The 72,089-nt window shown below is 36.5% G+C and overlaps 1 pseudogene; it reads right to left on the reverse strand.

Annotated features, from left to right (window-relative positions):
- Positions 1-19,217: 19,217 nt before the first annotated feature.
- LOC143387535 (A disintegrin and metalloproteinase with thrombospondin motifs 5-like) lies at positions 19,218-53,111 on the reverse strand (annotated as a pseudogene).
- Between the last annotated feature and the right edge of the window lie 18,978 nt (positions 53,112-72,089).

Below are 72,089 nucleotides of genomic sequence, written 5' to 3' on the forward strand. Positions count from 1 at the left end.
AGATAGTGAGACTGAAGCTCAGAGATGTTGAAAATTTTTTATCTATAGCTTGAGCACTTGGGGCCTGATTTATTGAATGAATGAAGTCTTAGCTTAGAGAGCAACAGGATGCAAAAGATGCTTCAAGATGGAAGATCTGGCCTAAGCATAGAGACTGGGTGCAGGGACACTAGACGGGGCTTCTGGTTTCACCCAGAGGCACTTATAGATCATGTCTAGTGTGGAAGAACATAGGGCACACACCAGAAATTGAGTTTTATTAGTATTTAATTATAAAAGTATATAGGATTCCTGAATTAGTACACCAGGCAAACTTAATACTTTACCTCCTCTTAACTTCCCATTAAAATAGTTATAATGATGCAATAACATGGTATGTTAAACATGAGAGGAGAGCTAATTGCATCTCTGGTGTGACCTTTGAAAAGCATATTCTTGGACTATAATCTAGGCTTCAAGTTCTGAACTTAGAAAACAAAGAAACCATTAATGCAAGGAAGCAGACGTATTTACCTCTCCATGATAGTTCTGAATATTATTCTTAAGGAGTTGATCTCCTCTGAACATAGGCATCTACTCCTGAGCCATATCTACTTCTGTACATTTGCTAAAATCAGAACTATTTAAATCAATAGTCTTTTACTTTCTTGACATTCTTTCAGAGATTACAAGTCTCAACATGAAAAAGATCAGAAAATAAAGGAGACTAGAAACTGGTAGAGATGGGAAAATGCTTTTAGTAGCATACTGAAGATCCAAAGAACTTTGAAGTCATTTAATTCTAGCATTTGCATAATACCCTGCTGTTATTGTGGAAAAGACCTAAGCTTAGTTCACCAGGGGCCCTCCAGATAAATTTCTGCCATGTTCTGCAAGAAGAGAAAGGGAATATACAATTCTTTGTGTGTTTTAGAGCTAATTCCCTGCCCCCAATTCAAATGGCTCTTGAAGGGGGCAAGTCACACTCTTTGTTGCAAAAATCATATCCAGTTAGAAATTTTCTCATTCAAAGATGAACAACTAAGAACCAAACCAACAACATATGTAATCTCTGGAAAAAACACATAGAATAAAAAATGAAGGCCTTTGCTAAAAAAAAAAAAAAAAAAAAAAAAAAAAAAAAAAAAAAAAAAAAAAAAAAAAAAACCACGCAGAAATACTTTGCTTACTTGGCTGCATGTTGAAATCTCCTGAGATTTAAAACAACAACAACAAAAACAACAACGAAATAACCCCAGAGCTTTGGATTTAATTGGTCTAGAGTTAAGACCTGGGCATTTTTTTTCTTTCAATGGATTTGTTTTAAATCAGTTTTAGGTTCAAAATTGAAAACTAAAAGCAAAATAGAGAGGATGGTATAATGATTTCTTGGGCCCAACACATGCACTACCTCCCCAGTAATCAACATCCCCTCCAGAGTGATGTCTTTGTTACAACTGAAGTGTCTTCACCGATGCATCATCACCTGAGATCTATGGATTACATTTGGGTTCAGTCTTGATTACTGGAACTATGGCAAGAGTATGAGTAATGACAAGTGTTGTGGTTTAGATATGACATGTAACCCCAAAATTCCTGTTAATGCAAAGATATTCAGAGGTAAAAATGATTGGATTTTTGAGAGTTATAACCTAATTAGTCCATCCTAGTTTGAATGAATGAACTGGGTGGTAACTGAAAGCAGATGGGGCATGGCTAGAGGAGGTGGGCCACTGGGGGCATCCCCTGGATGAATGTATCTGCCATGCGGCCTCTCTCTCTCTCTCTCTCTCTCTCTCTCTCTCTCTCTCTCTCTCTCTCTCTCTCTCCTTCCTAACCCCCAGAGCTAAGTTGCTATCCTCTCCTGGATCACTCCCCTTTCATGTGCTACACTCACCTTGGACTCATATCAAGGAAGTCCAGCATATATGGACTAAGACTTCTGGAGCTATGATCCCCAAATAAAACTTGCTTCCTTAAAGTTGTTCTTTCCAGGTTACAGCAATGCAAAAACTTACTAAAACAATATACCTGTATAATGTATGGATAAGAGCATGCATGTAACATGACATTCTTCCACCATTATATTTCATACAGAGTATTTTTATTGCACTGAAAAATCCTCTGTGCTTCACCTATTCATTTTCCCCTATTCACATATTCTGGCCAACACTGATCTTTTACTGTCTCCATAGTTTTGGCATTCCCAGAATATCATGTAGTTGTTGGAATTACATAGTATATAGCTTTTTCATATTGGTTTCTTTCACTCAGTAATGTACATTTAATTTTCCTCTATGGCTTTTCTAGACTCTATATCCCTGAGTACTGAATGATACTTTATTATCTGGATGTGCCAGACTTTTTCTATTCACAGACAGAAGGACATCTAGGTTGCTTCCAGGTTTTAACAGTTGTGAAGAAAGACACTCTGAAGCTCCTTGTGTGGATACAGGATTTCAAACCTTTTGAGTAAACATCAAGGAGTGTGATTGTTAGATCTTATGAGAAAGTATGATTCATTTTATAAGAATCTTCCAAACTGACTTCCAAAGTAACTATACTTTTTGCATGTCTGTTGCAAATGAGAGAGTTTTCTTGTTGTTCCAATATATATGTTTAAAGTTCCCCACGTGACTAATACAATGAAGATTGAGAACCACCAATTCCAAGTGAAAATAGCTCTCAGCAACTTTCTTCTCATTTGGTGTAAATTTCCTTCTCTGGTAAATACAATAAACCATTGTTTCTCTTCTACTTTCTTTGAAATACTTTTACTTTTCTATAATGTTTCTTTACATAATCTTTCAAGGAAACACAAATCTATTATAAATGTCAAAGAGCACAGAAATAAAATGAAATTACCTGTAATCTCAGATTACTTCTTTATTTTTTTTATTTTAGAATGTATTGCTGATGGGGTGCTGTGGCACATGCCTGTAATCCTATAAACAGGGGAGGCTAAGGGAGGAGGATTGCAAGTTTGAGGCCATTGCTCAGAAAATTAGGAGACCCTAGGGACTTAGTTTGACCCTATTTCAAAATAAAAAAATAAAATAAAATAAATAAAGACAGCTGGCAATCTAGCACAGTGGCAAAATGTCCCTGGCTTCAATGTTCAGTACCACATAAACAAATAAATAGATAGATGTATTTTCATCTAAGATAGTTGAGATCATACTGTACAGAAGAGTACCGATGAAGTCAAGGACCTTGAACTGATGCCCATATATGGGAAAGTTCCCTGGGCAGTGTTCATGGCCACAGACCCCAAACAACTACCTGATGAATGAAAATAGAAGTAAAAAAGTGCTTGTGAACTATGTTCTCCTAAACTCTGTGACTTTCATGTGCTTGCTTCATCCTTAAAATGAAGACAGTGAATGATATGATTTCTTAGCCTCTATATTTCTTGAATCTTCACAGTATGTTATTAACCTTTAGTAGCACAGTTCCATTAGCACTGGTGGCAACAAATTGAAAAAAAAAAATGTTCTATTAACCTTTCATCAGCTCCTTTAGATTTGATGGATATTCCAGTACTGGCTTTAAGATAAAGTGTGTGAAGAACTTGTCCCCAGCACCCAGTTTACGAGCAGAAGGGGAGACTTCATAAAGCTCAGTTATCAAGAAAAATAATGTGTTAGTATATTTTTAAAAAATCAAAATTAATGCAAAAATGCATAATAAATAACACAGTCTGAATAAAGATAGATTTCATTTTAAAAAATACTACATTTGCTTGGTATTATGAATTGATGGTCATAAATTTTTTTCCCAAGGTAATATTGCAATGTAATCTTGTGCTATCAATCACTCGTGCAATAAATCTGTAGTGATTTAGAGTTTAAAACCTGAGTTTTGACTTCAAAGAGTTTATAACATGGGATGTAGAAGTAGTTGAGGAAGAGAAAGAAACAGACATATGCAACTAATATTAAGACAAGGCAAAAGTTAAAAAACATGATGCTGTAGGTACCCATCGTGGCTATTCAGAAGTTGGAGCAACTGATGTTGACTAGGAATGAGGAATGTGTATGTCAGTGTGTGTGTAGTAGCAAAATGGGAGGACAGTCTTCATGGAAAACATGAATTTTAATTGCATAGTTTTGTTAGGGATAATTGAAAGGCAACTTCAATTGATAATTGGATAATGCTTTAAAGACACAGAGACTTGGCACATTGAGGAAATCCAGGAAAGAAGGTGGCCTTTGTAGCAGAGCCATAAATATATAATCAGGTGTAATTGTTGGACGTGTGGCCAGACAAGTTGGTTGGAATCTGAATGCTATCAGTATTCATCATTGGCTGGATTTCAGATTCAGGCACACTCTGGGACAAAAAAACAGAGCTGCAAATATTCTTTAAGGTGTAGAGTCCCCACAAAGGAGAACTCACTGTGCTTCTAAATGTAATAGTGTTTTGGAAGTTTGTAGCTCTGAACTAGTAAACTTACCCAAGAAGATTTGGTTGAACAGTCAGGAAAACATGCTGCCTCCAGACCTTAGCTTTGAACTGGAAAAAGGGATTATTCACTCCTCATGTGACTCATAGTCGCAGTGAATCAGAACCCAGGTTGGACAGTGGTACAGATGGTCCCCCATGCTTTCATGGGTCAGTCACTGCTTCAGGTGTTCAAAATTGAGCCAAGGTTGATTCTTATGATGGAAAATCATTTTTTTTTGTGAGAGAAAAACAAAGCACATCAAAGTGCAATATTTTTTTTCAAATTGTACACTCGCTTTTAGAGACATAATATCTTTGGCGTTGACTTGAAAGCTGTGGTGTTGAGTCTTTTAGGAGGTGGAAGGTAATGGCTTCAGACAGAAGAAATAAACTAGAACCTCAGGAATCCTTTTTGCTTGGCATGATGGAATCTAGTGGCAAGAACACTGTATATATCTAAAAATAAATAATAACTTCAAGAAAACGTAAGCAGAGTTTCATAGTGTGCCCTTTCCTGGTCTTACCTGCTGTAGCTGTCATGCTTGTGGCTTCTTTCTTACCCTCTGCCTCTCCTTTTGCTGGCGCTCTCTCTCTCTCTCTCTCTCTCTCTCTCTCTCTCTCTCTCTCTCTCTTTCTCTCTCTCTCTCTCTCTCAGTCCATCTCTCTGTCACTCATTTCTCTTAATATCTAAGATCTGTTTATTGTTATTTCTTTTTGGGGATTGACCAAAAAATAAGAAACTGTGTTGGAAACAAGGAAAGAAAGAGAACAGCTTCCCTCATTTTTCCACTCTTAGGTCAATTAGAATAGCATTAGGAATATTCTAAGTGGCCAAGTTTTTTGGCATAAATCTTCACATAAAAGCTGCCTCCTCCTCCTCCTCCTCCTCCTCCTCCTCCTCCTCCTCCTCCTCCTCCTCTTCTTCTTCTTCTTCTTCTTCTTCTTCTTCTTCTTCTTCTTCTTCTTCTGCTTCTTCACAACTCGTATTCTTTAACAAAACTTTAAGAATCCTTAAACAAAAGCTTTTTATTTGAAAGAACCAATATCTAACAGTGAGTGAAACTGCATTGGAAACTGAATTGGGATTATTGTTTGTGGTGGCAAGTTTTTGGACTTCCTTGAATTCCCCAGAAACTGGAACATACTCATGCACAGCAATTACTATTTAAAACTACATGCTATTTGCACCTAAAGTAAGATTTTGAAGGAACAAAACTTTCATTTTTCTCAATTCTTTTCATTTAGCTTTATGGAAAATATTCTACCTAGCTCATTCAGAAAATGTGCAAGCCTGGCTTTGGGGACAACACTAATTTTCTAAAATGAATGGGCCAGAGCCAGTTTCCATAGATTTCTCACAATCAATTGCATGTGGTTGGAAATTGGACTTACAGTGATTTATGGTAATTGCCTGTCATCAGTCTATGCCATGCTCACCTGCATAATTCATCAAGTATCCCAATAATGCCCAGGGTCCATAATCTGCCTGAGTTTATTTGGTTCTCAGGAAATGCACACCAAAAAAGAAAAAAAAAAAAGGAAAGGAAAGGAAAAACAAAGTGATGTGTTCCAAGAATCAGCTCACAACCAAATCTGCTGTTCCATCTTCTATGGCAGCAAGAAGAGTCATAGGGGGCTGGGGATGTGGCTCAAGTGGTAGCATGCTCACCTAGTATGCGTGAGGCACTGGGTTTGATTATCAGCACCACATAAAAATAAAATAAAGATATTGCATCCACCTAAAACTAAAAAAAAATAAATATTAAAAAAGAAAAGTCATAGGCCTGTTGACTTACATCTGCTTAGAAGGTAAGAGGTACTCCCCTGAGAATGCTTAGCATACAGGCAGACCTGGAAAGGAGTGATGTATTCAGGAAGAGCTTCTCATCCTCAGTATTATTGATACTCTGTATGGGATAATTCTTAATTGTGGAATGCTGTTCTGTATATTGCAGTTTCTCTGGATTTTGCCCACCAGGTATAGTACCATTGCTCTCACTATTGTAACAATCAAAACTGTCTGTATTCTGTATTAAATATCCCCCAGGGGGCAAAATTTCTGAAATGAGATAAACTATACCTAGGTGGTATGATCTGAATATGGTTTTTGTCCCCAAGGCTCCATTGTGTTTCAATATTGGGTCCCCAGCATGATGCTGTTGAGGATTGGTAGAACCTTTGGTAGATGGGACCTGGTGGGAGGTCCTTCTACAATTGGAGCATGGAGTGTTCCTTGTATGAACCCTCAATACTTTTTTGGTGACTGCTTTGGTAGTTCTCCACAGATGGTGGTTCTAGAATCCAGAGTTTGACTTTGCCCAGTTCTATGTTCCTGGCTGAAGATGTGCCAGTGTGGTTACTTGCTCAGGCAAGTGGAATGGAAGTTACTGAAAGCAATGTGTCTGCATCATATCTTGTTGCTCCTATAGTTGCCATCTGTCATTTGCCATGAGGTTCTCAACAGAATTTAAATGACATTGATGCCATGCCTCTAAACCTGCAGTACTATATATACTTTTTATCTATATAAAGTTAGATGCCTCAGGTATATTTATAGTGATGAAAACTTATATACATAAGGAATAATTAAAAATAGAAATTTTAATAGGTCAACATCATGTACTAGTGTATGAAGTATAGAGCAGTCTACAAGATGAAAGAAAATATTGTTAATCATACTTAAAAGTAATGTATATAAATACACAGGATACACCGATACATTGGGGAAACTTTTTATTAGAGAAGAGGTATAGTTGAAATTGAACCTCTACTGTTACACTACTTCTGAAGCATGTGTGATTGGAAGAACTTTCAGAACATGAGAATGGTAGAAGTGTTCTTCTCCATTGATTCTTACTTTGACCAACTCACTGGTTTTTCATTCTATCCTTTCTTTTTGGTTATCCAAACAAACAAACAAACAAATAAAAAAACACAATTGGCTTTCCTTCCTCTTTTGTTATGGTTTGGAGATAAAGTATCTCCCAAAGACTTACATGTTGCAGGTTTGGTCCCTAATGAAACAGGGTTCAGAGGTGATTGGGTGATGAGGACAATAGAGTCATCCATGGATTAATCCACTGGTGGATTCATAGCTGAATGAACTATTGGGAGGTGGTGGAAACATTAGGAGGCAGAGTCTAGTTGGAGGAAGTGGATAGGTCATTGGGAACTTGTGCTTGAGGGGTTAATCATACCATGTCCCTGCCCACAATCTCCGTCTGTTTCTTTCTTTCTCACTCTTTCCTTCTTTCTCTTTACTTCCTAGCTCTTATGAGGTGAGTCCATACCCTCCCTACCTGCACACTCTACCTCACATAGGCCTAAACATGGAGCCAATAAACTATGGACTGAACCTCTGAAATCATGAGCAAGAATAAATATTTTCTCCTTTAGGCTGTTTTTCTCAGGTATTTTGTCACAGAAATAGAGCTAAGATATTATGTGTTTGCAACTATTCAAAACACAATCTGTATCATTTTAATATTCTAACTTTTTCCCCATACAAAATAGAACATAGGTTTCTTTATCTTTCCAGTCTCTTTTCCCTAGTGTGCCTTCCTTCTGTTTACATTATTACTAATTTTTTTTATATAAAGGATTGAGAAATTCAATTCCCATGAGAAGATGAACCAAAAATACATGTGTCAGAAAGATGCAGAACATCCACTAGTTATCTAAATCTCAAAAAAAAATGTTTTTTTTTTTTAATAACAAGGAATCCAAAGGCAGTTGATAGTTGGCAAGACCTAGCTCAAAGACCTAGTCTTGCTGGGCACCTGCCCTACTATGGTTAGTATGAATAATCAGGGAAGGTAAGTGGAATGAATGAGAAAATTAGAAGTTTGTTATATATTTTGTGAAGCAGAACAGGAAGAACATCAGTCTATAATTGTATAAATGTGCTTTAAAAGCTAAGTTGCTTCTATGGCAATGATATTACATAGTTAATACTGCATTTTACTAATATCATAGAAGAAATTACCTTGTAATGTAATTTTCTTAGCACTTATATGAACATTACCCCACAATTGAGCTGGAACTGTGTCTTATATGCTATTGCATCCCAATATTATCAGAGACCATATTACAAGGTACTCAGGAAACATCTTTTTTAAAGATTACCAATGTTTGAAAAATATGTTCTAATCTTACCAGCAATTTTTTCATTTGTAAGAAGATATTTACTAGAAAAATATTTTTACAACATATCTATTGTTTCTGTTACATTGAATTCCCCTATTTATCTTTTAGAGTTTTATGAATTCTTTAGAAATTGTATGCAATATTTTGTGTATATGTTCATTTATTAAGTAAAAAAACATAGTTTTAATTTAATCAGGTTCTTTTTTTCTTTATAATTGAACTCAGTGGCACTGAATCACTAAGCCACATTCTCAAGCCTTATTTCATTTTTATTTAGAGACAGGGTCTCACTGAATTGCTTATTGATTTGCTTTTGATAAGGCTGGGTTTGAACTCAGAATCCTCCTGTCTCGGCCTCCTGAACCACTGTCATTACAGGCATGAGCCATGGTGCCCAACTTTAATCAGGTTCTTAAAGAAGTATTCAGTCCCTCAAATTTTAAGTTCCTCTTCAATAAGAATTTTTCAGAAAAATGTAAATGAAAGATCATAGGTAAAGGGCCTTGAGAGAAGACTTATTTTCAGTAAAATAATATATCCCTCTAAGGCCAATTGTGCTGTAATTTATGCTTCTTCTGATGAACCCAAAGTGTTTTAAAAAATGTATTTACCATGACAGTTCTGGTTCTGTTACTGAGGTCAATGCCAAAATTCATTAAAGGATTTGGGAGTCTATCTCTAGTAGATTACAGTAATAGCAACAATGAGCTCTAGAAACATTCTACCAAAGTTTAGTTTCATTTTCTCAATATGAAATGGATGCAATAGAGAAGCTGTCCTTTCAAAGAACTTCTGTTCAGCTGTAGATGCTTTTGAAAATCAGCCTGATAGCTCACATCGTTCATAATCTCTGACCCCAGTAGGACCAATAGAAGAGAAACTGACAGTATTTAGGAGTAAAGTTTGTCAATTTAGAGGAGTTGAAACTTGATTTTTTTTTATTAAATTGTTCCAGATTAAAGTGCTATAGACATTTTCTAAATCATGTATTTCCTGTTTTCATCCTTCTAATTAAAGAGGTTTCTATTGCTCTTGAAATGATCTAGCAGATGTTTGAAGATTTCTGTATACCACTCTGTACATCTGGCTTTGCATATTTAGGGGAATGATGATGTGTGGCTTAACACATTTAACTTTGTGTTGAATAACATCAAATTGATAACAACTTCATTTGCAATCTTAAATCTGGAAGCTCAGACATTCCTGATCTACAGATTTAGAAAATCCTTTAGAAATGTTAATTCCTCCCCCTCTCTCAGACTCCCAGAAAGACATGCAGATTGGTAAAACAAAAGAAAAAAAAATATCAAAATTAAAACAACAACAACAACAAGGAAAAAAAAAACCACCAAAAAACAAAAAACCTTCCCACCCAACCAGGAAGATTCCCCACTCTGGGCTGGTACACCAAGTTAATTACAAGCCTGTGTGATTTACTGTCTTCAGCTAGCTTGTTTTGTACTCAAATGAATACAAAGTGTAATGCTTTCCATTTAATTGTTGACTGTTATGCTTTTGCAATTCTAAACATTGTTGTTTCTGAAATGAAAGTCTCCTCTTCTTTTGTGTGTGTGTGTAAAATGATATGTTAGCAAAGAAAAATGAAGAAGTTGGTAACCAAAGAACAAAAGGTGGCATATTTTATAATTTTTAAACTTCTGGAAGAATCAAGGAAGGATCTTTGAGAGTTGTTGATTCACATAATGGAAAATTTTTACTTAGTGTGATTAAGAGATGGAACTTGAAAGGATGGGATAGAAAAAGCCTGGTAGATTACTCTTGATTCTCTGGAAACACCTGTTCTTGGAAATACAACATGCTGTGTAAGAAGTTTGAGAATACTGCTGGAGAGGATCCTACTTGGAAAGATTACATGAAGACAGAGGGACCCAGCTGGGACTGACCTTCTGGCTGTCCCTGCATCAACACCAGGTGTGTGATTGAGCCTGGCTTGGACATTACAGTTATGTGATGTGTGAGCAGTCATATAACTGGGCTGAGCTCTGACTCATGAAATCACTAAATTTGGGGATGGTTGGCTAACAGCACTTTATGAACAAAAATCTTCATTAACTTTTAAATTATGTGACCAACCTTTCAGCAACATTTTTGCTTATCCCCACTGTGGCTACAAAGTCTTGCTCCACACCAAGATTTTAGATAAACCTGTCTTTGAGTCAGAAGGTATATCTGGACCCCTCGAGTAACTCTATACAAATATTAGATTGGATGGTGGGTGGTCTTTTTCCAAGATTTTGTGCCAAATCTAGTAGCTGTGATACTTTGTTTTTCTTATGCTCCTCCCTTGTAGTTTAGCCCCAATATCTGCTCAGGTTTCTAATGTGGCAGCCTTCCTTTTGTTCCACTCTAACTTGTGATCTTTATCTGTTTTCATCTATAGAATCACTTTCTATTAGTACCGAAACCAAAGTGAAGCATTCAGCACCTGTTGACAGCACTCCTTCATTATCTCAGGGTTCTGGAGGCTCAGAGTGTCTCAGCCAAGTCTCTGCTCTGGGTTTTACAAGGCTGGCGTTAAGATATTGTAAGGCTGTGTTCTTCTGATCCCTCCAAACATGAATCTGATTCCATGTTTGGCTTAGTCAGTTTTCTGCTGCTATATTAGAGTACTACAGAATAGGATATTTATAAAGAAAAGAAATTAATTTCTCACCATTCTGGAAGATTTGGAAGTCCAAGGTTGAGAAGTTAGCATCTGATGAGGGCCTTCTTGCTGCATCATAACATGGCAGAAGATGCAATGGTGAGAGAGAACTATGGGGGTTGAAGTCATATTTTTATAAGGAACCAATCTAGAGATAACTAATGTCCTCCCAGAGCAATGGCATTGATCCATGCATGAGGTCAGAGCCCTCACGACCTAATCCCCTCTTAAATGTATCACCTCTCAACACTGTTTCCCTGGGTATTAAGTCTGTAATACATGAATTTTGGAGTACACATCCAATTTCTTGCAGTTGTGAAACTCAAGTCCCTGTTTCCTGGTGGCTGTGGGTCACAGTGGTTCTCAGCTTCTAGATGCACCAGGATTCCATAACGTGTGGCTCCTTTACTCCATCTTCTAAGTCAGCAATGGAACCATGGAATCCTTCTCAGGCTTGGAATTCTCTGACTTCCCCCTTTTTCTTTTCTCTTTTGCTTTTTAGACTTTGTGAGATTACATTGGGCCTTCCCAGTTAACTTGAGATAATCTTCCAATTGTTAAGTAGTAACAATTAAGTGGCACAATACTTTCACAGCAATACTAAGGTTAGTGTTTGATTTAATAATAAAGGGATGGAAATTGCCTAGACCTGACTTGACTTTTTTTTCTAAAACTTTTTTAAAATCTACCCCTCACACCAATTTATACCTCTTTACACTTGCCAGTAATTTACTAGTTTTCCAAGTCAAATTCTCTCTCCTTTCTCCTTCAACAATAGTCTTTTGTTCCACTTTGGCTTCTGATTTTATCCATACTGCTTGCCTTATACTCTGTCGTTTTCTTGCAATTTTTATTGGAATTTTAAGACTGCTCTTGATTTACTGTTGGGGTCCACATTTGGGCCTTTAAACAGTACATTCAGTACATACTTCTGCACTTCCCCAATCTCTCACAGTTCTCCATTCACTCAGTAATCCCTCCCTCAGACACATAGTCCATAAAGATTTAAGATTCTCAGTGATTAAAGCTGTTAGTGATTGATAATAAATATTTAAGATACTCTCAATTATGCCTGGCACTTGGGTGAATGCTAGATAACCACTGATGGTAATCATATCATGACAGTCATCTGTAATACTGGAATCTTAAGACCAACCTCACAAGACCACAGAGATGGTTTGTGAGATGTTTACTACAATGTCTGACCCAATGAAATGCTTAACAAATATTAGCCATATTGTGATGACCAAGTTTATATATCATCTTTTTAAAAGTATAGGATTTTTTTAAATTATTTCTTTGAAATATATATGTCCTACTATGGGTAAAATTTAAAGTATCATTATTCTAAACTACGGTTTGAGATGAGAGGGAAATTCAGTGTTTGCAACATACACTAAAGTATAATGATTTCAGGATTTAAAAGAAATTAATATCCTTAGGTAACTTAATGCTATAAATTTGTTAACAAATATAGAGTTTTCTAATGAATTTCAAACTAAAAAAATATTCTATGCTTGTATTCATATCTCAACTCTTCCTGGAATAAGTTTGTGCACAAAAAATTAAAATGAAGCCAAATTTGTTTGCTGTTTAATCTTAATACTAAGAAGACTTTAGAGAGTGATAGTCTGCTAAGAAGAGCTTGAAGCAATAATTCTATAGTAATTTAAGAAAAAATACTGTCTATGACAAAGTGGTTGAAAGATGATAGAATTACAGATCACCTAGGACTTCCTGGAGACCTATCTATGTGCTACTGAGGTTTTGGGAAAATTAAAAATATATGGACAATAGTTTTCACCTCCAAAACATTCAGTACATACTTTAACCTAGTTTACAATTTGTATTTATTATGTCCACTGAAACCACAAGATCAATGCTTAATTTTACAGTTGTTAAGTCATACACAGGGAAGTATTTTACAAAGTAGGATATTGTTCCTCAATGAAAAATATTACAGAATAAGTCCCTGGAGGCTCAGTTCAAGCGGTTTACCTGAATAACAGAGCAATTATGGAATGCAGGCTACAAGACACAGTAATGCTTAGAGTATTTATTCCAATTTGTAGTTTACCAAAGCTGAAGAGACATTTAAAACAAGATGGTCTTAGTTTTCCACAATTTTTAGTCTTTTGATTGCATTATACACCATCCCTTCTGGAATACTGAGGATAATAAGAGCTTACATTTTATATTTAATATTTAGTTATGTAAATCTTCATTATTATTGTCTACCATGAAGGTATGTTTCAAAATGAAAACTACTTAGATTTACTACTTGAATTTACTCACAGACAGTAATTCAGAATTCAAAAATCTGTGCCACTGCTTACATCAAATGTAACATATTTATGCAATCTACTTAGTTATCTGCAGTTTCTATTCACAAAGCATGTGCAGGATTTTCACTGACTGATAAATCATTGATAAAAGGTAAGCAGAGTTTGTCAACTGCTAATTGCAGTGAGACGCACCAATAATGCCATGCCTGAGTGCATAATGCGCGTACTATTTCAATATTTCTTAATCAAAAGTTTAGCCTTACAAAGTTACACAGAGTATAAACTTCTATTTTAAACATACCATCAGTTTAGGTAGCAATGCTTCTAGTAGATTGAGTTGTTAAAAGGCTAAGAAAGATATGATCACTAAATATTTAGTATGGTCATAAAATATTGAGAAATTTAAAAAATGTTAGGCCAAATATACATGGAAATTTGTATGGAATGTGTAAAGCATGATTCATCTACTCATGAATCTGGCCTGACATTCTTCAAGTTTTGAATTTAAACATCCTCAGAGGTACAGAGGGTTTATGCTATTGACCATGGTTGGTCAAAAAATGACCATTGAATGTGCTTATTTATTGAATGTTCAGTATTAAATGATGCTCAAACTTGACAAAGAAGCTTGGAGGCCTTTCTCGAAAATTATAGACTCATGTTAGAAAAAATAATAACTTAGAAATAGAAAAGAAACCAGGAGAATAGAAGAAGGGGAACAGGGGGATTGATGAAGAGAGGCACAAGGAGGGTTGTAGGGAATGAAACTGACCAGATTCTGTGGTGTGAATATAAGTATATGTAACAATGAATTACACTATGTATAATTATAATGCACCAATAAAATTTTTTTCAAAAAGATATAGCACATTTGATAGCTGATTAGGGAAAATGTTAGCACCTCAAAAAGAGTTAAAATTCTTCATTAGATGTGCCAAAGAAAAAATTTAAAAAATCAATTCCCTGTTTTATTTATAAATGAGTTTTTCCTCACAGTGTTGTACCATGGGTTGCTAATGTGGCAGGGCCTTAGAACATGGATTTTTATTTATCTTTTCATTTGACCTACACAGCTCACAAGTAGTTAATGGAGCCACAGAATAAGGATTAGAGACAGCAAAATTATTGCTAAAGTGCTAGTATATTGGTAAGGTGCAATTAACTGAGACAGCTACTGTGTATGCTAGTCTAACTCTATTACAAAACCAACAACATTTAACAACATATTCCTTTATTTTCCCCACAAAACCTGCACTAAAATCATACCATGGCACCAGACATTTGCTTGATTAAATGCTTTGCTGATCCAAACACCATCTGTATTCCCATTTTTTGGTTGACTAGTGCGTGGATTCATGTTTCAATATGTTCCTATATTTAATTGAATAGAAAGTATGTGTTTCAAGGTGATATAATTCAATATGTTCTTTCTATAATTCATGCTAACAGAGGGCTATTAGGAACAATTTTAGTTTTATAAATTGATCTAAAATGATATGTTTCTGACAAATGAAAAAAACAAATAAAAGAGAAAACATACAAGTTCCTTTTTGGTGTACCTAAGTGATAAAGCACCTTGAATTTGGTTCTTTTATAGCTTTAGATGTCCACTTCTATCCTAGGGGTTATTTCTTTTATTTTGTGCTTTGAAATGTTAAAAATGTAGGGTATTTGTGTGACCTCAAATTTAGTTATAAAGAATTCAGTACTGTTACCCATCATGCAATGAGATTTCACATTCAACCTGACTCCTAGTAAAATTCAGTTATTATTAAATTCAATCTTATTTTATAATAGTGACCTCTAAGTCAGAGACTTCTGAATCTAGCTGATGTCCTCACCTACACTGTTCCAGAGACCTTGTTTGCAAGGAAGAAGTTTGCAGGGAAGCATCAGAACCAGAGAATGACCTTGGAAATGGTCAGTGAGTGTAAGGGTGCTTTGCCTCATTTCTGGCATCAGACTGAAGTCACAGTCAGGGACAAGCTGGTCTCAGCAATGGTGTCTGCCTATCCCAGGTACAATCACCATGCTCTGTGATTGGTAGTCACAAAATGTCACACACATTCAGTCAATGGATAGCCCTATTTGAAGAAACAGGACTACCAGCATCTAAACCACACAAATCCAATTTGTACTCATGTATGGAATCCTACAGATACTGGATATTAACTCATATTGCTTTTGGGAAGTATCTCTAACATCAAAAATCTAAATCATCAAAAGATAATTTCAGGTTTCATTATCATTCATGTCTCTCAGAGGTGTGCATATGTAACTTTCAGATCATGCACCAATAACTCCTCATCCATGTTCATCAGTGATGTGAAGGAGTCTGTCTTGTTGTTGTCATAGTTTCTATGGGAAGCTCCCAGCTATGTATTGTATTCGAGTTTGGAACTTGCAACTTATTTGATTTAATAAGCATTTTTCTTGTCTGTGACTTGGGAAAAAGAGAGTTATGGGATATGAAAGACTTATGAACAGAGCTACAGGTAAAGAACACCTCTAGTCATGAAAGATTAAAATTTTCCTTACAATGAAAAGTGATAGTGTCAGAGTAAGGGTGCATAAAGAATATATACACATACACATAAGTCTATTTCATGCAGAAAGCTTTCTGTAAAAAAAATACAAAAGCAACCAGTGCTGTATATCATGTAAACTCACAAAGTGTACTTTATACACAAACAAGAAGCATAAATTAAAAGCAGGACAACAGCAAAACATTTTAAAAATAGAAGAATTTGCACATACTTTTGTTAAATAAGAATAAATAATTTTATCACACAAATTCACATACCAGTTGCAAAAACAATAAATTACTTATTTTTCAGTGCTGCAACATTTTTTTTTAAATTTGTGATTCATCCCTTAATTCTTACTTTATGGGATAAAACTGTTTCCACAGGAAGGCAAAGGGAGTTGAATTTGTCAAATAAATTATACCAACATTATTATACTTCCAAACAAAAAGTGAGGGGTTAATTAGATCTTTTATGATCTAGAACAAATACATGTTATTTTCTTCTTGGCTCCCTTTGTACCTAATGAAACTTATGCTGAAGCATTTAGTGATACAAGTGAGATTAGATTCTTATAAACCTGAGCATTTTTCAAACAAACTATACATTTTCTTCTTCTTTTTTAACATCCTGAATCCTATACTTTAAAAAAAAATTCAAGATGCAACAATGGAAAGGTAAGACAGTACAATACCAAACTGGACTGAATTAGATGGAGTTGTAAGGTACTTTTTCCTTTGTTCATTAATCTGAACACTCCACTTCTGAATTTCAGATTCCAGTCTGTATCATGTTTCTCAGGAGTTTAGACTTGCATTCCTCAGTCAATCTATTAAAACTTATTTAAAAAAAAAAAAAAAAGATAAAGAAGCTCCTTATAAACATGGAATAGTGGTTTATTTGTTTTAATCCTATTAAATTTTTTTTTCAAAGAGAAGTGTAAAACTTCATTATTTTGGGGAAGAATGAATCATGGATAAATCCTATTAAAAATCTATGAATACAGTAAAGAAGAGTAAGAGAGCGCCTTGTGTACTCTTCAATTGTTTTTTTAATGTTGTTGGAAGTAGAATCACAAAATATAAAAATGAATCTTGTGATATTTGAGTTGGTTGATTAAAATTATTTTTTAAATTAGAAAAAATATTAAAACTATAAAGTATCTTTGAATTAATGAGATTTTAATTTTTTTCTGACCCATTTGACCGGCTTTTGTCCCTGCCCTTGTATTTGGTGCTCACCATCAAATGTATGTATCAGTCTTATATAGACTCCATTTTTTTGAAATGATAATTTCTTAAGATAAAACTACTATTTCTAAAGCAAAGTCAGTCTGTGAAAATCTGGATAGTCATTTGTTTTGTAAAATATTATCTGTTTTACAAAAGGAATTTCCAGACAATACTTCAAAGAATGAGACATCCATATTCCTGATCCACTGAAACAGATGTGATAAAGCCAGATCAACTGGGTAATTCTTTTATGTTATAAAATATTATAATAAAAATAAACTCTCAATGGTTTAATGAAACTCCAACAACAATCCCTAATCCCCAAATCTTTTAACAATAGGCACATTTGGTATGATTATTATAAAATTTTATATAAAACAATTAATTAACTTTGTGATATCTCACAAAGAAGAAATACCAGTGAAATAAATACCTTTGATTTTCTGAGTTATGAAATGGGAGAATGCAGTTTACAGTATTTATTTTAAAAAGACTTTTATATGCATGATTGTAAAATATTTTCAATGTCTAACTGTTCAAACTTATAACCTACCTATGGAACTAAAAACAACAAACTTCCTGGAAATCATGATATTTTTTGTCACTCAAACACTTACTGATTCAACCAAATAGTTTCCAGTTGGGAAAAACCTTTAGTAAAGTAGAAATATATTAAAATATTAAGAAATTATTGCCTATGGTGTGGAAACAGCCTTATTCATGTTAAACACTACTTTTTTTGCATTGACCACATTAATGATAATGATCTCTTCTAGATATGACTAATTTCCAAGTGATTTTTAATATTCCTATTAAACCAGGTTGACAAGAAGTACAAAACATTGCAGGTGTTTTGGAACCCATCAATAAAACAAACAAACAAGCAAAAACAAACACATTTTAAAGGCTTGCTGGTAAGAGGTATACCAGTGTTGAGGGTGTGGGATGTGGTTTCTGCATGTACATTACACATTGTGAGATATCAAATGAGAGCCATAGAAAGAGAAAGAAGTTGTGAAAATCTAAATTGAAAACTGGATGACATGTGTTTTTATCCTTTAAATTCCAACACGAGGAAAACTGATTTTTAGACTCCTGAATGCTGACCACATACACATACACACACTACTTCTACATCCTAATCATATATTAAATTTGGCTGGCTGCCTGAAAAAAATACAGGCATTCAATGATTTAAGTAAATGGACCCATGTGTGTATTTAAATGACTAGATACAATGAGATCCTTTTCCTTTTCAGAATTGCTCAAGAGATGCTTGCTGTTAAAATGTTTTTTGAATATGTTTTATCTCCTGTGTTCAGAAAACATACTAAATCTTGTTAAAACAGCAGCAAGTTCTTAATTTCCAGTAAAACATCCACAGCTCTTTCTGGAAACTGGTAAGAGTTGAAATAGCTGCAGACCTACTTTGGTCAAAAACTATTTTATAGAAATATATATACATTATTAAATATATATATATATATATATATATATATATATATATATATATATATATATTAATAGAACCAAGTGATATAAAGTGACATACCAAGGAAGAAGGTATTTACAAACAGTAAAAATAAGCTAGTGTGCATCATGGGTGAAAATGATTACGATGTCTTTGAAGACATTCTGTAAGAGGTAGGTGACAAGGGGGAGACTGTTCTGCCATCTTCAAATGTCCCCTGATTCTACATTCATGTTTTCCATTCTTGTAGGTCCAGGGGATGTTCAATAACTAAAAAATTTTCCTATATTCCAAGGTTACCATTGTCACATGAAGCAGTGCATATCTTCTTTTGGTCACAGAGAGCAGATTCTGCCCATAATTCAACTCCTGGTGACAATGACATTGAAGCATGACTTTCTGTGCATTGGGTAGACCTCATGTTCACCACAGTGATGGATCCTACAGTGCCTAAGAGCATACCACAGGCTAACATTTCTTCAGCAGACATTGCTTAATGCAGAAGGCCTCTGAGAGAGAAGACATCCCTTGGCTAACTTCCAGTTTCCATCCTGGCACTGCACCGTCCTGGTGTGCCAGCCCATGTCACAGGTCCTAGAGCAGGCAAGCCAGGGGCCTGTCACCCACTGCAGCTGTGGAAGGTGTGATGCCACTTTATTGCTGCCGTGGCTAGTGACAGAGTTTACTTTTTGAGTAGACTTCTTGGGAACAAAAAAACTATAGCAGACGTCTAAAGTTTTTGTTGGGTCTGTTGCAAGAATCTGCACTATTAGGATCTCCTTTGTGGCTGAGTAGCCCATACCATGCAAGAAATTATCCCTCTGGCTCCAACCACTGTAGTTCATGACTGTTCCATTGATGTCGATGATTGTCTCGGAAGTGGAGATCATGTACTTTCCATTGATTAGGTACTCGCCATTTTTCTTCTTCAGGGCTAAGTAGGCAGTGAATCTAGTCTGGTCTTTGGCTTTGAATTGTCGGACTTTTATGTGGGTTGCCCCTTCAGGGATCCGCACAACATCAGTGTAGCCCTTACTGGAGAGAGGAATTTCCACAGAGGAGGGAGGCAAAGAGAAAAAAATAGGTAAACTCTCAGCAAATGGATGAACAAAAAGAAACTCACTAAACATCTTCCCACGAACTTTCAATATTTTTAAAAGATTAATTTAGATTGACCTTAGAAAGGCATTTTCTAATGACACATTAAAAGTGACCATCTGCAATTGTATTGAGATGTTCAAAATTAGGATGAAGTCAACAACCTACCTTGATTAAAAAATTTATACCAACTTCATTTAAAAATTCATTCAACCATTGCCATCCTTTTCCTACTCTATCATCTTTACAATGTCACTTTACATTCTTTTCTAGATACAATGTGACATATGTAAACACAAGAAAACAGAAAACATTTGCCCTCATTCAATCTCATAGCAAATTTTACTGTTTCTCAAACTTACTTGCATATTGGAATATCCTGAAGATCTTTTAGAAGTTCCAAAGCTTATGCCATAGTCCAGGCCAATTGAATGGCCATCATGTAGGGTGGGGTACCTAGAGCAGCGATCTCAGGGTTCCCAACACTGCTTCAATGTGGACTGGTTCAGGGCACAGATTTAGTTCTTTGCTGGTCTAAGATCAGAACAAAAGCTCTGTTTTCATTTTTACTACAACTATTAAGTTATTTAGTGTTAAGAGATAGGACACTAAATAGAAGTTAAAATTCTAGTGAGTAAAGAAAACTCACTACCAGCATGAAAATAAAAGAAAAAAAATAACACCTTATCAAAACTCCCTGAAATTAGTATTCATGGAGATATTATGACAAACCAAATAAAATGTTACAGTGGGTGACAAATAAGATAGGTCCCTAGGCCATCTGCTTAGGAGAAGGGAAAAAGTCACAGATATCTCTAATACTCATAAACCTGTGCAAATGCTGGGGAAAAATGCTAATTAAGCACCAAGGGACTACACCAGTACTCCCACTACTTACTTTAAATAATTTTCCAGTTATTTAAATAAAAACTCCTGGTGCAGTTAAATAGAAATTCCTTGTGCAGTTTGACTGAGTTGTATGAAATTGAGTTGTCTATTTCTTACTCAAGGTTGGAAGCTATGGGGTCACTACCCAAACATTAAAAATCCAAGTCTTTCCCCTGCTCCAGAATTTCATCTGGATGGAAGGCGAAGCTCATCCTAAGAAAGTGCCCTGTTTATTGGGCATCTGTTCCACAGTAATTGCCAAGTAGGTATCAGAGTTTCTGACAGTGTTGAGAAAGAAGATGCAGGCTGAGGATATTGCTTATTCCAGCTTGATTCATCATTTCAATTTTCAAATATATTATGTATAATCCTTTCTTCCAGACCTTTTTTGTTTTTATAGTGTCTAATACCAATCAATGATATGCAAACCCATGGTGGCTTCAAACAACAGCAGGAAGAATGTTGGGGAATCTCATCTTTCATTCAAAGCTAAGAAAAAGGGATATTTTCAAGTATTTAAACAAGTTCACTCTAATTCACTAGTGGAAGTATTTAGCTTAGAAGTCATGTCTCTTGAATCCCAATTTGAGTTCTTTTCACCATGTCCCTTGCCTAAAATCCTTATGCATATTTTATAACAGTTAACTGAAACTAAGTTCTGGTTATAATGATACTAAACCAGATATAAGAAAAAGAAAAGCTGAATGGTAAGAAAAGTGGCAGGAGAGCTTTTTGTTTTTATCTTGCTCCTCAGAGCCTCTCTCATTTTGCTGAGAATCAGTGAGGTCAGCACCATAACAGGTTTTCAGGCTGAGTTTTACAAGGCACTGGTAAGGCTGAGGATTAGTGCCCTGATTTCATAGGCACTAATTAAAAGATGGGTTCCATTATCTTGTGATTAATATTTCAGTTTCTCTACACCCTGTTGGGTATCATTTAAATTCTGGAGAGCAACCAGGTTCCCTGACTACCATAAATAAATGAGGTTGTTTTCACTTAACTACTATAAAGTCTGACTGGCAGAGCAAGAGAAGTTGGTTTTTTGCAGGGCTATCTGCACAGTACCAAGAGCAGTGCCTGCCTGTAATGAAGGAGTAAATTCATTCACATACTTAGCATGCTGTTACGGAAGTGACATTTTAGGGGGCAGTAATACCCCCCCACTCTTCCCCTAAATAAAATTTATATTTTCTGCAAAGAAACACAGCAAGGTCAGAAGACAGAGTAATGGCGGGATTGGGGGATGGTCTTCCTGCTCATTAGCGTAGCCATTATCTGGGAAGGTGATATTTGACAGAGGCCTACAGAGACCACAGCTTATTAATTGGGGAAAGTGTGCCAGGCAGAGGAAATGGCCCATACATGAAAGTTGTTTGCTTGAAAGGAATCAGGAGCAGAGCGAGAGGACCAGTGTCAATAAGGCATCACCCAGCAGGCCAGGGGACAAAGCATTCTTGGACACTAAGTGACATGGGGCCATCAGAGAGTGTTGACCAAGGAACACCAGGATCTGATTAGGTAATAAAGCAGCTGCTCTTCTCACGGGAGGAAGAAGAGGCTGTGAGGGGCCAGGGCCAGAGTGATCAGTGAGAAGACTGCTGGTCAGCCAGGCAAGACTTGGTGACTGGGAGGGATGGGGATATAGCTCAGTTGGAAGAGTGCTTTCCTGGCATGCATATGCCCTGGGTTCAATCCCCAATATAAAAAAATAAAATAATAAAATAAAAAAAAAGACTTGGTGACTGGGGAGGAAGTCATGGTAAAGGGCAACACATCTGGATAAATGGTGGAAAGCAAGCCAAAAGGATTCACTGGTAGATCAATATGGGGTGTGAGAGAAAATGAGAAGTGAAAGCCAATTTGAAAGTGTAGGCTTAAGTAATTGAATTACCATTTACTGAGCTGAGGGAGGAGTGGTCATGTTTGTGAACAGGTGTGAACTTGAAGTATTTTAATTTGTATTGCCTCATTTAATCCTCACCTATGCTTTCATTAATTGCAAGATAATTGCTCTTATTTCCATTCTACTTTTGAGAAATATCATGACAAAAAATTTAAATGACCTTTCAAAGATTACATGACTAGTGAATTGTTTTTTTGAACTAGAGCTTAATTGCAAATATTTTAGCTCCAAGATTAATGTTACTCCTAAGCAATTTGTTTGGGACATTCAAACAGATTATTTGTATCACATAATGTAGTCTTGGTCAAACCAGTTTGCAAGTGGTTGTACTGCACATCATCTGTCTTTATCAGGGATTTCTTCATCTTTTCATGTGACATCTAATGTGAAGATATTAGTTGTCAATATAAAGAAGTTAAAATGTTATATTTAGCATTTTAAATCTTTTTAAAATTTTAATTTCTTTCTTTCTTTCTTTTTTTTAGTTGTAGGTGGACATATTATCTTTATTTATTTTTATGTAGTGCTGAGGATCTAACTCAGTGCCTCACACAGTCGAGGCAGGCACTCTACCACTGAGCTACAGCCCTAGCCCTATATTTAGCATTTTAAAAGTGAGTTTAAACTTTATGTAGAAGAATACATAGAATATATATCTATGATAAATATTATTAAAATTAACTTTATTCCCCATACAGTTTATAAATCTTTCTTTCCTCCTTCCCTTACCTCCCTTCTTTCCTTCCTCATTGCATTCCTGCCTTCTTTTATTATTATTTTTTAAATTACAAAATGGCCTGAACTTAAGTTATAGCCACTGATCAGCTCAACACCCATTAGCCACGTAGAAGTCTGTACGTCTTTCATAGTGCCAGTCTCCTCATTTGTTAAACAAATGGCTAAATTCGTCATCTATAACATGTCTTTGAGATGTATAAAAATGCAGGATATAATTGGAGGTGCAGGATTTATCAACACAGATGGCTCAACACAGTTGGGTAATTAATTATTATTTCATTATCAAGTAAGATTGGTGGTACATATTTTAACCCAGAATAAATTTTTAGCCACACATTTTTTTTATCTTTTCAAAGATAATTTCCAGTGTTTACATTGACATGATGCTTAATCTTTTAATTAAACTCTTATAGTTAGTTTGGTTTGTGCTTCACTCTCTAAAGATAACACAGCACCTACATCAAGAATATAGGTCCACTCAGCTAATACCACTCAGCAAAAAGTGGTTTTGCAAAGAAGAAAAATAATCCTGCATTCCATTAGAGTTAGCCATCCTATCTGTTAGCATAACATTTGATGCCGGAAATAGGTAATTTATACACTTACATATTTAAAGTGCAATTAAAGATGCAGAAGGCATTGTTTTACGAATTTTCTTTAGAATAGATATAAATCAGAATATTCATTATAAACCAGGATTGGTACCCACACCACTTCCATTAACTTAGTTTGCAAGAAGAAATGCTTTCTCAACAAAAACTCAGGCTAGTAAAAACTGCTTTGTTGAAAAAAAAATTAGTTAAAATAGAAACCAGGCATCCTTTCATCAACTATGTTTTAGGGTAACAGATCTGCACAATATCATGGTAGCTGGATGCTGTCCTCTTGACCCCTACAGCTGTGGCCATCCATCTTTTTCCCAGAGGCACGGGGAGTTTCTCCTGAGTTATCAGGGCTTTATTCATCTCCTCTCCTTCCCTTCTCACATTCGTAATGTGTTCCTACAGCCATGTCAGACTTCCCCTAAAAACAGCTTATGAGGTAATGTGAGTCCCCTGTATCAATTTTGCAAGTGTCTAAAGCTTTGTTCAATTCACGTAAGGGAAAGCAGTCTATCGTATTACCTTTTCTTATTGAAGGTCCCAATATCCTTTGTACAACTGGAGTTGTCTCCTCCGCACACGCCGCACTTGTCATACTGCAGTTTTGAGCCAATGATGCAGCCTGTGCGCACACACTTCCCGCGCACGCAGACGGAATTGCTGTAAGGCCTGCACTCAGTCCCGTCGGTCACCTGAAATGGCAGACACAGCAAGAGTGGGAACATGGGTGCATTGCTATTTGATTCCTTTGGTAAACTAGCAAGTTCTCGTTTACGTTTGATTGGAATAAGTCATATATTGAAAAATAAACCAGCAATCAAAAATCAACCAACCACTTAGTTTTCAGGGATTTATGACTGAAATATCCATGCTATATTAGCAGTAAGAAGATCTGACACCTTTTCTCAACTTAATGTGCTGGGCCATCCTAGGTACTTATCTCTATTTTGGTATGAATAACATGTTCCCACAGAATTATCTGGTTTTTATATCGATTGAAACTTTTTTTTTTCATCTATTGTGTGGAACTATCATGCCTGTAGAGAACTGAATATGAGCAGCCTTAAGGGCACAGAGATTCTTCTTTATTGCATAACTGTTTTTAGGGTAGCACATTTGAAAATCTAAACTTATTCAAACCCATGTGACTGGTTGAAAAGCATTCCCCATTGTGCATTGAAGTAAAGATAAATACATTAATGTGGAAAATAAAATATGAGGAAGTCACAAAAATACTACTGAAAGAGAATGAATATATTTTGAATAAATGAGTTAGTATAAACTGTCATTAAAAAGCTAGTTAAAAAACCATATGCATATAAACTGTGGCTTATGTATGCGAGTATATATAATACCAGAAACATACATACATGCTCATATATAAACTTGCATTTATTGTTTGTGTATAGACAAAACTCTTTTCATATATATATCTGAATATGAGTGAAGGTGTGCATGTATGTAAATTGAAGTAGAATAGACTTCTATAGATCAATGGTTCTCTATATAGTGCTATTTCAAGGTTATGTTTTTGTTTTTATTTCTCTGTGCTAATTATTTATTGGTACTTGGGTTTGAATGGAGGGGTGCTTTACTACTGAGCAACATTCCCAGCCCTTTTTATTTTTTATTTTGAGACAGGGTCTTGCTAAATTGCTTACGGACTTGTTAAATTGCTGAGGCTGGTCTCAAACTTGGAATCCTCCTGTCTCGGCCTGCCAACTAACTGGGATTACAGGTGTGTGCCACCCCACCTGACTCTATATTATTTTTTAAATGAAATGTATTATTTCATACTAAATGAAATATATTTTTCAAAAAAGCCACATAAATTGAACATTAGCTTAGTTTTCAATAATGTACATTTCTGAAGGCCATGAAGTATTAAATGTAGCACCTGTTTGCAAAATAGATAAACAATATTTAATAGTTGCTGCATAATAGTGAAAAAGAAAGAAAACCCTGAAGTATATTTCCTAAGCAGATATGTTCATCTTTGAAAAATAAGAGATGACCACAAACTTAACTTATACATAACTTGAAGGACACTTGATTCACATTAAAGATCCAAGACTTAGTCAAAAGCCTGGGTCAGAGACAATGATGTTGATGCCTATCTTCCTGACTCAGCAGAAAAATTCTTAAGTAAATTACAGAAAAATAGAAAAGTTGTTTGCTTTATATTATCCTTTGCAAATGTGCCTAAGAAATACTAGTTGTTTTCATGACTATTTTGAAGTTAAGGTCACACTTTGTTTGCCCTGACAGTGATTTATAATTTTCAAAAATAGCTTTTAAAACATTTACTTATTCTGTTGAAAAATAATTTTTATTCATTGTATAAAGTTTGAAAATATAAAAATTATAGAGGTGAAAATAAAAATCTCCAAAATTCAAACCACCCCCAAAATAATGACTATTTACATTTGGCACCTGCAGCCTTCATTCTACCAAATAATTTGCACTAAGCACACCTCCTGCATCTACACAGCCAGTGTGTAGTTAGTTACCTTTGGAGAAAAGACTACGTAGTAGCCAGTGCCCTTGGCTCTGCAGGTCAGTTTGCACACGTCTGCTGGAAGGACGCCTGCATATTTGGGAACCCATTCTACGAATGTTTTGACTCCTTTTGCATCAGACTGATAGCCTTTTTTGGCCTCACATTGCTCATGACGAAAAGATTTACCTAGGAAACAAAACATGTTACTTTAACACTTGACCTGTTCTGAGCCTTACATATAATCTTGTGCATTTGAATAATTAATTTTAAGGAGATGATGCTAACTTTATCACAGAGCTTCTTTATGCATCCACGCTGAAAGATTTTATATCATTGTCTTCCACTTCTGTCTGCAGGATCATTATCTTCCAGTTCCCTGAATACACCAATTTGTTTATAAAAATAATTTAAAATCACTCACATATTTGTTATTGATTTGCATACTAGTGGAACTGTGCAGCCTAATATAAATGTTATTTCCCTAGCTTCTCCTATTTATTTCTGTTAGAGTTCAAACACTTGTGGCACAGGGTAGTTACTGACGCAGAGTAACATACCATTGGGTGGGCAGGGCATCACACTGCAGGAGCGGTAGATGTCTCTCTTCCCTGTGCAGTAGTGGCCACTGTTTCTGGGCACAGGATTATTGCAGTGGCGATAGGCAAACTGTACTCCTCCCCCACATGAGCGAGACAACTGGCCCCAGGGTCCCCAGGACCCCCAGTTGCCATGGCTTGATGTCTGAAATAAAAAAGAGAAGCTTTTCTTTCTTTTCTTTTCTTCTCTTTCTTTTTTTTTTAACTCAGAAGGAAAACATTCAAAAGGTACCTTTAGAAATCACTTGCATATAATGAGACAGTGGAAACCTCATGACAGTTACATTTTCATCAGATTGAACATGATCGTGCTCTGGAATTGCAACACATTTCCAATTCCAAGCAATTCATCTTTCCCAGCCTTTACGGCCAGTGCCAGAGGATCTAATGCATCCTACTAAATACTAAGATACCACAAAGAACGTCTTCTGTTTTCTATGAGACATTTTAAATTATGCTTTCTGATATTGTACAACTCTGTTGGTAACCACTGGACCATGTTCTCTTTCTGTACACGCTGATCTCAGGTCTTTGATAAAGTGCACAATGTTGATAGCTTTGCAGGAGGCCCGGCATTGTTCAATTGTGATTGCAAGTCCCTGTCTTTCTCCGTCTTTAGCCCTGAAGCTCTAGGGTCCTTCTGATGATATCATGTATTCTGTCTGTGACAGACTCTGATCCATACATAAATGTATTTCAATGGCTTGGATGATCCCTAATTAGTTGTGACAGAAACTGAAGGACACCTGCACCCTACATGCATGTACCCCATAGGGAAGGAAGAGCTCTGTACTGACAACCTAGGTCTAGTCCCCTGGAAACATTGTGGGATGAAGCTGAAAGATTCAGAAAGGAAACATATTTCCCACAATTTTGTCCAGGGAATGTGTGCAGAACTACCTCTGGCTGCCTGTGTTGGGGTATCTGACAGCATTAAAGACTAGGAACCCATTCTACAAATGTTTTCTATGTGACAGCCTGTAGAAACACAGGTGATAAATACAAAGCAGCATTCTTCTGGGACGTGGCAAAATCTTCCAAGTGAGAGAGAATACTCAGCATGATCTGGCCTTGAAGATTAAGGAGGCAATTTGTGACCTGAAGCTGGGACTGTGCATTTAGTGCAAACCTATTTCCCCAGAGCAGCCAGAGGTTACTGCAATCCCTAAAGTTAGATGAACTTGCTATCAACGGAAGCAAAATGACCGTTTGGAGCTTGCCAAATACGTATAAGGACCATGGCATTGACTCTGCTACTATTTACTTACTAAATTTAAATAAATGTATCTGGAATCTTAGCAAGAGGAGTTTAAAAGTGAGCTTCCAAAAGATGAGTTCTGGGGCCCTACTTGGGGTCTCAATTAGACAGATTCTTGGTCATTTATTTACATGTGAAAGGCTATAATTCCTAAAGAAATACCTAATGTCAGATATTCTCCAGTGTTTGATTACTGACACAAAAAATTGAAACTTATATAGATCAGAAAGGAAGAATCTTTTAACTAAGAAGCCCTCCATGACAGTACCCACACACATCCCATGCGAGGTCTCAGGGATTTGGGTGGCCATTTACTGAGTAGTATTTTTTCTTGGTTTTGTCCACACACTTGCCCTGCAGGCAGATTCTCCCCTTCCCACAAGGTGTCCCTTCCACAGCCGGCAGCTTCTTGGTCAGACACACCATCTGGCCCTGGCGCACCACGGCACACCACAGGCGGGCACAGACGTCCATGCCAGGACACACTGAGTACTCGGGGCCGAATGTCAGGTTGCACTGCTGGGTGGCATCGTAGGTCTGTCCTGGGAGTTCCTCAGAGCCCTGGATTTGCTTGCGTGGTATGTCTAGCAAACAGTTACCTAAAAGAACAACGGAAATTGACCTCCGTAATAAGTTTAGGTTTCACATCGCTAAAAGGGGAGATCTAACAATTAAAGGCTCCAGATAAGGCCGAAGCACTGTGCACCCACAATCTCCATGGAAAAGGGACTCTGCAAGCGGCAAGGGTGGGACTCAGCAGTGCCCTCTATCACCCTTCGTGGGTGATGCTTGTAACGGAATGCCTGTAATGTAGGTGTGGCTGGCAGCATATAAGTACACAAAATTATTTGAAATAGTTTGAAAATATCCATTATGCTGAAACACCAAAACAAGAGAAAATTAGGAGGGACCTTGAGGAAATCTGATAGCATACTTAATAGCAACAATAAATCCTCTTCAACTTGGAGAAACAGAATTCACCCTTGGCATTCTATTTACATCCCATATCTACTTCTCACTTACCTTATCCCTATGTGTTTATTCCATGTCTCCTTTCCACTAGTTCCATAAGAGTCAAGTTCATACCTCTTTGATTATAGCACTCACTGAACAAGCATTTGTTTAGTATCTAGAATGTTCTAGAAAGCATACTTAGTATCAAGAATATGAAAAAAAAAATGACCCACATCTACCCCTTAAGTTCTCCCAATAAAATGAAAGAGATAGACTAAAAAAGTAGTGTTCCTTTCACACTGATGAAATTTGAGTGAAATTCTTTCAAGATTCATAGACTAAAGGAGTGATGAGAGAAGAAAAGAAACAACTTTTGACAATTTAGGACTAGGCCAGCCTTCTGACTCTTCTTTTTCTTTCCTTGGTATCTATTCTTTTGAGAACAGGTATCTGTTGGGTGTTTGGAGTATATCTGTCAAAACCAAATTAGTGTCTTACTGGCCACAGGCAAACAGGGGTGAGATGAGAGGTCTACAAAAGGTGGGACACAGATGAAGCAGATCCACAGGTGACACAGGGATTTCTCCCCTGAAAATGCTTCCCTGAGAATCCCTGCCAAGTGAGCTTTACTCTATTTATCTTCTTTTGTCATATATGCATGCATATTGCCCATCTATTTCTATATTTTTTGTTTACTTAATTTTAGATTTATACACTGATGATAAAGCTAATAAAAACAATAACAAACATTTGTTCCACACATTATCTACATGTAATAACTTATTTAATCCTCACAAGAACCGTATGAGGCAGTTTCATTTATTTTGCTCACTTTATAGACAAGAGAACTGAGGCATATCATAAGAGGCAGATAATTTACCACATGCCACAAAGCTTAAATTAAGGTCTTATGCCTAGAATCTGCCCTCCTCATTGCATGCCACTTCGTCTTCTGCAAGCATGGGGAGGGCTGTCTAATGTTGCTGCTGAAGGGCAGCTAGGCTAATGGGACAAACACCTGGTCTACCCTCTAAGGCTGGTGAAACACTAACAAGGTGAGTGCTGTTGGCCAAGGCAGTTAACTTCTCCATAATTCACTATAAAGAAATGTGTCTCTCCTCACTTTAACAGTCTAAAGGTAAAATTGACAAACGAAGATACAAAGGTAGACCAGAAAAATAGGAAACGAAGATAGACAGTTCTCTGTTCAACGTATCTGCCAACCTTTTAGATGTATTATTCTTTTGATTCAACAAATTCAAATCCTTATTTTTTATTGAGAATAACCCCTCTTAAGTGTTCTGCAAATGTTTTTACAGTGACAGTCAGGTTTCTTCAAAGTGAATACCTTAGAATTTGTCCATCTGTGATGGAGGCATTATATGAAAATGAATAAAGAGCGAAGTTCCCATTTAACTTCTGAGCCAGGGGGTTTGAAGAGGTAAAGCTTCTGAAGGGAACCCAGAAAAAGCATTAAAAGTAAGAGGCCTGCCAAAGAGAATGTGTGGGAAAAACATCAAGCTGAAAGGAAAACATCCACATCAAGTCAATAGGAAAGAATGACAGGAAAACCTCACTAAGCTCTGTTTACAGGGCCAAGATGAGGCACTTCAGAACTCTGTGGAGAGCGTTATCTTCATTGCTAGATGGAAAAAGCATGCTGTGTAAACCAGAATGGCTTACCAGACTGCTGATGTTAGAAGACTGTCAATAAATCTGAATCAGCAAGAATGCTTTCCAATTCCTGAAAAGTGCTGTCTTAAGAAACTTTAAAAAAATTTTACTCAAAATCACAGATCTTCAGACTGGGTAACTAAATATTATCTGGGAAGTCTTTACCAGGTGTGAATGCATATGGCATGGGTCTACTTTACTTATCTGGAGGCAAAATGAGTCGCAAACTCACTATGGTTGCAAAGTCACTGACAGTGACTCTATCTCATCAGCTTACGATGAGTGAAGAGACGGATAGAGGGAAAACTATTTGAAATCAGCCAACAACAAGGAGACTTCAAGATGTGGGTTCTCTTCATGACAGAAATTATAAAATTTGAAAACCAAGAACATATTTGCTTTGCTATTAAGAAATAGGTATATCAGTTCTTTTTTTTTTTTTTTCCTTAGAGGTTGTGTGGAGATAACCTTTAAAAATAAAATGATTTCTTTTTATCAAGTGATCGACATAACTAACTTATTACCATCATGTTCTCAGTCTTAGAATATGTTTCTGTACTATTTCTGCATACTCTGAGTCATACAGTCTATAGATGTCCTTTTTAAAAGTTGATGTGTGTCCTTCTGCAATAAAATAGTATGGACATCTCTACTAAACGGCAGACCCACTCCAGGGAACAAAAAATGTTTTTGGAAAACCAGATCTCTGAATCCTTTTCCAATTTTACAGCTTATCTGTTTATATAATTTAGCATAAGAGCTCAACATTCAGTTTTTAAGGTGGTATTAGTAAAATTCAAAGTCACTATGGTTGTACCTTGATAGACAGAGAAAGATTGTGGTTGTTTCCATCTGGCCACTGAGGTCCACCAATGGGGTGGAAGATAGTCCTTTCCTCCAGGTGATCTCTGGTTTTACATACCTAACTTCTAGCACTATTCATCTTTCATATAAATGTTGCATGGAAATTATCAGATGAACGTTGCTGTTCTTTATATTTTCATTTTCCTTCTGTAATTCTAGCACTTCAGTTATTTCCATCTTTCCATCCTTTCAATACTCAGGCATAAAATTCAGAATTGACCCCCAAATAGCCATGGCATAGAAGAAATCATTGTCCCCACTGAAGCATCCAAAGAGGCCCAACAGGACTTCATATGCTGTCTCGTTGCTTCCTACTTCATCTCTCTGCCTTTGTGCTTCTTCTTTTGGGTCTTAACTGAAATGTCTGACATTAAAAGAGAAATGGGTGCATTTGCCTGCTATTCGATGAGTCATTTGGGAGATAGAGGCAGATAATAGAACAAGGGCATTGAGAAAAGAACAAAGGGCACTGACCTAAAGTAACTCTAAAGTCTGTTTGAGAAACTGTTAGAGGCATAAGGTGCACACCCAGCAGATGAAATGGCAAGGAAATAAGATTGAAAACTCCCCATCCTAAAGGGGAAAGCAAAGCTTTTGAAAAATATAGGTCACCATTGCCTTAGATGTCTTATTTGCATTTCCTTTAAAAGAACATTTATTGTGAAAATCAAGATACAACCATAGTGACTTTGAATTTTACTAATACCACCTTAAAAACTGAATGTTGAGCTCTTATGCTAAATTATATAATCAGATAAGCTGTAAAATTGGCAAAGGATTCAGAGATCTGGTTTTCCAAAACCATTTTTTGTAACTAAAGTTCAATGTTCAGTGAGGGACTGTAAACTTTGCTTTTGAAATAAGCTACATGTTAATATTTTAAGTATGTCTGCAGATTCTTCTTAGCAGCCTGTGTTGTGGGTGATCTTGAACTGTCCCTACCTGGATGGTGGCCTTTCGCATCATCCGGCACTGTGGACTCAGGGATACAGCAAACACAGCTATCTTTTTTGGCCTCAAGGTTATTAAGTATTGGAGAGAGGAAATTCAATAACCTGCTTTCACTGCACAATTTCTCTGGCAGTGCTTACCTTTATTTTAGAAGAGCACACTCCCAGCCAGCTTGCCTAGAACTAATGGGTATAAACACTCAGGACTTCTGCAAGTCTCTTGGCCAGGCATAGAGGAGTCCCAGGGGACATGGCTACTCCTTTCTGAATGACAAATCTCAGACACAGCTACTTTTGAGTGTGCACATTGGCTTCTCAACCATAAATTAATTGCTGCATATTTCTTGTTGGATCTAAATCAGGAAACACTCAGTGCTAATGAATTTAAGTTTGGCAGTGGTTGAGTGCTACAAATGTCCAGCCACTTATAGCTAATAATTTTAAAATAAATCAAGTCTTCAAATTTAGTTTCTTATGTCTCCAGCTCTTTTGGAGGTGGGAAGGGAAGGATAAGATATTATATAGGATGGATGTTCCAGATAAAGTAATCTTTAGATACTAAGATACCATCAAAAATTATGTACATTTTGGGTCTGGAGATGTGGCTCAGTGATAAAGTTTTAACCTCACATATATGAGGTCCTTGGTTCAATCCTCAGCAACACACATATAAACACACACAGACACAATTACACACATTTTGTATAACTGAGAATACTTATTTAAAAAAATAACAATTGCTTTTCAGTCTTTATACTAGTTTTACCATTTAGCCTTCCTCAATAACTGAAAAATCATTCTTTTTCTGAATTTATTGCATCATGCCAAAATATAGAGGTAACTTTAGGGATAATACTAATGTGATAGCACTTTTGACCATTTGTAAAATGGGATCAGACCACTGGACATTTTATGGTTTGGGGCTATATTTCACTGTTTTTGTTTCATCTTTATTGTTAAACAATGCCACTTCTTGCCCTCAGTTTACCTATCTGAAGTCTTCCCCATCCCCTACAACTATTTTATTGCTTAACATTGTTAATGTCCTAGAAAATTAGAGCAGAAAAATAGTAAAAGTGTAAAATATTAATAACAGGCATCTGACTGGAAGCCTGCATAGCCCTCTAGGAGTAAAGTGAAAGGTTTTGTGACAAGGATCCTAAAATCTTTTGATCCCTAGACAAAATATATGTTCATTTTTCTTCCTTTCTTGAGCTTCAACATTCTCCTTGGTTTGCTCCTAGGTTCCTTAGTTCAAATGTCAGTACCTCAATCATCTAGAAATTGAGTTTCCTAATTCCTGTGGCTGGTTTTGCACTTCAAATGATTAAAGTCAGTTTGGAGGGTCCCAATTAAAAAGTTAATTAAGCTAATTTGAATTCACAATTAAATAACAGTACTATAGTGTATGTGCTTCAATTCTGTGTATGCTATTTTTAGAAGAAATGAGACATAATTTAGCTTTGCCACTCTTCCACACTACTCTCTTTTATATTTCATTGTTCTGAAATTACTTTAATCATTATATGTGATTCATAAAATAGAATTCTTTGTTTTGGCTAGAATAAAACACTGCCTAACCAAACCAATGTATTCAAAAATAAGAGAATCTAAATTTGATGAAAAAAGTCAATACATAAACTGAGAATTTTCTGTTCAAAGAATTCTAATAACTAAATATGTTTATTTAATATACATCTGGAAAATTCAGAAATATTAATCAGTACAATTGAAAAAGATCTATGTCTACTAAAATTATGTTCTTGTTTTCTATCATGATTCTTTTTGAACAGAAACAGAGATTTAAAAAATGTAAATTTGTTTTACAACTGTTAAAATTCAGAGTATAAACTTCTTTAAATACAGAAATAATGTTAAAAGTTGAAGACAGTGCTGAAAGCCTATTTACTGCACAAAAAATAAGATCATGATTTTCAGAAAATGAAATACACAAATCATTCCAAAATTATGGCATTAAGGAACAAAATTCTGCACAGCATTGTAATTAGTTGACCTAATACTTGTTCAGGAAAAAAAAATTGGTCCCATTTTAGCCATAAGTATTTGCTGCCTTAGCAACTAAATCCATTCAATTAATGAGTCAAGGTTTAGCTCAATCTTTTGGAATGTACAAAGTGTGATTTTGAAATTAGATATTAATGTTATTTCATTCTCAGGAAAAAAATAAAACAGCAAAAGTAATATTAGGGGTGAAGTGTTAAGGTTCCACTGAAGACAGACTTTATCAGATATTGACTTGATATATGTAGATAAAAGAATTAGGTAAATATTTATTTTAGGACTTTATCATCATCTAACCAGCATTGTTAATGAATAAAACATAAATGCTCATTTTATTATTAGTCTAAAGGAAAAGCCTAATATATTGCTTTCTAGTCTATTCTGAAGTTTTTAAGTTATCAGGCTGACCTTTCACTAACAAACAACATTTATTTTGTATTGAGAGGAATATTACACCAAGCTGGACTCAGGTTAGTTTTAGGGATAGATAATGTAAACAGCAGCAAGTAGCAAAAGGCTTTAGAGTTCATCAATGATGTAACAAGAAGGAATAAATGAGCAAATTCTGGCTACATGATATCAAAGAACTGTGTGGCTGAAGTTCTTTCTGTCTGAAATGAATTTTATTATCCTCATTTTGACACTGTGTGGCCAAAGTTCAAGATGCCTAACACTCTTAAGAAATTACAAATATAATAAGTTATAAACTTTGTGGATTTGGGAAAGGCCATCATCACAGATGCTGAAAAATACGCCATAAGGTAACTTAATGAAAAATTATTATGGTATTTGATTTAAGCACCAATTTAGAAAAAGATGAATTTTAAAAGAGCAAAAATGAAGAATATGTTCTTTTTAGTAGATGATGTGAAATGAATTATATGATATCTGAAGATCTCTCCTCAATGCTCATGTGTCCACCCTCCTAATTTCCTATTATTTTTAAGTAATAAAGGATGTGAGAAAATTTGCAACAGCTTGTTTCAGAGATTACTTCGGGGCTAGGATTTATTATTTCTAAAAATTATAACTTCCTCTCTTTCTATAAAATTTACAGCTCTAATCCTAGTCTTAAAGATTTAATAAAGTGTACTATGTTCTTGAACTGTCTCTAAAGGATAAAGTCAAAGACTTTCTTTGAAGTTCTTAAAGTGCTTTTCCATCGTTTAGATTTCTTTTCTGTTTCTGTTTTGCAGTTTTTATTCTGCTTTCAGGGGAATCTGCTGTCAGAATGAAATCAAATTCTTCCAGTCAATGAAAATCTAGAGCGAAAGCTTCCTTTGTGGGTTTTATGTTGCCATGAAGAGAATCCAGTAGAACTGTCACCTACACCTAAACCACACCCCTGTAATAGGCATGTAACAAATAATTCTGAGAGTTGTATTAATAGCAGGCAAACCAAGATGTCTGCCAAAGTTCTCACAGGAAGCCAGTGGTGAGAGAGGGAATAAAAGCCAGGCTTTCAGGGCACCCACTAGGCATTCTGTGTGGTCTCCCACACGGTTTCTCTTTTGAACTTTACAATTCAAAAGCAAAAATACCATAGCTATAAAGCCACCAGGGATGCTGGCATTACACACCAACAGACAATCAATTTCCTTGCTCCTATTTTGACACTGTCTAAACAACCAAAATGAACATTATGGGAAAGCAATAAAGTAAAGTGCCTAAGAATCCCAGCTTTCTTCCATTGAGCCTCTGTTGTCCTGAAGGATACATACCATGGCCGTCATCCAGGAATTCTGTGATGGTGGCTGAGGTACATTTGGACCAGGGCTTGGATGCATCAATGCTGGTTAGGATGGAAGACATTAAGCGTTTATCTTCTGTGGAACCAAAGTTCTCTTCACAGAATTTGGAATCATCATGGGAGAGGCCAAGTAGATGTCCTAAGGGAGAGAACAGAGAAGGCACAAATGTGGGAGCGAATAAAGGAAGTGCCAATGACGAGTGGTTTTGCATTTCTATTTTTTCCTGACAATTATGCTGACACTTGATTTTTTTGTTCCCCAATTGTAAATGAGTTCATTTTAATTTCTTTCTCACCCAAAGACTGCATTCTAGAGAAATAAAAGCTGCGTATAGTTAGTGGAGCCATTAGTTGGGGTGAACATTTGGAAGAACACTGAAAAATTTGAGAATGGATAGTCCCATAATTCATCTGGCTCACATATGCTCAAAGACACATAGAAACAAAGCCTTATTTAGAATCTAGAATTTGCGAGGCAACTGTGGGATTATGTCATAACCCTCACCACATATTATTTTGATTGTCTAATTTTCTGCCTTCTCTGATCAACCCTAAGCCCCATGAGATCAAAGTGCATCTGTCCCCAAATCTCTGTTGAAACCTTTGCATTTAACTTAATGCCATGCAAGTTGCAAACACTTGAGAGAGGGTTCTTGAATGTCAGAGATTTATTTTCTTGGTCAAGTACTTAAGTATTTATGTGAGATGTACTAGAGAGGCAAAGACAGAGAGGGAAAATGAGTAGCTTTTAGGTTCCATGCAAATGTAAGCTTACTTCATGTCTTCATTTCTTTTTGTTATTTAGGGAGCTGTGACTGATTACTAGTCTCACAAATAAATAGCTTATTTTGAAAGTATATTCATCTCCATAAAGAAATGTTGGAAAGATCAAGATGCCCTTGATGGAGTGTTCGAGACTGCAAAGCAAAGAGATACTGGGATGTGATTGATCAGCCAGGTGGTACTTGTTCTTAAATCTCCCAACCAGGCTCTCTGTATCCCAGCCCACACTATTGCCATTCTGTTAGTCAGATACCATTACACACAGTACATCACCACATTCCTATAATCTGAGTAAATTGCTTTTTATTACATAATACCAATTTTCAAGCAGTTTAAGGATAAATTGACATTCCCCAATATATCTAAAAGGCTACTTTAAAAAAACTCAGGTAAGCAGTTCGAGCAGTTTGCAGAAACTCTAAAAAGTAGACAACAAATTACCCTATCAGTGTTTTTAGCAAAGCTTTGTAGAATCATATAAAATCCACTGAAAAGCATGCAGAATATAATAGAGCAAATTGATTCCTTCATTTTCCTTTGGTTCCTGAGTGCCAAGTACAGAAACTTGGGCCATTCTATCAGGAGTCCAGCATACACAGTCAAACTCAACAGAGAGGAAATCTTTCATGTTGCATTCCGACTACTTTTGGCCAACTTGTTAAATCACTGACACCTCATAATAAAATTGTTCACTGAGCAGCTGACTGCTGTTGTGGCTGAAATTAAGTGACTAGGGCTCGGTGACCTTCCAAGTCACCACATATTTATGCTATTTATTTGGTAATTGACTTCAACAGTATTTATGAGGCTAGCAAGTTCTCTCTGGAAAACCCTCCCACTGTTATGCTCAGTTTGTTTGGACAGAAGCATGAATGTGCATCAGACATTATAAAGTATGTCCTGGATAACGTGCAAAGGCAGATTAGGAGGGACCTTCTAATTTTTGAGTAGTGTGTTAAGATTTTTAGGATCACGGACCACGGAAAAACAGAATCTTCCTTAAAATTACTGGAAGTCATTTTGTCAAACAAACAGTCACTGAGAATCCATTGCACAGATCCTGAACTTTTTCAAGGTAGAAGCCTTATCAGCTTGCACTGTGGGAGTTGTGTGGAAAAATTTTATATTTAAGTTTTTGATCTGGTACATAAGAGAAAAAAGGAAAAGTGGCCCAAAGTAACCTCTGTAATACGATATATATTTGAATCCAGATTTTCTATTTTGAAAAATGTGATTATTGCATTCTATTTCATAAGATATTCATATGCATTAAATGCAGTAACAGCCTTTTCCTTCAAATTGATATAAATAGCACTTTCCATATGCAGTTTTATTACTGTATCAAGGGATTTTCACTTCATTTGGAGGCTAGATTTTAGATTTCTGATTTAAAATACAGGCTGTATGGCCAACATCAAATTCACTTTGAGGGGCTGGGAAAGTACCTTGTTTTTTTCTTTCATATAGAGGGGCAAGGCATATAAATGTAAAACATTTTAACTATTTCAGCAAGGCATCTTACTTTTAAGATGGCATAATTTAATGGATCATTTGACATGCTATGTGGCATCATATTGTGATATTTTCTTTTTGCTACCCAAATTTACTAGTTAATCCATGGAATCTTTTTATTTATTAATTTTTAATGCATCATAGTTATACATAAGAATGGAGTTCATTCTGTCATATTCATGAATGCATATAACATAGTTTTCTCCATTTCAATTCCCAGTAACTCAATTGCCACTGAAGTTACATCTAAGAAATTGTACCACAGAAGATTGCCATGCTGATCATGAACAAATCTTAGCTCCACCTCCTCTAAAGCTGAAAAGAGATGTGAATTTTCTAAGATCCCCAGAGTCAGGCAGAAATGGATTGGACAGCCTGGGGGTTAATTGAAAGAGCAAATGAGCCTTCTGCTCTCCATGGGGTAAGCCCATGAGCTGGCTGGGAGAAGCAGACTCTCTCTAGAGCAGGGAGAGTTACAGGCAATGGGAAGAACATGTGAGCACCCCTGAAACAGGCAGTGAGTTCCAGAGTGGCTGGAAAAAGGTCACAGTGAGAGACCATGTGACTTCCCCTCAGGAGCTGGATGGAAATTGAAAAGGAAGATCAATGTGAGGAATGCTTGGATGCTCTTCAGGAAAGATGTGACACACATACTAAAGGATGTGAACAGCAAAAGGAGTAGAATTTTAAAAATATGAGTGCTCAATCAGTTTTGCTAAGATGTCTAATGTCAGTCTTAAATTTTCCAATATCCTTGAACCCTGAAATGACAAGGTCATATATCAGCATGAAGATACTTTAAAAGGAAGCTTACATGAGAGCTCACACTATGACCCTGATGCTTACTAACACAGGAAATCTGGACTCTAGGAAATTAAAATATAACATCACAGCTGGCAACTGTTATATTAAAATATAACATCACAGTTGCAAAGGTGAATCAAAATTTAGACTTATCATCCAGGATGGACTTAAGCTTCTCAGACATCTACCTTTTCAGGGAGAAATTTGCTCATAAATCATTTACGGGAATGTTCAGAATGAATGGTGTGGACTAGAGATGAAGGATTTCTGAAACAGGCAGGCCTCAGCAGCATCACCCACAGATCAGACTTAGACATTCATGCCCAGAAGCTGAAACAGCTCCTGGAGCATCTGAAGAAGTGTTGGAGAAAGCGTTTACAACACTAAAGGAGTTTGTTGTTTTCATTACGTTGTATTTCACAATGAGCTTTTAGAGAAATACACAGCAGCAAGGTTGGTGGAAGGGACATAGGAATGGAATCAAGAAACACAAAGAAAGGCAATTCATGCCCTTGAAGAGATGAAGTTATTTCCTTCTCCAGAGTCACAAAGTAGGAACAGAAGAGTGGGGAAAATTGGGAGCTAAAAAAGATCTTTGAGAAAGCTCCTTCAGTAAAACAGGGAGTGAAAACTAGTGAGAGAAAAGGTGGAGGCAGACTTAGGGGCAGCCATTCACTGTTGGGGCTTCAGCTAAATATCACAAAGTCTTGTTTGGGGGAAGAAACAGTATTTGTATTTACAGCCATTTGTAACTAGCAGACATGCAAAACACCGAAAAGAAATTTGCTTGGGTAATTCTGTTTACAATGCTATCTTTTATAGAGAATCCTTATTTTTGATGTAATTGTAAACTTCTCACCTGAAATTCTGAGGTAATGAAAGGCTAAACAGTCTAATATAGTGTATTCACTTGATAATAGTCTCAAAATAAATTGTGGAGCGGGTGACAGATCGAAGCCAGAGTGAAATTTCCAGAATCATGCAACTATCTAATCCATGAGTATTTTCTGAGAGACTCAAGAGATGTGTTGGGGGAAAATGTGAGGTGTTCCCACAGTTCAAAATAAATTTTGATGTTTGAAGTCACCAGCAAAAGTCAAGGTATAATTTGTTAGGAAATATCCATCTCTTCTTAATACATACAAAAGCCATGCTAATAAGTACCCATCCCACAAAATAAGATCAAGAAAGAGTTTTTTTTTCTCCTGAATTATACTAATGAAATTAGTTTAATGATGCATTATGTCAAAGCAAAGCCCCTAGTAACAATTCTCAGTTATATTGTTCTTGCAGAAATAGCAAACAATTGGTCATTTGAATATTCTTCCAGTGTGACAATCTTCTTTTTAAATTGGTACATAGGTTATGTTTTGTTAAATAAATTTCATCTTTGAATTCCCAAGAGAGATTTAAAGAACATCGAGTCTCTTTAATCAATGAATTCACTGTTGGAAAATCAGTGATAACAAGTGGAGGAGTCAGGACACATTAAGGGAAACTGGTAGGCAGGCTTCCTAGTCAACTCAGGTATTGCTGTACAGTTATGGCTGACTTACACTATTAACCTCAGGAAGGAAACTGCTTGTTTTTCTGAACTTTGGTCTGCGAATTAAACTAAATTTCAAACTCCTGTCTCCTGATCCTAAACTGACCAATGGTCAAGGGGACACAGCACCACATCCTATAAAAAGTTACCAGAAGCTCTGTAATGTGTTTACTTGGGAAAGAAGTGCTCAGATGAAGAATCTGTTTCTTAAGGAGGTCATGTTTTTATTTTACCTAATTTTCCAGCTGGGATTATGGAGGTACAAGAAGGTTTAGCCAGGGATTAAAATGTGAGTCAACAGTTCAAACAGGATCGGAATCTAGAACTGAAGAAAGCATCCATGAGCTCTAACAATTGGATGATCCCTGTTTAAACACAGATCCTTATATAGAAGTGATGAAATTCTCAAATGACCATTTGAAAAATTAAATATAAAAGGTAAACATGATATCAGTTACACAATTTGGTTGGAAGAAAATAATCCCCTCCACTATATACCTAACTGTGTCAATGTCCTTTTGAATTAAATTTGAGATTATTTCCTTTAAACTAAATACTATTTAAGAAAACATTCATTTTAGGATAGTGTAAAAATTTGGGGCTCTGGAGCCAGGGGAGTTGAGTTTGAATCTTACCCTAGCAGTAATAGTTCTTAGGCTTAGCTTTAGAAAATTCTCTGTGTGTCAGTTTCTTCCTCACTTGAGTGAAATGTAACTACTTCCCCAAGCATTTTGTAAAGATTAAGTAGCATAAAAGATGCAAACTGTTTAGAACAGGTGCTTGATATATACCAAGGGACCAGCTGACTTTACTGTCCTCATTGATCATTGTGCTCTCACTATGGGTATATGCTAGTCTTTGGTGATTTTAATATTGCTAAACACCTTGATTTGGGAGGGGAAGAGAAATATTCCTAGTTACTAGAGGAGAAACCAATTACACAGTAAGTGCAATTTTCCATTTTCTGCCAACTTCAATTTGATTTCCACACATGCAGCAGAAAATCAAGAGGCCTCCCCTAGAGAAACACGAATCGGGATTTGATGTTTTAAAAACTTAACAAGCACTAAATCACTCAATACTGTTAGACATATAGCAAAGACCTATTCCTACCTTTCATCTGAGGCCAAAAAAGACAGTGTGGCACTGCTCCAAGCTAGATAGAAAAAAAATGTTCCGTTCACATTGATTAAAGCGATGGGTTTGGGGATAAATAGCAAGTTAAATCCCAGCTTCCTTCTCACCTCACATCTCACAGCCAGTTTGGACATCTGATGCTGTGCACTTAGCTTTGGTCTATGGTGTGTCAAGGGCTTCCACAGCTTTTCAAAACATGGCCTTGTTTAATCTAATCATCGATGGGAGTAGTCACAGGCTGATCAGCACAACCAGAGAACACCCTCTAACCACAACAAAACACAGGCAACCATGCTGTTGTGTCTCGGCTATTTCCCAAGTCTTCACTGAATATTTGCTCTTGACTTTTTAAAATTGCCTGGCTTTATCTTAGGAAGCACATTGGAGTCTTTCATGGTGCAGAGATTCACTTAACACATTTTATAATTGATACTATAAAGCAAACCTGTGGCATGTTTGCAAATTATGGATTTCATTAATCTAAATAAAATCAGATTGTTCTCCCTAGTGTATTAGAAGCTGGCTTGACATCAATAAAACTATTGTTTTTAACAACCATGTGTGTGCAGCATGTGAAATCTTTATTATTACAAGTCTATAATAAAAGTTTGACAAGTTAAAAATATAAACTCAAATTGTAAACTTATATCAACTTGAAAACTTTCTGCAGTTCACATTTGGATTGTAAAATGGCTGTAAACACATTCCTACCTTCAGCTGCACAATCCTGAAGGATGACTTCTGATGCATAAGTGACTGCCAATAGACATTCACAACTCTTGAGAGGGTGGATCCTACTAGAGAGATTAAAATAACTATGAGGAAAATAGAAGCCATGGTTAAAAAAATTGCCTGGAGCTAAGTTCCCAAGAGCATGGATTCATTTATTTATTTAATAAAACTATAGAAGAAATCTTACCTATCTGGTGAAATATTTGCATCCCATATTTTAGATCTTTTAAATTTTGGGTAACAATTCCGGTAAATTGATATAGAAAAAGTTTATTTTTTCCATTTTGTTGCACAATTAAGGTATTAAAAACTCTCTTGCTTTGAGGTAATATTGAAGCATAATTGTTCACTTCAGGTTACATTGCATAAAGGGGAGTTGAGACATCGAAGTGAATAGCTGGAGCAAATTATAAATAGTTTTGGAGTCTACTGTGATTTTTCTGAATTTTATATTATGTCATTCATTTTTGGATCACACAACTTGGGAAAGGGCAGTTCGGTTTTTAGTCAAATCAGAAGAATAAAGGATCCAATACAGTTTATATGTAAATAAAAAGACCTTAAAGACAATAAAAAATAGTGAGAAGGTAGTCGCCTATGAGGAAGAAGACCTTAACCAGGTACTAAATCTTCTAGCACTTTGCCTTGGACATCCAGTCTCCAGAACTGTGAGAAATAAATTGCTCTTTGTTTTTAAATGCCCAGTCTATGATATTTTGTTTCCAAAGCCTGAACTGAATAAGACAAATACTAAATGAGGAGAAATGGATTCTATAAAGCACAATAAGCAGATATGGACACAGGAAAGACAGAAAGCCTTATTGAGGTAAGTGATAGAAAACAATGGTCCTTCACAATATCTGATTGTCCTTTTGTTCATGGGAATATGGGAAACTACACCTGTCACTAGGCCCATATGATTAGCCATGAACAATGAAAAGTGAAAGAAAATGGCAATTCACTTCTGCGATGCAGCAATGGAAATTCAAGGTGCGCTTCTCCTGTTTCTGGTTGTACAAGGTACTGAAAGTGGAGACCCTAGTGAAGGAAGCAGTGTCAAAAGGAGAGGCCACCTACTATACTAAGCCAATACCTGGAGGACAGAGTCAACCACACCTGAGGCTGACTTTACAGCCTTCAGAAATAAATTGTGTTCAGCCACTGAGGCTATGAGTTTGTTGCATAGACTGATTTGTCTTAATTAATATGGGAAATTATTAAATGATAAAAAAACATGCACTAAAGTCTTAATAATATTTATGAAGTATCAATTTGCTAACAGCATAACATCGTAGGGGAAAACCTAAGTTCAAACTCTGAAGTGGGCAACATATTGAAATGGGAAATCAAATTATGTCACCATAACCATATTTATATAGATACTATTGGAAATGGTCAGATTCTGTCCACTGACTGCCTAGGCAGAAATCCTGCCAAATGGAAGCAGGATATGGGATCATATTGGCCTTATTCAAGAATTGTTTAGCAGGAAGTTGCAAGCAGTAGATCTTTTCAGGCCACATGAAAGCTGGTTCTGGGAGGTAAACAGGGATGATTCCTGCATTCTCAAATTAGTGGCAGAGGGAGAAATAAAAGTCTCTCTTATTCTGATGTTGTTGTCATTTTGTAGAAGGTTTCTAAAACCGTGATTCCGAATGAAGTCAGCTCAATAGACAAACCAGACAGATACAAACAGTACAGGAGGCTTCTGTTCAGCAATAGATTGCCTATTGTAATATGTAAATTGACTCTTCTTACAGCCTATATCCTTTTGATTATTACACCATGATCCACGTCACCAGTGCATAGTATTATAGGGAAAAAAATACTTATTTCTGTAACTATGGTAGATTTTTGGAAGCATGGAATATTAGGAAATAAATAATTATTAATGGGTTCGGGGTGAGGTTGGGTGGGTAGGAAGAATAACTTCTACAGTTCTATAGCACAGGTTGACAAAAACTAACTATATTTCCAAACAGGGAATAGAAAAGATTTTGTATGTCCCCAACACAGAGAAATTATAAATGCTTGACATCATGGATATGCCAGTTACTCTGATCTGATGATTATACATAATAATCACATTTGACAATGTCATCCTGTATCCCATTAATATGTATAACTATTATGAGTTGATTGAAATATTGGGTAATTTTACTGATACTATTGAAAACACTGGGATTTTTTTTTGATTCAGCACTAGTACAACAAACTTCTTCGTTTTTATCCCATTCTTCCATGAACACATTTATTTAATTTGTAAAAAAATTTCCCTCACTGCAGGTCTTCCATAGTAATCACCAAATAATTCTCAACTTCTGGAAAGAAGATTGGTTTGCAAATCCTTTGCTTGTGCATGCTTATCTAATGATTAAAACATGTTTTGCTCAGCCCTAAGATGCTCTAACTAGGTGGATAAAATATGATATATGTTGTCTTTATTCCCAGTAGAAAGGATTGCACACTGTGAAGAAATGAAAGATAATTTGAAATGAAAATTATTTTAAAAATCTCTCAAACTCTATATTTAAATGTCACTTAAGTAATAAACTGATTAATTTTTATCAACTATGGCACATTGTCTATGCTGTTATTACATTTTTATTATCTGTTTATTATCTTTTTGGTGTTTATAGTTCACCATCAATGGTTAATTCTGAAATCATGCATAGTAATTGTTTTTCCTAATTTTCTTAAGTTCAAGCTATAAAACCTAGATTAATATTTCATCTTTAAAATTACATAAAATACTTGTGTTTGTCTTACATTCATGGCCAAGAATACTCTTCATAAGAGCAGCAAAGAAAGATGAACTCATGCAGAGGGAAATTGTCTAGTCTTAGGACTGGCATGTATGTGTAATTGGCAACAGATGGATACGACATGCTGTTATATTTTGCAATGTTGTCACAATTCAAAACAGGACATACATACAATTCAAAACATCCCCTACAGTCTGTATGAAATATGCTTTTTTCAGCCTTTCTTGATTCTGATTGATTATGTAGAGTTCTTAGAGAGTGACAGTACAAGTATAAACTCTCAACTTGCCACTCCAATAAAGCTTCACCTTCAACCCCAAACGTAGATTGCAATAGCTCAGCAGCAGACAGAAAGATCCAGGCTCAGGCAGTGATGTGCCAATAAATTGAATATATGAAACAAGATGCCATGACTTACAGCATTAATAGGTAAATTCCGTATTGTAAATGTACATACAGTGGCCAGTCTCAAACTATCAACTAACTTGTAAAATTATTGATATTTATGAATCAACACTTATAAAACCAAATGGGAAGGTTAATAGCATACCACTTCCCTGAGCAGGGATCTTAAGAGAGGAACCAGGATGCTGTTGCAATGCAAGCTTTTTCTGATCCCACCTTGGGAAGTCCTTAGAGGTTATCTACCATCTAAATCTTGACTAGCTCCTCTTTGTCTATATTTTATGATTATATTTGGGGAAAAAGAGCTGTATAAGATTTTCTTTGGGTGGAAGTATGTATAGATTCTAACTGATAGACCCACTTTCTTCCTGAAACATGGTAGAATCAAAAGTATAAAGCTACCAAAATTTGGAGACCTCCTACTACATTCTGCCTTTGGATTTATTAACAAATCCTGTAACCAAGACTGGATGAAGTTTAGAATCTGGGAAAGAATTTGATGTTACTCTAGGGGCACTAAACAACTACCCTATTTAGTCTCTGGATTAGTGAGCAATAGAAAAGTTTATTTCCATTCCCAAAGAGAGACCTGGATTGTAAAATACTTTGCAAACTACAAAGTGGAGGAGCACCATCAATTTTTATTGCTTTTTCCCCCTCTAATCACGATTGTCTCTCTGATTCCTCCTGTGTTCTTGTCCTTATTTTATTCTTTTCTTTGCTAACATCAAGCACTCATCAGAGGTTGTTGAAATCCCAACTGGTGCATTTCAGTTTCATTTACTTCCACAGATTGCATATTTGGAGAAAGTATCTTGAATCATTCATGTCCCTAGTTAACAGCTTTTAAATGGGAATTATAATAGCTATTGTTCACATGAGCTGAGAATTATAAAATAGTTGGACTTATTTAAGCTCCATGCTAAAATCACTGTCTTTGTGCTTAATTAAATTCAGTTGTTTTCCAACTTTCTAGATAACTATACTAAAAATGAGGTTAAAATCTGCTTTATTTGTATTTGATGCCAAGAGAACAAGAGATCAACATAGTTATATCTAAAGGGAAATATATCTATCAATACATACATGTGATTTTGCAGAATGTCCCAAATGTGCACATTTCTCAAGAGGAGAGAAAAGAGGATCTGCAGTAATGACTTTTGTTGCAAGAAGAACATAAACAAGTTGAAATCCTTTCATGATAACAAAAGTCACACCAAGAAGGGTTGGACTTGGTCCATGCTTTAGGAATTTGCAGATATAAAGGGTTAGTTATCTTCTACTCTGGCTCCATCAGGTATAGTTTGAAAATATTTTCTGTCAGAGAGACAAAAAAAATGGAATGCATAGATTTTTCCCTAATACAGAGAGCCCTGGAAACTCTTTGCTTTTTCTCTTTATATTTCAGACTTTAATTCAATGCTTGCAATATGACCAAGACATTGATTTTTAATTCAGCAGTCCTCCACAACCACCAACTTTGCTTGAATTCTGCAAGTGTTTTATTTCCTTGGCATGAAACTTGCTATTAAGACATATTGTGAGGGTTCTGCATGCCTAGATTCATAACACTAAGCAGTTTGATATAACATAGCTGATAGGCTACTCTTTTCTTTTTTTTTTCCTCCGAAAATGTCATCAAGTTTTAGGCAGAGAAGCATATGAGGTAATACAATGCAAATGCCAATAGGATATTAATTTCTAAAAAATGCATCCTGACCATTTGAGTGTTACAAGAAGTCTTTCTCAGTTAACTCCCCAAAGGGTGTAACAAAAACTAAATGTGTCTGTAAAAAGTAGTTTATAAAACATGTATTACATTATGTTCGGGTGAATGTGGTTTTAGGAGTGTTTCTGAGCACACCATGTGGATCCAGCTCAATCTCTGTATTTGTCATGAAAGTTCACTCCTCAAAAGAAAACATTTCAAACACTCAGAGTCATATCATTTAGGTAGACAGATAATTGGGCTTTTAAGGTCTTTATGTCAACAGAGAAAATGTCCGCCCCATTCCTTAGCTCTAACCGACACTGTTTCTCCATGTTCTTATTAATTCGTGCTATAAAGACACAGGGGCTTAAGTAAAACTTACATGCAGAAGCAGTTGGAAAATGTTCACATTAATAGACAAAGCAATTTGACAACAATTATGTGCCTGGTAGCTTCTTAGCTTTTCTCAATAGCGCACACTTATTTGAGACTTATAATGGTGAAACTTGCAGGTGTTTTCGAGTGAGGATAAAAAATATATGGGGTGGTAATGGTGAGGGTGAGGATGAGTAGAAAGGGAACTTATATTACTATTTCTCTCTGCACAGTTGAGCAATCAGGAGAAGTTCAATAATGATTTCTAAGAATTAAACATTCTGTGTTTCAATAAAGTTGTGGTGAGAACCAGTAAGTACAGTATGTATGGAGAGCATTATAGGGTTGCTTATGCTTATTGAAAGTTAAATCCTTAAAAAGCTCAAGTGAAGAAAGAATATTGGAAATCACATATGAACAGATGGATAATAATAAATGGATAAATGATATTTTGTAACTGCAAGAATACTGAAAGAAAAAAGTGATAAATAAATAAATAAATAAAAAGTAGAAGGAGAGAAAAAAAAATCTTATGTCATGGGTTGGCCACAGCCATTGCTAGATCCAAGTATAAACAGTGGTTGCTTCAAGCTTCTGGGACATCTCAACTGTCTTTCATGTTGAAGACTAATTATATGTCCTGCAATGTCATTACAAGAAGATTTTCCTATATCTGAATTTACTGAGTGCCTCTATCAAAGCAGGGCACACTGTCAACTTTTCTGTCTATCAGCAATGATAAATACAGCCTTTCTACATTTCTAACTTGTATTTTGCTTAGATTTTATTCTGAAGGTATTTATCCAATAGTTCAAGGAGTTGAAGATAATTCCATGAATTAAAGTGCAATTCTGTCACAGGTAGTAACTGCTTAATGGACCAAAGTCTTAAGGCTGTGCTTTTTCTTGTGGATCATAATTCTCTAAAAGAAAAATCCTGTTCCATTTCTGGAGTTCTAAAAGAATTCTGTTTTGTAGAAATACTTTATGACTATTGCTTCACTTGGGAGCCAGGAAACTTAGAACTGAAGATGCAGTTATTTTAAAAGCTTAGCTGGAAGTTAAATATTAAATGCACTTAAGGACTTTTGCTGGTTTCTGAAGTGGTTGACAAAGTGAGGTCATTTAACATCCAATTTAATAGAATTCTGATGGAATATTGGGAAATAAGTACTGTTCTGCCTTAATACTCCTCTCACGTTAAGAACTGATTTAACCTGAACCTTAAACACTGTATTTGAAATGACAGATGTTTAAATAGGAAGAATATGCATTTTCTTTCAGAGTGAGAATGCTTTCCTTCTTAATAATCGTGTCCTAATAAATCACAATTATTATACTCACATGACGATGTTCAATCAGACAGTAGAGACAATATATTTCAGGTTTTCCAAGATAGTTTCATGTAAAAAAGAAAAAAAAAGTTGAGAGGATTAACTAATGGTTAATCCACATGCAGAAGGCAGCATAAGGAAGCCAAAGGAAGGCACACAGGGAAAAAAAACAGACTAACAGATGCATCCCTGTCCAGTTGTGTGACAAAGGCTAAAAATTAGGGAGAAAAGGGAAAGGTCTAATTTTTCAACAACAAAAAATATGAAAATGGGCATTGGCTCTACTTGTTCTTTATATTGACCTCATGGTAGAAATATAATCCTTTCAGTTAACAGGTGCTATGGTTTAAATGTGATTGGAATGTGTCCCTCAAAGTTTCATATGCTGCCACACTGGTCCCCAGGTTGGCAGCAGAGGAACCATGAAGACACATCCCTAGTGAAAGGTAATTATGGGACTCCACCCTTATGAAGGGATTAGTGTTGGTCTTCAAAAATAGGTTGGATCTTGCGGAATAGCTAGCTACCATGAGAATGGGTAATTATAAAAAGAGCAGGCCTGACTCCTAGCCTCCCAAATCTCTCTTGCTTCCTGTTTTTCCATGTGATCTCTCCTTCTTGCACTGGATTTCTCTGACTCACAATGATGCTTTCCATCATGCTGTAATGGAGCCAGAAGGCCCTTACCAGAGTCAAGCAGATGCTGGCACTCTGCTCTCGGATTTCATAAGCTATGAGCTAAATAAACCACTTTTCTTTATAGGTTACTCAGCCTTGGACATTTTATTAAAATTTCATTAAATGAACTAATGAAACATATTAGAATACACTGATATTACTTAATGCCTCACAATGAACCAACAAGAATCTCTGGTGTAAATTATGATTAGTATTCCATCTAAAATGTTGTAAATAATTCCATGACAGTAGAGTTATTCTTTGAAAATATCATATTTAGTTTTAACTTTTCTAAATGCCACATTAAACAAGCCAAAGGACATAAGTAAGCTTGTTTTTAATAGGATATGTTCATTTACCTAATGTGACCCAAAAAATCAACGTATAGTCAATAAGCATAAAATTGTGAATGAAAATGCGGTGCACTTTTCATTGTTCTTCAAAATTTTCACAACCTGATGTGTATTTCCTATTTATAACACATGCCATTTTAAAATAACTGCATTTAAAGTGCTTATTAGCCAAATGTGCCTAAAGGTTACTCCATTGTCCATGGCAATAGACATCGAATACATCTCTAGGTTTCCTAGAGGTAATTTAATTCGAATTATGAATAGATAAAATGGAAAACTTTTCAAATATTTTAAATACTTCAGCAATAGGAAAACCAAAATAGAGCAAACAAGATCAACAGGGTAGTATTCAAAGGAGTGAAAAACAGGGATCATCTGAGTAAAAAAAAAAAAAGAAGTTTGGAAAATAGTTAATGACAATGGATGTCTTTTATAAGTTATAACAGCACATAATTATGTGGGTATGATAATAACTTTAGAGCCACAATTAACATATTGCCCATTCATTACATAAAATAATCTTAATAAATAAATAATAAGTGAATAAGATTTAAGGTTTGATAATGACAACAAAATGGTGAAGAAGCAGTGTTTTTTCCCTGTAGGGAACATAACACCAAGTAGACATTGAAGGCACTATGCTAGTGACAAAAGCATATAGTATTTCTGTGATGGATTAAACTTATTTTGTAAATGAATGGGCAATAGATCAAGGTAAACCATGTGGAAATTAAGAAAGAAGCATATTTTATTAAGAAATCTATTCTACAAGTAGAATTGTTCAAAATTAGATTTTATAAACCTACAATTATAACAAAACTCTTCTTGGCTGGAATATTGAGAGAAACTTGAATGATCTTATATTGGAGAGGACATAAAATAGATTCTTAAGTGGAGTGGGAAGGTTGTTGGCATGGTTACTAAAATTCTTTCCAACCACATGACACTATAACTCTAAAAATATTGTGAGAAGATGCATATGCTTTATTTTTACATTGTAAGTAGATGACGGTTTTAAGTTATTTGAATGCAATTAAAGATACATAGCATTAATTGGTCCTTTGATTTTTAAATAACATATTCTTATGTATTATATTTTCATTGAAAATTTGAATATGTATTAGTAAAACTGGTTAATATAAAGTTCATAAAATCCTTTGTTTTCTTTAAAATACTTTCCACCTTGTTTCTGTCCATTGGATTATGTTTTCATCTATAAATAATCATCTTATTAATTTTATACCAATCCCAAGTTTAGTCGAATGAACAATAAGAGGGTAGTAAAGTACCAGAGACTTTTAAACAAACATATTTTAAGTATTTTTTTAATAATTTGTTTAAAACATTCTTTAAATTCAGAATATTAGACATCTGATACATTAGTGTAAGTTCAACCATGAGTCCTTAAATCAAAAAATTACAATATTTTACATAAATTTCTGTTTGATTTCTCACACCAGGATTCCCATTAAAATAGATTATCTATAGCATTCCTTGGAATATTTCCTCAGGGATTTTTTTTTTCTTTTTTTTCATGACTGAGGATTTTGCTTCCTTTTTCTTGTACAAAATAAGGTCTGCATATAGTTGGCAGTAGGCTTAAGAAAGGGGAAAAAAAATAAAATAAAATAAAAAAGATAAGTAGTGAAGATTCAGCCAATACGGGGAAGGGAGGAAAACCCAAATGTAGACAAGGTCGTTGCACCAAGAAAAGTAAAAAAGGTATCGCGCACCAGGCGGGCAACTGGTGCGCACCCCCTCCCGTCCCCTGGCTGCGCCGGACCGGCTGGCTACGGAGTTTCCAAGCTTCGGGGCCACTTCCTTTCTTATTTTGTGGGTTTCCTCGGCTCTGCTGAAACCGGGAGGAAGGGAAGAAAGAGACGGAAAAAAAGCCATAAAAATCAAAACAAAAATGCGGGGGGCAGACTGAGGAGAGCCGGTGAAGCAGCGCGTCCGAGTCCCTTTGGATGCGGTGTCTTCCTGCCCGCCGTCATCCCCAGTCGGCTGTAGAGAGCGCGGAGAGCAGCGCGAGCGCTGTGAAGATGCGAGGAGGTGGAACAATGAATTTATAGCGGCATTCCATCCTGCAATGGCAATTTCAACAATTCGTCACTGCACGCTGCCTCTTAAAGGGAGAGCTTCCCCCACCACTCCCACCCTTCCCCATCTGCGCCTAATCAGATGGGGGAGGGAGAGAGCAAGGGCGGGGGAGGGTGATCGAGGACAGGGAGAGGAGAAGGAGGAAGGGACCAGGGCCTGAAGGAGAGGAAGGAGGGACAAAGGAGGGAGCAAGGGCGGGCGGGGTGGGGGGGTGGGGGTATTTGGGGAGAAAAACATAAAATTTACTTGGTCTCATTTAAAGTCACAGCGACTCCGGGTCGTTCTGGTATTTCACAACAAAGAGGGGTGGGTTAGCCTCGGCTTACCTCATCTTCTGGAGGGATGTTTTGGGGTGTTTTTAAAGTTATTGAGACACTTCAAGTCTCTCCCTGCCTTTCTCTCTTGCCTTTCTTGCTTTGGGTAGGAAGTTTCTGCCGCAATTTTTCCCTTTGCAGGCCGGTGCGCTCAGGCTTTGCAGACGGTACCTCACCATCCACCAGCCAGGGCTCTCAGCTTCCCAAGCGACCCCCCGCCCCGGCGCTCCTTTGCTTCCTTCCAGCGGTCCGGGGGTACTGGGTTTCCTGCCTCCTCATTCCCTAGCCTATTCGAGCTCCGACGCTAGCTCGGTTCGGCCGCGGGATGACTAACTTCTCCCAGCCACCAGCAGCGTGTCAGGGTTGCCTAGAGCAGTCGCCGGCGCTTCCTGGCCGGTCCCTGAGCTTGGAGCGCGACGGTGCCCTAGGGCAGGGCTGCCTGCAGCATGGGAACTCCGCGGCTTTGTGTGCGAAGGATGGGCTCCCCGCTTTCTCCAGCGCGCCTCTAGTCAGTGCCCACAATCTGTCACTTAATCCCAGCCACTGGAACGCCATTGCTTTAGAAAGGCAAGGAGGGAAATAGGTAGCTACTGAAATGAATTCTCCTCAATCCCCTCCCCCCCCACCACCAAGATTTGTAAATTTTGTATTCTCACTTTCTCTTTTTATTCCTGCTTAAAAGATAATTAAAATGATAAATGTCCATATGTTCAATCATAGAAAATAAACACTCATTGTCATAGGCCTTAGACTACTAGTCTTTTCAGAAATTCCTTTTAGGAGAAAAAAGAATACTTTGTAGAGAAGGGGGATTGGTGCTTATTAGTACGCGGGTGGCATTTTCACACGTTGGTCTTTTTCTCTGTCCTCTTTGTTTCCTCTAATTATCAATTCTAAAAAGGTAGAAGGAAAGTCCTAGGGCTTTCTGACATAATGACTAGAAGACCTACTGTAGCAGCAGGAGCACCTACCCTACCAATGTTCTTCAGACTAATCCATGACCACATCAGTAAAAAATGAATCTGGTATAATTAGCACATTTGCATTTTTTTAAACTCTGATGGTGACAAGGGTAGCTGAGATACCTCAGTGGTCCCCAAGATGATGATCGCTTCTTAGGGAGGGAACCATGAAAGTCCAGGACTAGCTGGAGGTTTATCCTCAAAGTACCAATAAACCTCTGGAGGACTTCTGGAAATGTCCAGTAATGATGTTCCCTCCGACTGGAACACCATCTGTAATCATCTGGGAGGCAAATAAAATGTGTCCTGACATCTGATCCTCACTCATAAATTAAGTGAACTTCCAAGTCCCAGGAATATTCAGTAGCTGCTGATGGATTCTGAAATTCATCAGAACCTGCAAGGAAGTTGCTCTTATTGAAGGCCTGTGGATTTCCAACCCCCTCAGTCTCTCAGTGGTCAGTTGTCCAAGGCCGATACTACAAGGCTGATAAGTCAGAATATAAAGGAAGAGAATCTAGGTTCCAGCAATCTCCAATTTTCCACCAATTGCCTTCAGCACTAAGCTCAGGACTTTTACTCCAGTGATCAGTACATTGTGCCTACAAATAGCAAATTTAATTTTCTTATCCAGTTTTAGTGAAATAATCCAGCATTTGGCATTAAACACCATTTATAAAGCAACCTCAATTCATTTCATCATTGTTAATCTCAGTGGATCATTTTGATAGGTATTTCAAGATGACAGTGGTTCAAATGTATTAATTATAATTCTTTTCATCCACAAAATATTTATTATTTAGAATTTAAGGAAATTCCAACTGAATTTTCTTCTTATTAAAGCTTGTCTCTTTTGAAGGTGCTGAGCTTCTCACACAAATTTTATGCCTTAATTTTTTTAAAAATGACATTTATATTCAGATAGATTATCCAGTCATTTATGAGTACATTGAAGAACACTTAGAAACAAAATTCCAAATATCAATATCAAGTGCTGAATATTTATTAGAACCACATATCACAAGGAAAAAAAAACTAACAGAGCTTTTGAATAGAATGAATAAATTCCTACTCATACAGAACAATTCTTCTTGGAAGTAAGTTTTTTCCCCCCTGTATAAGTTACTTTAACACTTTAGAAAGTTCATTTGGTGATATGTGAAAAAATTACTTTAGTGGATTAGAATGAGCAGCTATGTTCTAGAAAAATAATGTTAGTTTAAGGACGTAATCTGCACTGGATGAAAGTAGTTGAAGTGTTTAATCATAGGAAGACAATATACTGGCCATCATGTTTAGGTGGGCTGATTTCTACTTCATTATCTTATCCTAAATAACAGCTTTATTTGTGCATATTTAAGGAAAAATCTTCACTGCATATATAGATATAATCACAAATTCAACTGATACATAACTTTTACATTTACTAAAAGGAAAAAAGGCTTTCTATTCCATCATGATATTAAGTTGGAAATCATCATAGAGATCCTCTAAGGCAACTTTCATTTGCCATGAAGAAACTGAGACCTAGAGGTCAAAGCGACTAATCTGTAGCCAAATTTTAGGAAGATTAAATCCTCTAACTCTAGTTTGTTGCTTAATCTATCCCACCTTTTAAAAACTATCCAGTCTAACAAGGGGCAAGGGGCTTTGTGAGGCTTTCCAGGGTCTTGTGAAGATGAATAAGCCAAAATGATTGTTGTAAGGCAATCACAGTTTAGAGATGGAGCCAAATGGATCAACAGATTCTTGGTATCCAAACAGGAAAACACAAATATAGAGGGGATAAGATGCAACAACAACAACAACCACCTGCAGGAGCTCTGAGCTCTGTATTTCCAGTATCGCTTCATAGGATTTCTATGTTCTTGAATGTGGTATTTTCTCAAATTTCAATTTGCTAAAGTGTCATTTCCTCATCCCTACCTCAAACTATGGTTTTAATGGTAAGAGTGAGGAAATATCTGACAGTAAAATATTCCCTGCCAGCCAAACACCTGCACCTTACCTCCCCTGCAGAAGAATCACAATTCTCAACTCTGTTTTCCTTTCTTACATCAAGACTCCTACCCATGCCTTACTGCACTGAGAGTCCTCTTGGGGTCCTCTCCCTTGGTAGTAGGATGCATGGTTAGCATGAAGTGGAAAGACTTCACTATTGCTCCTGGCCATTTATGCATGCTTTGAAGACTCTAGGTGAAACTTTCCCCATTGTGTCTCTTTGCTTTGCAAATTCTAGTTCTCAGAAGACTTTGCTTCAAAACCAAAGGTTACATTTTGGTGCAGGGGAAGGAGTATATTTACCACTTAGTCCCAAGATTTTAGAGGGTGAAACTGCTCCTCTACAATCCTTCCCTCCTTTTCCCAAACCTTCCTTTACTCCACAGTGGCAGAACATTCATCTTAATGCACCAGTGCACACACACAATCTCACACACATTAGCACACACAACACATATTAGCATGTATAGTCATGCCCAAGCACCCACCCTAACTTAGGGTTCCCTCTAGGCTGCATTGATGTATGAATATGAAGTTTTGATCAAAGCTTAGACACCAGAAAAAGGGATTAGACCAATTGTTCCCTCTCCCTTGCAAAAAAAACTTTCTTGAGATCTGCAGTGTCAAGGTTCCCCCCAACACAAAGAAGTTTCCTGCATGCCTGATAAAATTCAAAATCATTTTCTCTGCTTTCTGAATAGGACAAATTTTGACTATCTATCTATCGTGATGGATAATATATGCTTTGGCATCAGTTTTATTTAATATCATAAAAATAAATTCTTATAAAAGCTAGATCATTATATTTCCTATACACAGAAACTTTATACTATAAAAAGTCTTCAAATGAATAAGGTGCATATGTATTATTTAAAACATACAGGTGTTATCTGTAAAGTAAAACCGACAAGTCATTTTTTATGCTGACCAGCTGTGAAATGTTGTTTTAGCTTTTCTCACACAATTATGCACATATAACTTGCTTTTATGAGTTACCCAAATTCTTTTTTTTCTATATTTTCCAGAAATTATCTTGAAATCAAATCTTACTGGAAACACATGGAAAATCGGGAATTCCCACACAAGAGTAATTTGAAACATTTGAGGTTTTTTTATTTTTCCTTCATGATGGCAAATTTCAAGCACAGATTTCAAATAACTTAATGAGTAGTAGTTGTAGTTGTGATTATAATTGTAGTAATATTTGTTGTTCCTGAGTCCTACAATCACACCTTTTTTAGGCTAAGTTTGTGTCTTAATATCACTTTGTTCAAGCTTCGGAAATATCACAGTCTTCGTTGAAATTACTCAATATTTCTATTTTAATGCACTTGCTTTATTCTGATATGGAGCTAATGTGTGAAACAAAGCTGAATATAAGGAAATGGAGATACCAGCTACCTGATCAATGTGTTTCCCCCCTCCCCACAATGTGGAGGGTTCTGCAAGGTGCTTAGATGGCAGGTAGAGCCTCATTTACTCATAACTGTCAATGGATATCACATACCTCTCTAACACACGTTTCCTAGTAGGGTACTGGCAGGTGGAAAAGCAGTTATCTAGGTTACAATTCAGGCAAAGACATTGCAGTTTTGATTCACGTTCTTTTTACCTAAGAGATGCCATTTCTTCCACATCCTGGCTTCCCAACTGTTTATCATTTTGGTAACAGAAAGTGATGCCCTGATTTACTGACTGAAGGAAAGTTTGATCTGAGTCCTAGGAAGGGACTCCCTTATAGGGGTCCACCACCCATCCTGCCCCCAACCACCACCCAGTTGGCAGGACCTGTACCTGTTGGTAGCATCCCTTTCACTCCAGCTGAAGCCCCACAGAGACCCCAAACTGTCATTGCTGCCCTTTGAAAATTGGAACATATGAGCTTGAGGCATCAAATGAGAAGCAGAAACAGGCTTTATTGATTTACAGTTCAGAAAACTCATCTTTGCTCATGGAATCCTGTGTAGCTCTTCCCAGAGCCAGCTTTTGTTCCTTTCCTTCTCATCATAGAACCCTGCATCAGTTCATCAAAAAATCCTTTCCTGTCTCTGTTGGTGCCAAACGGGGTCATCACATTCTTTCTAGATGGAGGTGAGTAGGAAAGGATATGACTGTGGTGCTGTGTTGTGTGAGACTGTGGCCCATGTTCAAAACTATCCTCTAAAGACAGTCCCTACCAGATTTGACCACGAAGGTCACCAGACCCTTAATGGCCCATGTGAGTTTGAGTTCAATCATTTCAGTGACTGTTGAAACTTAAAGAATTCTTCTGACTTGTGACTTTATGGAATTAACTGTAAATTGCTAAAGACATATTTACAATTAACTATACAATTTCTAACCTGTTTTTTTTTCTGCAGCTCAGACTCACACTTGTCTGACAGCAAGCATTAGTTAAATAGGTAATTATTTTATCCATTAGTTTACTCAATGACTTTCTTTTAGAAAATTAAATAAGAAAAATGTTGTATGTTGAACCTAAGTGTGATGGAGGTATTGACAGAAGAAAACTTCCAGTATGATATAAAGAAAGCCTCTCATTTGTACTTCACTACTAAATGTGTAAAATATTCAGGGAATCCATAAATAACCTAAAAATATGATTAAAGGACAAGCTAACTCATTAGAGTCTCTGCTAAAAGCTTCCAGCCCAGTCAGTTCACCCTCTGAAAAATGCAAAATTATATCTGGAGACTATGATATTTTTCCCCTAAATCTAGTTTTAGCTTTAGATTGTTGATAGAATTGTCCTACCGGACAACAAACTTTTTTTGCATAAAAATAACTCAATATCTCAGAATCGGTTTTGGCCTCCCCATCCTTCTTTCCATATTCTTTCCATTTCTCCCTGGATCCCCTCTCCCTCTCTGTGTCTGTCTTCTTCATCAGAATGCATGCTCTATCAAAACAGGAACCCTGAAGGTCTTCTTTCCACTCTATCTCCAGTTCTCAGCTCAGTATCTGGTAAATGAGAGGCATGAATTGACATGTTAAGTAAGCAAAACACAGATAAATTATTTTTAAAAAATTATGTATGTGGGTGTTTACTGATATTTACTTATCACCTTTCTTTACCATTGTTTTTCTAATATAAAAATATATTTGTTCAGGGAAATTCAGTCCGTGTGTTTGAACAAAGCTATTTTTTTCCCCATAGATCTGGACACTGGACATCAAACTTGGCAACCAAGAGTGCTCCTTACACCTGGCCAGAGCAGCTGGTTCTGCAAAGAACTCTGCCCATTGCAGTCTTACTTGGAACACTTGCTCAAACCATTAGCTAAATGCACCCTCCCACCTTGTCATCAGGGAATCTAAGGACTACACATTTAAAAGGAAAGCTGAATGCTGTAACAAACACTCTTAAATTCTCAATGGCTTCACACAGAGTGCATTCTTTGCTCGTGGCATAGTCCATTATGGGTTGATGGCTGGTACAGTGCTGCTCTGTGCAGTTATTTGGGAACCAACCTTATTCTATCCTGCAATCCTGTTCCATTCTTAACCTGTTGCCCCTAATAATACTAACATAAGAAAGAAAAGAGAAAGGAAGTAAAGGCACATCCTTCCTTATTTGCTTTTTCTTGGAAGCAGCATACTTGGAAGCAGCATATGAAATATAGTCCATATGGCAGAAAAAGCCATATGGCCCCACCCAGATATAAGACTGTGGGCAGGAAGCTGGGGAATATAGAGCAGCTGGGAGTCAAGAAGGAAGAGAAAAAAGCATCTACTTTAGTCTCTGCTGATTACGCTTTTATCCTAGAGATGTCACCAAAGAGAAAGAGACTCAGAAAGAAGCCAACCAAAAGTGAGAGTGGGTGAAGACAGAGAAAAAGTAGGATAAAATATTGAGCAGTAAATCATTAGAATCATTGAATCCAGCCATATCAACAAAATATTTCCTTTTGTTTATGCCACTATAATTAGGGGTGCTGTCACCTAAACCAGAAATAATCTGGATTAACACCCCATTTTTGCTTGCCATGTTATGTTTCCCTTAGTCTAGTACCTTGCATATGGTAGACAATTTAAATACTTTTGATTCAAAGAATTCACCAAAGAATACTCAATAAAATATATTGAGCTAAGATAGTCTATGTTTATTGGTCTGATGTTAGCAAATTTATCTGACATTATTCCTAAAAATTACAATGCCAAGTAATTAACTTACTCTAGTATTGAAGTTTCTATTCTCTTCTGTCACTCACCTATGCAGATCCATGTTGGTCTGTATCAGAATTGTCAACATCTCTTATTTAGGCTGATATACTAATTGCAGAATTGTCACTTTTATGATTAATCAAAACTGATATTTATTTGTATTTCCATATTTCCATTATTCTGTCTGATTTATCTTATGAAATATTGCAATGCCTGTGAAATCCTGGAACTTAAGCAAATCCTCCTCCAACGAGAACTCTTAAGAGATACTTGGCTCACCTGCTTCATCTGTGCCTGACCCTACAGTATGGAAGAGTACTGATCACTGTGGCTCTTAGTAGTTAGAGCAAGCTACTAGACTGAGCATGATTAAAAAAATTATTCTATCAAACTATGAGAACATTTACTGTGGACTAACTTTCTGTGCACTTTAGCACATCCTCAAAAACAGCAATGCCAAAATCCCAGCCTATCACTGTCTATGATACCAGGGAAACTATTAGACACTTTGTCTACTTATTTACTCATGTGCAAAAGAGTGACAACAGTTGTACAGACTTCACTGATTCTTATGAAGATGTGTGTATGTGTGTGTGTGTGTGTGTGTGTGTGTATCTGTGTGAAATATTGTGTACAAAGAAAATGAACAATAAATTCATTATTATTCTTAAATACCCATTACAGTAGTTGAGGATTTTGTTTTAACTCTTTCATGTCTGTTTAAATTTTGCTTCAAGGAGTTTATCTCTGACTTTGTTGTGATAGAAGATTTTGAAGGAGAATCATTAAGGCTGTGAAGAATAAATACATTTGAGACATTTCAGGTGCCAAGTTTAGAGAAAAGCCTGATGTTAAAAAGTGTATAGTTCAAAACAGTTTAGAAGACTGTCTATTCTAATAGACATTACCTCTGTTCTCTGGGTGAACTATTAAAAAAACAAAAAAACAAAAAAACATCTTTCTTATTCATGTCTTCCTGTGTCTATGGTCCCTGAGAGTATTAAAGCCATTTGTGTGCTTACCTTTGTGTTCCTCTTGCACTTGTCATTACACAGATAATAAGGACTATGTCCCTCATTGCACATGCCTCCAGCACTAGAACTGGCCTATATAGACCTTTGACAAGCACCTGCTTCCTTGGCTTTAAGTTGGTCAATATTATATAATCTGCTTTAAGATAGAAAACAAAATAGATCCATTTAAACAGGGAATTTAGTAATGACTCACCATACCAGAGGCATAAGAAAAGGAGGAAAACAGCACCTCAACTGGCCCATCCAATGCAAACTTTACACACTAGTAAACATTTGGAAAAAGTTGAAAATGGTGAAATGCATTGCTAGGCATAGAAAACAAACCAAAAAACAAAACCCATGTCTGAGTGTTTCCATTAGAATAAGCTTAATGTGATAGTCAACAGTATAATTTTATCAAGTTCAGGTGGTGAAGGCATGGTGGAAGCAGTTGAACTAAGCACATGTGGTATAATGTTGGCTGGAAGCTTCCAGAAGCATTTGATATTTTTACCACATGTAAAGTTAACAAATGAATTCTTTGATGCATTGCCTCACATGTATTTTCCCAAGTAGAAGAAACTCATAGAACAGAAATAGCATGTTCAACAAAGAAAATACTAGCCTATCCTGGATGAAAATACAGTCCCAAATATTCTCCATGAGATGGGTGAGAAAACATGAGGCTTTAAGGAAGCCAAGGATAAACTGACTCATCTACTTTTGTGGCAGGGTAGCATATTTTGGGATTAAGACTCACTTGTTTTCTTGTTCTGTCATTTCCCAACAGTAAGGCACTTGAAGAAGAACTCCCTGGATGTTTATTGACATTCCATTAAAAAGAGCAGATGCTATAGCCAACTCTTCTATTTTTTCCTACAAAAATGTCCACAGGTACTTTGTGCTAAGGTGTTTTATTAAAATATGTGGGCTCTCAATGTTTTCTTAACATAGCTTTAAAGTAGGAGAACATACTTTCTCTTTCTTCATGTTTGTCTTGACCAAGGAAAAATAAACTTCCATACATCAGAAAGCAGTGAATCTCAAATACTTGGAAAGCTTTTTAAAAATGATTGGGCATCCCCAAAACTTTGGCCATATGAATTATATCTACTGATATTTACCATAATACAAATAAGAACTGGAAAAAATATATTTATCTTATTTTGTAATGAAAATAAATCCATTACATGTTAATATGGATAACATTTTTATAAACATAATTATGTTCTTCAAAATAAGAAACTAGTGAAATGAGGTTGATAGTTTTAGATTCTTGTGAATTCCTTTCTTTCTTTTTTGTTTTTATTTCTTTTTTTTTTCTTTTCAAAAAATGTACCAGGGATTACACCCAGAAGAGTTCAAATACTGAGCCATACCCCCAGCCTTTTTTTTTTTTTTTCAAGACAGGGTCTTGCTAAGTTGCTTAGGCCCTCTATAAGTTGCTGAGGCTGGCCTTGAACTTGTGATCCTCCTGCCTCAGTCTCCCAAGTTACTGGAACTACAGGTATACACCACCATGTCAGGCTTATTTTTGTAAAAAAAATATATATATATATATATATATATATGTGTGTGTGTGTGTGTGTGTGTGTGTGTGTGTAAATTTCTTTATAAAAGATACTAGGATTCTCACATCTTTTATCTTTAGTGGATTAACCAACACATGCCATGTACCCACCAAAACACTCCACTGAATGGCTTTGTATTATGAAAAAATATTTGTGACCTAGGGCATCCCCTGAATGGACATTGAAAGCCCCACTCTAGGAAGCTGCTACTCAAAACCAGCATCTGCCTGACTTGGGAGCATGTGACAAATTTGAAACCTCAGGCCACACCTGGTTGGACTGGATCTGCATTTTCACAAACTCTTCAGATAATTCACAGATATATTCATAAATAAGAGTATACTGCAGGTTAGTTTCCCTCTCTCATTGACTTTTCTCCTGAGAAAAAGAGAGACAAACATTGGTTTGCATTTACCAGTTGGGTATAAATAATGTGGTGGCTTTTGCTAAGGTTTGCATAAGTATCCCCGAAAGGTCATGTGGTAAAGATTTCATCATTAGGTTGGCACCATTGGGAGGTACCAAAACCTTTAAGGGATCTTTTAAGTCAACATTGCTGTGACCCAAAGACACAAAAACAATTTAAAGGAGAAAAAAATTATTTTGGCTCACAATTTTAGAGATTCAGTCTATAGATGACTGACTTTATAATTCTGAGCACAAAGTGAGGCAGAACATCATGGCTGAAGGATGTGGAGGAGGAAAGCTACTCAGTTCATGACAGCCAGGAAACATAGAGCTCCACTCACCAGGGAAAAAATATAACCCACAAAGGCAAGTCCCCAATAATTTACTTCCTACAGTCGTATCCTATATGCCTACAGTCACCATTCAGTTAATCCATATTAGTGAATTAATCCACTGATGAGGTTACAATTCTCATAATAATCTATTCATTTTGCTTCTGAACATTCTTACATTGTCTCACACATGAGTTTTTGAGGGACACCTCATATCTAAACCATAAAAGGGGTAAGATCTAATGGGAAGCCTTTGGAGGTGTGTCTTTGAAGGGAATAGTAGGATCCCAATCCTTTCCTCTTTCTTTCTGTCCTAGTTGTGAATTGAGCAGCCTTGCTCTGCCACATGCTCCCTGCCATGAAGGTTGCTCCTTGTTACAGACTGAAAAGCAACAGGGCCAAGTGACCATGAACTGAATAAAAATATTTTTTTTCTCTTTACAAATTGGTTGTACCAGGGATCTGCTATGGCAAACAGAAAGCTGACAAGCACAATTTTGAGCATATGTGACCTTTTGCAGAGGGTGTAGTATAATTCTCTGTGCTTAGAAGTTCATTCCACAGGCTTGCTAGATGTCTTGTTTATCCTATAAGCTCTCTTGGACTAAACAAATTAGAAAAAAGTGAATCAAGTTCCAACCAGGTTCCAATTAGGTTTCCCTATGTATGTTTTGATCCTTATCTGCCTCTGACGCTTATTTCTCAGTTGGTTCAGAAAGAGTTGTGACTATTACTCCAAAATGCGTCAGCATTACCAGCTCATACCAAGAGTCTTCTGCATAATGCTGGGTTCAGTGTTTATGGCTCTTATATGTGTTGTTGTTGTTGTGAAAGCTATTAGAGACAGAGTGGTGATGTATAACTTGACATTCTTTTAATTATTCTTTTGTTTTGAAAAATTCATATTTTACAAGAAAACAAGGCATGAACACTTATGGTCAGGAAGGCACGAGAAGTTTACTCTTGTATTTAAAGTTGCATTGATAAGCACATACATTTGTAAATTAATAATTACACATGGAATAATGATGGGTAAGCTAAAATAGAAAATGAAGAGAAATAAGCATTCTTTAAAGAATACCTCTTTGAATCAAAAACTCTAAGTCATAAAGTCAGTCATTTTGAATTCTATAATAAGCAGACAAGTGACAACTAAAGTTTTTGTCCCTAAAGGATAATAGGGCAAAAATAAAGTGATATAAATAAATAGCGCCTTGCAGTTAGCCTTATTACTCAAGACCCTAAACTTCAAGACACCATCCCTAGGTCTTGTCAGTGAGTTTAAGAAAGTGACAAGTAACTGCTGTCTGTACCAATGGACTGTAGTAAGCTCTGAACTAGGTTTGTGATAAGACCAATCTCAGAAGCCAAAAGATGAACCCAGGAACATAATGGATTGGTAAACATGTCTGTGGTCCCCAGTGTTTCTTTCAGCAAGAGCCCTCAGATGATGCAATCTTGACAATTAATGATGGTTAAGCAGAGATTGATTAGCACAGAGGAAAATGAACGGAAAGGCAATCAAACAAAAACAACCTCACTGAGATACGGGAAAGATGTTACATGGAAATCAGATGCTAGGCATGATTGAACACGCCTTTAATCCCAGTGATTCAGTGGGCTGAGGCAGGAGGATTGCAAGTTTGATGCCAGCATCAGGAACTTTGCAAGGCTAAGAAACTTCTTGAGACCCTGTCTCAAAATAAAATAAAATATGACAGTTCAAAAAAAAAAGGTTGGGAATGTGGTTCAGTGATGAAGAGACTCTAAGTTCAGAAGGAAGAAAGGGATGGAGGGAGGAAGGGAGGGAGGAAAGAAAGAAAGAAAGAAAGAAATCAGATGCTAAAATACATAAATTTCCCTGATTCACAATGGTCTAACTTTCAATTTTCTGAATGATGGTATAAACTAAATACACATTCAATAAAAACAAGACCAGAAACTAGAACTTGATTTTGATCATTTCCCAGGCTAGTGATAATGTGGTACAACTGACACTCTGATGTAGGGCAGTGTCAGTGATATGATCAGGAAGGAAAGCAACCGAACATGGCACACTGTGTTGCTAACCTAGGATGCTGTGTAGCTTAAGGGTGTCAAAAGCATCTTTGATTTGTGATATTTTCAACCTATGATTAGTTTATCAGGATGTTACTCCACTGTAAGCTGAGGAGCATCTATACTTCTAACAAAAATATGAATTTCACTTCAGGGGAGGTTGACACAAACTTTAAACAAAGTTTCTAAGAAAATTGAAGAGATAAATGTAGAAATAAGTTCTACTAAAGCATAGAATATTATAAAGTTGCATTAAGGTAAGATGAAAAAAGAGAACTATGGAAAGGAATTGATTATAAATTTTGAAAATCAAAAATATTCTTATGTAAACCTATTGTAATGGATTTAATAAACTACATATAGTAGAAGACAGCTAATGATTTTAAAGAAGTTTCAAAAGAATTCATGTGCAGTACATAAGTGAAAGAAAAAGTAAAAGAACAGTAAGAGATGCACATGTTAATTAGGAAGAACTCAAGAGCATAAGGGAATGTAGAGAATGATAGGGAAGTGGTATATGAAGAGAAAATATCTGCCTATTTTTCAAAATTCATTAGATAAGTTTGCTCTGAGTACAAAAGAGAATTAATACAAATAATTTTTATTTAGGCTCATTGCACTTACTCTTCCTAACAAGAGAGACTACTGTCACTGTTAATAGCCACCAGAATGGGGGGAAACCCAGACTGATAAATCTTTAGTGAACCTGAATCAACAAAAATGCATAACAAAAATAGCAAATTTTAGTTCTTAAATGATTAAGGGAAAATAATTGTTTAAGTATAAAATTTTATACCCAACCTTATTATCTTCCACAAGTAAGTGCAAAATAAAGGTTAAAATATTTGTTTCCAAGATTAAGAATTTTATCGTCAGTCAAGAGGACCTTATGTAGGAACTGTTTAAAATATTAATTATGAAGAAGGAAGATAAGCACACAGGAAAAACAGAATGAATGCTGAAAGGAAAGCGAGAAAGCAAGAGACAGGCGAGCATGAAATGAAGGACTGAAACCAGGCAGAGATCCACATGAAAATTTATTTGTCAAAGCTGACAAATAAAGCCCATCTCTCTATATAGAGGAGAGATGTTTGGGGGTTCATCTTTTATGGGGTAGGGGTTTGGAGTCATAGCTGTGGTGCTGTGGGAGAGGCTCCGGGGTGCTTGTGTCAGAGCTGGGCGGGTGGGATTAGCATGGGATTGGCTTAGGTTGATGGCTCCATGGGCTTTCCAGACCAAAGGGGTCCTGTCCCTCTGGAATTGGCGCAGGGTTATGGTACAATGGGGTAGGTCACTAATGGGGGTGCGGGAGTTCCGGTAATAGGAAGTACTGGAAAGTGAAACTTACTTCATAAGAATGACAGTTGACATTTAAGATGGCTGCTCAGATGTTAAATCAAGACCTTATAAATGCAAAAAAAAAAAAAAGATAAGTATATTTAATTTTGTCACATGACAAAAAGGGTGCATCACATATATTTTTCCTTCTTTTAACTAAAAAAATAAAATGAGGAGAGATCCAAGATAGCAGAATAGAGATTTCTGTTAAGGTCTGTAAACAAGTCAAAATGGCGCCTGGCATTTTGCCAGAGGGAGTGGTTTGTGAAGTAACACCAGGGAGCCATTAAGTGTGGAGATTCCTTATTGGTTGACTGCTGTATCTTGTTAAGGTCTGTAAACAAGTGAGATTGGCACCTGTTATTTTGCCAGAGAAATGTTAGAGTCTGTAAACAAGTCTGCACGGCACCTGGCAAAATGCCAGAGGGAGTGGTTTGTAAAGTAACAAAAGTTAGTCATTAAGTGTGGAGATTCCTTATTGGTTGACTGCTGTATCTATTTTATGCTAATTAGATAAGCTGTGTAAAATGTATAAATACCGCTCAGATCCTATAATAAACGGCTTCCATTCCTGCTGTATCAACGTACACAAGTCATTCGTCATCCCCCGGTTATTTTGCTGCAGCCGGGCTGCAGCAGAATCTAGTTTATGTAAATTAAGGTAAGCTGTGTGGAATGTATATATACCCCTCCTGTCCTACAATAAATGGCTCTCACTCCCGCTGTATCAGTCTTCACAAATTGCTCGTCACCCCCAGGTTATTTTGCTGCAGCCGGACTGCGGCAGGTTACATTCCTGGGTGCTCCATGGAGTGAAATCAAAAAAAGCAGACAGTGGCTCTGAAAGATGGGTGAACAAAAAAAAGGAAAGACTTCACTGAGACATAAAACTAGACATTCAAAACAGACCAGGGACAAAGGAGGTTGGACATAATAAAATAAGAAAAAAATTCTTGCAGCACAGCCTCTACCACAGTCAGGCCAGAAGCTCCAGCCAGAGGGGTCCCTCGGTGAGCATAGCAGAGGGATAAGCAAATTAAAGGAAACTGAATTTTGGGGAGGCCTGAGGCATGTCTGGGTACAGAGCATTTAGAGACCAAGGACATTGCCCAACAAACCTGAAAGACTTGCTCCTCGATATCCGTCCATGGGGAAAGAAACCACCATCTCTCCTGAGGCATGTGGAGGACAAAGGAAGGAACAATTTTGCAGTTGTGGTGTGGGGACTGGCAACTGAGAAAACCCATCCCTGGCAAACCTGGGTTTGGCCCAAAGTACAGGCCAGGTAAACACACACTGCATGACAGAATGACATAGAGTGTGCTTAAGTGCCCAGAAGAAATTCAAACCTGGCAAGAGGTTTACACAGGGGACAAGCGGTCTCGGAAATTCGCCCAGGTCTACCCCTCCCCCTCCAACCTGACTGCTTTCAGGACTGGCTAGAGAAATGGGAACTTGGAAGCATGGGGGTGGAATAAATTGAAGACTTAACCCAAGACCAGGAAACGTGGGGTCTGCAGGTGACATAGGGGACAAAGAATTGGGTCCCTCACCACTCCAGTGGAACCCAAGGGAGAGCCCTGGGGTAAAGTCTTCCAGCATGGACCAGCAAATACTGATTACTGAAGATGTGCTGATCTAAAATCTCCAGATCAATTAGCATTCAGCAAAGAGCCTGACGCCCACCTAAGCATAAGCCCTGCTTCCAGAAACTCCGCCTGTGGGATTATCTCTCTCACTCCAGCAATCCAGAGTGTGGAGCATCACACTCCAGAAGAACCCACCTAAAACCAGTGAGAAGAGAAGCAGATAATATTTTGAAATCCAACAGAAAAAATTCTTTAAGTTTTCACCAAGATTCTTTTTTTCTTTTTTTCTTTCTCTCTCTCTCTTTCTCTCTCTCTGTCTCTCTTTGTCTCTCTCCTTCTTTTAATTCTTTTTCACTATTTAATTGTGACCTTAATGGTCCATGGACATTTATACAGTTTTCTGTTTTTTTTCCTTCTCATCTCTAATATTTTTGAAGCCAGTTATTATACATGGATTAGTTTTTTGTCAACTAGTTATTTTTGTGTTTGATTAATATATTTTAGTTTTGTTTTGTATTTTTATTTTTGTGTATTTTTTTTGCTTTATATATATTTTTTCTCCTACCTGTTTCCCTTGATTCTCTCTTTTCTTCTGCTAATAGCCAATCTCTACCTGTTTTCTCCTACCTGTTTCTCTTGTTCTCTGTTTCACTCTTCCTTTAAACTTGTACTTCTCTTCTTCTCTCCTCCTCCCTAATAACCATCACATCCTATATCACTTCTATTCTCTCCTGTCCATCATTTTAAAATGCAAACCCATTTGCAAACTTGCTGTTTTTATTATAGAGAATAATTGATCATATCATTTCTATTTATTGTGATAATTAACATTGAAGATATCATAGTAGGAACTATTTGGTTTAATGCTGTAAATTGTTTGCAATGGTCATTGTTCTTATTTGTCTCTCCCTAAACAGTAAGGTACGGGAAACCTTCAGGGGCAGTATAAGTTTACAGAGTAGAAATTCTACCACCTCAGATCCATACTCTTAGATGGGTAGACACAAAAATCAACATGAAAAAACAAGGAAACAAATTGCCCCAAGCAAACCAACACATTCCAATAACAGAATCCATTGACACCATAGTGTAAGAGATATCAGAGAAGGAGTTTAGAATGTACATAGTTAAACTGATCTGCAAAGTAAACGATGATATAAGAGAGCAAATACCAGTAGCAAAATATCACTTCAATAAAGAAACTTTGAAAAAACAGAAATTCTTGAAATGAAGGAAATAATAAATCAAATTAAAAATTCAGTAGAAAGTACCAGCAATAGACTAGATCACTTGGAAGACAACCTCAGGCCATGAAGACAAAATATATAATCTTGAAAATAGAGTTGACCATGGAAAAAAGATTTTAAATGCAACAGAGTACAACAGACACTAGTATGGCAGTATGTTAAAATGTGGATGTGTAACCGATGTGATTCTGCAATCTGTATACTGGGTAAAAATGGGAGTTCATAACCCACTTGAATCAAATGTATGAAATATGATATGTCAAGAGCTATGTAATGATTTGAACTACTAATAATAAAAATTTAAAAAAAAGAAAAAAAAGATTTTAAGAAACCATGAACAGAACTTCTAAGAAATATGGGATAACATGAAAAGACCAAATTTAAGATTTATCAGGATAGATGAAAGCATGGAGATACAAACCAAAGGAAGGCACAATCTTTTCAATGAAATAATATCAGAAAATTTCCCAGATCTAAAGACTGAAATGGAACACCAAATACAAGAGGCTTATTGAACCCTAAAGGTGCAAAATTACAACAGAACCATATCAAGGCACATTATCATGAAAATGCCTAGCATACAGAATAAGGATAGAATTTTAAAAGGCTGCTAGAGATAAACATCAGATCACATGTAGGAGGAACTAAAGCAGATCTCAGTTTATTTCTCAACCTAGCCCCTCAGAGCTAGGAGGTCCTGAACTAACATATACCTAGCTCTGAAAGAAAATGGATGTAACTGTGTTAGGATGTGACAAAAATCTTGTAGTATCTCTTATTCTTTTTTGAAGCCCTACAACCTCAGTAAACCATGAGACAACACAGAGAAAATAGGAGGACTAAGGTTGTTGGACATTTAGAAATGAGAAGAAAGAAAAGGGAGTGGCAGGAGCCAGAATCTTTGTGTTTATGTGTGAATATTTTAAGTTTAGAAAAACAAAATAGGAGAAAATGAAGCCTGATTCAGGTCCAGTTGGAGGATCAGAGGGAACTAGTGAGCTAATAAAGATAAAACAGTGAAGTCAGAAGAGACAGAAAACTATCAAGTAGTAATGACAATGTCTACTCAGGATTTAACTTCCATGATAAGGAAAGTGCTCTGGAGAAGATGGGGGGAAAGAAACATGGATACTGTGAATGGTGATAGTGTTTGGGTTTAGAAAACTGAATTTAAGTAAAACTTAAGTATATCTGAGACAGAACTCTAAGTACCAGGGCATTTCCTGTCAATGGGTTATACACAGAACTAAAGGGAAATAATTTTTCTTTCTTCTTCCCTTCCCCTCCTTCCATCCCTTCTTTCCTCCCTTCTTTTCTTTCCTCTTACTTTTCATTAAAGGGTAATCCATATTCCTCAGTGTTATTAAGAAGGCAGCACCTAAGTACAGGTAGCTATAGGGACCTCCAGTTCCTCCATCCCTGTTTCCTCCAAAAATGTAGGCTTGGAAGAGAAGCTTTCGCCAGACATAGGCATGGCCAGAAGGAATTCCTAGAAAGCTATGTGAGCCTGAACTGAAGACTTTGCACCTCACGTCAAAGAGATCAGTCTTTCCTGAGTTTTCTCATGTTCTCCTAAATTCAGTGGGGCACTTGTCTTAACTACAGGTGGTTCCCCACTTACAGCAACTTGACTGCTAATGAGTCACCAGCTCAGCGCTCTTCCACTTACTCAGAGCCCTGGCAGAAGGCCACGCAGAACTGCACCATTGGCACTGTCTGTTCTCTGACCTGCACTAATATTGAAGACCCTATGTCCTGGGTCCCTGACTTCAAGGACCTCTTGATAGCCCAGTCAGTTATCCTGGCTTGGGTTGTCCTTGGTGCTTTGTCTCAACCATTCCCTGTCAATAATCAGGATGGGGGGGCGGGGGAATAATACCAATGTCAGCTACATTATATAAAGCTCTGCTTTATACCTTTGTGCTCACGTGATTCATTTTGTACTAATAATTAAGCATTTTTTAAAGAATTTTTTTTTAGTTGTAGATGGACACAATACCTACCTTTCTTCCTTCTTCCCTCCCTCCCTCCTTCCTTCCTTCCCTCCCTCCCTCCCTCCCTCCCTCCTTTCTTTCTTTCTTTCTTTCTTTCTTTCTTTCTTTCTTTCTTTCTTTCTTTCTTTCTTTCTTTCTTTCTGTGGTTCTGAGGATCGAACACAGTGCTCACATGTGCCAGGCAAGTGGTCTAAACCCCAGCCTAACCAAACATTTTGAGCAATCACTATAGCAACCTTTTTGGGAAGTTGTGTATATTTTATTCCTTAAGAGATTTTGAGAGAGACAGAACAAACTGTATTTTGCTTATAAGTACAT

Source organism: Callospermophilus lateralis, unplaced genomic scaffold (assembly GCF_048772815.1).
Source record: "Callospermophilus lateralis isolate mCalLat2 unplaced genomic scaffold, mCalLat2.hap1 Scaffold_161, whole genome shotgun sequence".
NCBI classification, from domain to species: Eukaryota; Metazoa; Chordata; class Mammalia; order Rodentia; family Sciuridae; genus Callospermophilus; species Callospermophilus lateralis.